The following is a 72,089-nucleotide window of genomic DNA, read 5'->3' on the forward strand; positions in this document are numbered from 1 at the left end:
TCCTCGGAACTTAACATCCCCAACAAACGACTTGGGGCTTCCATAGAGGAGTTCAATCTCTGCTGTTCCTTCGACAATTCTCTGGTCTGTTTCAGAACTTTCCCCAACAAATGCAGCTTTCAAACCAAGTGACCTTATATAGTTCACTTGGTCTTTTATAATAGAATTAAGAGGGCAAACAACAATAACTAAAGGTGACCCCGAACTTCTCTGTAAATACTTGACCACAGAAGGCAAAATTTGAAATGTTACACTTTTTCCAAATCCAGTTGGAAGCGTAGCGAAGACATCTCTTCCACGAACAATGTTTTCGATAATAAGTATTTGCTCGGACTTCAACTCATTTATGCCAGGGAAAAATGCCGGGGAAAACATGAACACTTGAACGAATTGGATCATGAATTTCACTTGATGAAAAACAATTCTCAGCCATGTTGACCGACAAACTCACGCTCACTAGCGTTGTGCTGGAGTTTTGATTTTGGCGCGCAAAGAAAGTCGTGCTGCACGAGGTACGTGAAGCTGCCGGTTGCTCGACATACCTGGCTGGCCTGTGCGACGAAAGATAACTCAGGATTGGCAAAGTTTCAGTCACAGCAAGTGATGCAAGAAACATTTTGTCTAAGAAAGCGAAATTCTGAAACGCCGAACAAACAGATTTATTATCGACATCGGTGAGTGTAATAAAACTCGCAGTATTTTAAATTTGCTAATGTTAGGATACCTGCGAAAGATCCAGCGTATTTCCGGCGAGTTTCTTGCGATATGCCAAACGATTTCTCCTACATTTTGTGCTGTGAATGGAACTTTTCTCCTCGAGTTAAACCTCGCCGAATGACCCAGACAAACATGGCGATTAACTGCCCTTGGTGTATCGTTCGGTGTAAGAACACACAAAACGATTCCTAGTCTTGCCGCTCTGTGATTGGGCAGAAAATAACAAAGGTTTTCTGGCACCAATCAGAAGCCAGAATGACGACGACCATTTGGAACTGGTCCCGTAAGAGGTTGTCCCCAGGGGCTATTTTTTCGTTCTTGACTTTTCTCCACCCCCACTAACTGCCCCTGGGTCTCCGAGGATGGATGTTTCTAAGGTTTGGGTTTGGTTCACAAAATGTTAAAAAAGAATATTATTTGCATTCCCATCAGTTCTTGCATTGACAGGTTTGCTTTGCCACAGGCAGCATTGATAACAGCCATTGAGTCCCTGCTGTTCAGTCATGGCTCTTCCTCTCATTAAGCCACGGCTAGTCTTCAGGCTTCTCATCAGAACTTGTTCAATGACAAGATCTGTTGACAATCCTGCCCACTGGCGATCACTTCTTACAACATGAAAGCCTGCTTTTAAGTCACAATATACATCAGGATGCTCATTCCAAAGGTTAATCATTGACTGGAGATAACACTCCGTGCACTTGACATACAGGCTGTGTCCTGATGTGACAAGGTGTGGCAGCATTTCCAAAACAGTTTGAGTTGTAGCTTCCACCATAAAGAAAGTCTGTGTCAAACCACTAACAAACTAGGTATATGGCACGTTTGTTCAATTGTATGTGGCTTCGGAGCAAATAAAGACTTTGGAAGATTATCGAAGATTGCCAGGGATAATCTACAGATGTTTTGACTTTGGCTTATTCAGCACTGAAACAGGGCAAACTTGTCAGTACCTTTTTTCCCTCTCGTTAATTCTTTTCGTCATCTCCATAATTTCCCCTTCCATGCTTTCAGGATCATCGGTTTCCCCTGAATTCTCTCTGCTGTTAAACTCGGTGTGATGTACAGCCATGTCTTATGTAAGTAAAAACAATAACATAACAATAACATGAAGGAGAATGTTCATGCGGAGAAAACTATGTAGGTGAAAGAATGCGAAATCTTGAAGTGCGGATAACTGAACATTCGAACATCTGCCACACCTCGGTACCAGCACATCACCTTTTGGAAAACCCAAGCCACTCATTCCAGTGGAAAGTCCTTTGTTCGGCAAAGTCGTACTTTAAGAGAAAGATCATCGAGGGACTAATTATCCAACAGAAGAGCCCAACTTTGAACAAACAAGTCAATTGCTATGTTGCGCAGTTGTTCCCTTCGGAAATAACTTGAGTATAAAAACAATGTAAAACATGGTTAGCCTAAATCGCACTTCGGTTAGCCTAAATAGCACTCTGATTAGCCTACAGTTAGTTTGACAACTTGTCAAACACCTTTGCTCTTATTGGCGATCTTTATCAGCTTCTATCTCTTTCAAGTGAGTTGCCTACTGTCCTGTGCAAGATGTTGGATGCGCTCTTGATTTGTTTGACCTCACTGGCTTTCTGATTCAATTTTTTCCAAAATGGAATCTATCGCAGCATTGACCTCGAACTGCTTTTAGTCTCCTTTTTTAACTTAAACTGGACCACCTCCTTGTTGATCTTGCTTTTCCGTTCGGTCTCCAACTTATTTTCAAGATAGTCCTTGAACAGCGAAAAAACCTGGTGCACTACTGCGCCGTCAGGTTGATTGCTAGTCGTTGTTCGCCCTGATGGGAGAACTGGAGCAGAAGATGTGGAAGATTCGAATTCGTCTTCAGCACTGATCGGGAAGATAGATTTTAAAACTAGCAAAGTATTAAACTGCGTGGATCGCAAGCGTGAGTGAATATTCAACGGTCGAAGAAAATATTAATATCAGGAACTAACTAATCACATGTTGTATATCGCACGTACACCAAGTGCAAAAGAATTTAGCATAACTAATTACTCTGAATACCAGCGGAAAATACCTTTTTCTTTTTCTTTGCAATTGTGCAGACAACAGTTCCAGGAACTGGTTTTTATTTATTTCTTTTTTCGACTTTTCCACACTATAACCCACAATATTCTTTATAGGTTGTTAACATGTTATATTGACTTTACTGAAAATGAAGGATGCCAACATGTATATTTTCTGAAATCTTTCTAGGTCGATCTCCAGCCAGGATTACGAGGTAAGGATTTCGAGTGAGGATTTCTGCTCTTACCCCATGCATTGTCTCCCTCAATCGAGCCAATGAATCGTACAAAGCCGAAATCAGTGAATCTGTTAGAAAAAACAGAACGTTATAAAATGGAAAAGATTTTGCCAATACTGCCTTTCACTTTAATTCTCTGTACACTAGCAAATTAAATATCATTTTGGGTGTAAATGATGCGTAATTTCCGAGCAAGCGAGCACCTCCAATGCTTCTGAATGTGCTTCGGTTTTCTCAACATGTGCACCATTCAGACAGAATTCATATATTTGACTTAAATTGCAGTCCATCTCTCCAAAATATTCTTCAGTTGCAATTTTCTCCATTCAGGTTTAATACACAGCTTATTAATTTCATTCAGCTCTGCCAGCTGCAGACATTTATGCTCAGGGAACATAACATTTAAAAGTGTTTTGTTTGATCCTCAAACCTAAAAAACACAAAACACTGAGACAGTTCACCACCTCTGCCTGCATGGCGGAACTCTTGATCACAACATTCAAGTGATTTGGGCATGCCAAAGAGAATAACGAGACAGACATCTAGTTTATCAATGCCCATGCCGAAGGCAACAGTTGCACGCATGACTGTGGCTCTACCTGTTTGCCATGTTTCAATTTTTTTTTGTATGGATCAAGTGCCCCATGGTAGTAGGTGGCATTGATGCCCCTTACTCTGTAACAAGTATGCCATGTCTGCAGACAGCACACAATTAAGAGTAAGAAGAAAACTTTATTTATCCACGGGATCACATTCATCAGTTAATGATCTTCCAGAGATCCGTGCTCTAATATAATTACAAAATGGAATTTAAAATAAATAATGAGTTCAAATATGTGTAGATATATATATTATTTAACAATTCTTTTAAAACTATTTATTTGTGGTCAATTCCACATTAGTTTCTGTATTCCTCAGACTTGTTGCTGGTCTTGATGTTTTTAATAGCTTAGTGCTCTTGTTTCGACTCGTGGATTAAACAACAAGGTATTTTATGTTTTTTCCCCCCAGCCAGCTACATGAAACTTAGTTTTGCACTTAAGCTGTAGATCCACATAAATGATCGATCGATAGAACCTGGAAATGATCATCTTACATGAGGCGAAAACTCTTACTTTAAGCATCTTCTATCTAAAATGTCTAAATGTTTATGCGACATCAAAATAGCTAGAAATCATTCCTTGCCAGGTGAATTTCTTCTGTCTTTCAAGAATTGATCTAGTGAAAAATTCCATTCAAGTTCGTACCAAAACTGTATATTGCCAATGCTTTTCTGAAGTGTCTTATACTGATCAAATCTAATATTTTCAAAACATGCTGTGCAAGCATTCTACTCTTCTATTCTATTCTTCAGGCGACTTAAATGGCCAACTGCAGAAATGAAAATCAACACTTCTTGCTTAATAAAAAATAGTTTTAAAGTGGTCCACCTTAAAACATTTACTGCTAGCAGGAAACAGATGTAAAGCTTTCTTCTCCAAGTAGTTTTGCTGCTTATTGCTTCCTTCAGGCACTAAGATTTTCCAGATCGGAGATGTCTTCCTGACAAAAAGCGTAGTAATCAAAGGCAAAGAAATTTTTGGACAGTTTGAGTTAAAATGACAACTTTTTGGAGAAGTCAGCATGGCACGTCTTACTCCATGCTATTCCCCGTGACCTCCTGAAATTCTCGACCGATATCATATGTATTTTTGGCCACTGGCATCCATTTCGATTGTCAGCAAAAGACCTTGACCTCCATTTCATCTTTGGCATCCAAGTCTTGTCTAAAAACCCGCTCATGGTCAGTAAAGCAAAGAGACCCAGAAATGATTAGGCAGGGAGCATCCATTCAATGTGCATGTTGAAATTCAATATTGCATGCATTCTCCACCTCCAACTCCCTCTCTAAGAATTGATAAATAACTTATTGATTGCTCTCTTACTTAATGGTTGGCTGTAAACATCCTGGTATAGGATGCCGTTCGTTCAGGTATTTAATTTCTATTTTGTTCTTGTTTACTTTGGACTTCAAATTTTCAACCTCAGTATTCATAAACTTTAAGCCATTGTCCATTTCTCCAAGTGACTTCTCAACTGCGTTCTTTCTATTTTCCAGTGTAGCAATTTCACCTTTGATGCTTTTCACGGTTGTCTCTAAAATTGTAAATTTTTGCAGAATGCCTTTTACCATGGTTTCTAGGCTGTTTAGTTTTTGTAGGACTAGTTGTAACTGGGAAGTGAGGTCTCCTTCTGCTCCGTCGCCTGTTAAATGCTGACATACACGAAAGGACAGAAAAAAACCGGGAGCAATTTACGTCATGTCTTCACTCTGCTATGACAGGCCCAGTCAAGGCATTACGATGGCCTTGACACTTGTTGAGTGTTCTCTCTTATGTTCTTGTAAAGTTCTTGCTACCACAGGAACCACAGGAATTTGAAGCCGAGTCATGAATGTAATATGGCGATCAATTGGTTTCAAGATCACTATTTGTGCTTTTGATTTCCTTTTCTTTGAAGATTTTTAGGCCTTTCATTTTGGCATGTTTGTATGCATTTGTTGTCAGCACATCAAATCCACCTGGAGATGGATTTTATTCTGCTGTGAGAAGGTGAAGGTGTTCTTTACTTGGCATTTTTAACGTATCAAGAAATTACCTATTGCTGTGGCTCAACTTAACCGATTAATCTCAAAACAATGGGCCTATTGTTCATAAAGTCACGAAGCCTGATCGGAAATTTTTTGGCACAACAAATAAGTCACACATCATAAGTTTTTCTTTCCTCAAATGAACTGTTACTGGTGTACCCTCAGGAAAAATTGACCTCTGCTGTGCACATCAAGGTGATCACAGCCCATACTAACTGTCCATTTCTTCCTCACTAAATCCAAATCTCTTTATAAAAAACGAAGTACAGCATAACTTTTCCTTTTTTCTAATGCATTATACAAGCTAGGTATACTGCTTAAAACATTTTTTTGAGTTTTGACTTTCTGCTTCTATGAAGTGGATCGTGCGGTAACAAGTTAGGAGGTGTGATTGAAGTTTTGTTCTTGCGCATTTAATCTTCTTCTGAAACCTGGACATTGTCATAGAAGGTATCTTGTCCAAAACCTTTCTTTTCTAGTTTACTCAGAGAGTCCAGAAAATTTTCAGCTGATTTAAGTAAAGTAAAGTAGAGAAAAGTAAAACTTTATTTACACAGGCTGGCCCATCCAGCTTTAAGGCTGGTCTCCATAGGGGCCCTTTATGTTAAAAAACGACCGGTATCTTTTGGGGGTCAACAAAAGCGGCTTACCCAGCACCCAGATTGGTCTCTTTTTGGGGTTCTTTTCAAAATCTCCAATGAGCATCTCCGTCCCTTTGAAATGCAAGTCCCCCCTCCCCCACCAGCTGTACCCAAAATAACCCCTGCTACTATTCAACCTCTTCAGAACACCTTTTTTTACAGACCACCTCTTATAGGTAAATCACTGCTTACAAGAACATTATTTCTGTATTGTGTACATACTCAAACTGTAATCACTGATTTGACATTTGTCATTTCAGCTACAGAAAGCAATCAGATATGAGATAAGACCAGATGAAAAAAATCGAAATAAAAAACCCAAACCCCTTTCTTGGCTTAGATCTTTTTATCTCTCTTGGGGTTTTGCTGCCAATACAACAAATCCAGATGGGTTATTTCTGAAAATCACCCTTTTCTGTTTTGCATACTTTTTAGATTTAAGAATCACTACTAACCCGTCAATGTTACATATGGTTCCTCTTGACATTTCCTCGGCCAGTGTCTTATTAAGATAATATTGAACTCTTCCCACTACTTACCTAATGACATTGCGTACTTTGTAGCTTTTTTCAGCGATCTGCTGTGCATCGTTTGGTCAGGCAGTCTGCACAATAGGGCACACTCATCACGTCCACCGACTTCCCTTTCCACAGCCACACAAGCTCCGACAGGAAGCTTTATCCCAAGCTGAACACACTTTTTCCGGGTGAACATCATTGGAGTCCCACTCAACGTTGATGGCAAAACACTCCAAAAATTTTGTTTCGAACCGCTGTTTTAAAGCAGCTCTAGACAGTTTTCGTCTTTGACAGGGTTTTCCCACACAACCAGCATCTTTTCTTCACGAAAGCGATGTGCTTTTCCATCAGACTGCAAAAGAACATTACACGAACATGACGTAAGCAGTCCAGTCGATGTATCACTTTACAAATAACGTGCATGGCGCAACACATAGTTGCATCGTCAAAACCACAGCACTATGTGAATAACTCTTGCACTACAACGAAAGTAGTACGAAATCGAAGCAAATTTTATGCAGATTTCAAAATAATTTTTCCAAAAGATGGGAAAAATTGCTACGCACCTTTTTTCTTTAGATGTTTACGGTCCGATTTTTTAAAACCAAATTCTAACAATGTTATTTGTAAGTGATCTGCGGCTTTTGAACTTGTGGAACTGTCCTTTTCATCCATTAACTTGGTGCTTGCAATTTCTGGATTGCATAATGAGTAGTTAACACCTCGAATACCATAAGCTGTCGATTGGAGTTAACACAGATGAAATGAAAAAAAAAAAAGCTTGTGCTTTTAAGCTTATTTAGATGGTACCATCGCCACCAATTTCACCTGTGTTGTTAATGTACTTTTTGAAATCCCCTTAAACAAAGTCCTGTTAAGCGACATATTCCCTGTTTAAAGAGGAGTAGACCTTTGAGTATTTAAAAGTTGATCCATATTGTGGAAACCGCCAGCTTTTTTTGTGAAAAGGTTTCAGCTTCCTCATTTCCTTAAAAAAAGGCGAAAGGCTACTTCTTTTTTCACATCTGCTTCAGTCTGACATTTGATTTCAGACCATCATTGTCACGTCTCCTTTTCCTGTTTTCTGGTTTCTCACTTGTACAATCCTCTTTGTCTGAGTCAGTACACTAATGTTGCCCATGTATTGAAGGCTGCATCTCTTAAGGCCTTTTTTCTCTCACTTTTCTCCTGCTCACTTCTTTCGATCAGAATGAAATGCAAGATATTTTTCATGAGTCTCGCGTTAATTGGTCAACTACTGTTCCTTAAAAGATTTCACCTAAATAGTTCTTTTGCGTTTCTTAGGTAAAATGACTAAAGCCCCCTTTCTTCTAATTAACTGCGCTGCGCAGTTCTTGCTCTGCACAGGGTTTATTATTATTTTTCGTTTTGTCGGTGACCTGTACCAAACCTCCACTCGGTAAGGCTCATGTCACGCGATGTTTAGAAGCTACAAATCAGTAACAAATGGAAACATTTTCTTATTTTTTGTCTTTACAAAGAATGTTTAGTGTGAAATATTCGATTTTGAAGCGTTTTATTCAAAGGAAATTCTAAATTTTCATGCGTCGAAAGAAAAATATATTTCAGCGGGCCAGAATCTGTGAATAAATACCATTACGTTGGTGTAAAAGAATGTGCTGACATGACAAGTTTCACTTTCGATCGGCTAGACCTCGAGTCACGTAGTTTTTCAAAGCTATTATCAGCTACCTTTCAAATCTTTGCGAATCCATTAATCTTTACTTACAAAATTCAGTGTGAAGTATTTTGAGGCGTTTGAATCAAAGAAAATACTAAAATTTAACGCTTTAAATAAATACGCTTTAGCGGGCAAGAATTTACATTTATTTACAGTACGTTTGTGTCCTGGAATGTGCTGGCGTTAACAAATTTTTACTTTCACAAGGCACTGATCGGCAAGAATCATGCAATGCTCTGAAATGGTTTAAATCTGCTACAAACGGAAACTACCCAAATCCTCTGGTCTAAACTTAGCATGTTAAGTGTGAATTATTCGACTTTTTAGCGTTATTTATTTTTGGAACTGTGTCATCTATAGGATTTCTGAAATCTGATGGAAAACCACTGAGACAAGCATGCCCTAACTTGCAAGGGTTACGTCATTGGTAAATTAATTCCCCAGGGAATTTCCATTCAGCAAAACACAGGTCTAGTGTTCTTCTCAAATTTGATTTTCTTATTTACTCCAATATATTCCATTTTCGGAGCTGGTTATTCAATCTTTAAACGGTAATTCAAGACAACACTGGATGCTGATTTAAAAAATTTTTTTGTTTCACGGATCAGGATCGTGGGAATTAAATTTGGCCACCATTAGCATATAAGAAAAATGTTTAATTTCGGATGGAACTAGTCAACCATGAAATGTCACGCAAAGTGTTTTCTTACCATCTTGTTTGTCAGTCGCAACAGTGTTCGACGCATGTAAAGGGGATAAGGGGAGGGGGGGTGCATTTTTGTTCCCCCCACATGGCTCCCCTAAAGTGCTCACGAGACCAGCGCAGTTGTAAGCTCTAAGAGCTCTTGTTATCTTTATGCATCAAAGGATGTTGTACAGTATCTATAACATAAAATGTTTGTGGCTTTTCATTTTTTGTGAAGTTTTCTACAGCGCAGAACATATCAGTCTTCCTAAACTAATAAACATTGTGTGTAATGATATAACCCAAACAGTTCTCACAATCAAATCTCGACAAAATTCATCCTGCACATTAAGTTTTTCAAGGATTTTCAGGTGCAACATGGCATACAATAAATAATTTACTTACTGAATTTTCAAATAAAATTACATTTTTCTGTCTCGCTGCCAGGTAACTGCGCCTCATTATTGAAGTATTCTTTGAACTTATCCCTGACTCTTTTAGCATAGTTGGATGGATTGTTACCATGAGTCAGCCTTGCTAAAGGCCATAAGTGGATAGCTGAACAGTGTCAAAACATCAGGTGGGGCATTGATATCTTTTGATTGCCCATTGAGTAGAAGTGGCCAGGGTGACAATTTTGACTTTGCTTGGTTGAAGGGGAATAAGGGCTCGAAAAGAAAAAAAATGCCATCATTGCCAAAAACATTTTTAACAATTCTTCTGTCTTTCAAGATCCAGATCTTCTTGGATATAAGGCTTCATTAAAAATGGCTTGAGGGCAAAAGCGTCATCACTCACATTTAGATACACACCTGTATACAAAACCAGCAGTGTATCTCTATCCCCCAAAACCCGTATACATGTAAAACCATTTCAAAACACGTCTATCATTAGTTTGAAAACCAATATAAACCGTGCTCGAAGTTTTGAAACGTCGGGATGTCTCTCGAAGTTAATATGTTTATTAACAAGAGCTGTATTAAAATGGCTACGGCTGACGCTTATACGGCTACTGGAATTAAACTTCAAAGAAAACGTGACACTGCAGATGTCACTTTTTAGAGTCTATTTAGTGAGGCGAAAATTTCTATGTGAGTCGGAATTTTTTTTGTCGAGTGCAGATACATGACACAGCAGCTGTATTAGCGCCAGCTGTAGTTATTTCATTCCAATCCGTAGCATTGTGTGATGTCAAAGAAAGCTTGTAAAGTCATCCTTAAGCCCTAGCAGCTCTAGGTTTACAGGTCCAGGCGATTCGGTGGAACCACTCTTCTGCCAGATGATGTCTGGACCGGGGTATATTCTTTGTCCGACTCGTCATCGCTGTCGCAACTTTCACATTCAGGCAAAATATCTGCTATATCATGAAGTTCGTTTAACAATTGTTCATATAGCTCCTCGGAGAGCTTTATGAAATCCTCTCCTTTCTGAAAAGCATTCTCGTCAGCAATACTAACTACTGCATCGCGATGAACGTTGCACTTTTTGTGGTGGGTGAAGTGCAAACAATCATCAAAGGTTGGCACGTATATTTGAATATCAAAATACGAGTCTTCGTCGTTATCAGTGACATCCGTTTCGACACATCCTATGAAGAAGGGACCATTGGTTGATACTTCTCTGATGTGATCGTGTTTCACAACTAGCACAGCTCCGGATTGAAACAAAACAGTTCCACGAATCTCAGTAGGCGCAGTGCTATCTTGACTATCTTCAGAACGAGAAATCCTTACTGGCTGGTTGACCAAGGTAGAGAAATTTAAAGGTTGCGGTGGAGGGTCAGGTGTGGTGTAGACAAAGATGGGAAGTGTGCCAACGTTATCTTTGGTGCTTTGGTTTCTCACCGTCAGTTGTCGCACAGGCTTTCCATAGTTGTCCCTCCAATCTCTCATCAGTTGTTGATCTTCCTTTGTCATTTGTACCGATGACTGGCAAGGAACTGATGGAAGAGCTTGAAAGGCGAGTTGCATTGTTTCTGGCGCTTCATAGTAGGATGATGGTGATGTATAATACAAGAAGCCAGTGTCTGTCAACTGCTTTAAGGACTCGCGGATGGTGGGAGCAAACAGGTGCGCAAATTCCAATACAGTTGGCATGTCATTCCTTGATCGCATCTTGCTGAAAAAAATTCTCGACGACAAGGGTCAGGGTCGCTGCCAGTTTCAAGACTTTGTGAAAATCTGGACTTTTTTGATCCAGAAATCCACCAAGAACTGACAATGAATCTGCCAAAATTTCCAAACTTCGCCTGCTCTTTGTGGATATTGTTCCTTGTGGGCCTTGCGTTGCCGTTTTTCTTCCCATTTTGGTTTGAACTTCATCTACCCATTGTTCTAACATTGACCTTATTTTAGTTAGCGAGGAAACAGCTTCTGCGATGGTATGCACCTCTCCTGGTACTCCCCTAAGATGAATTCCAAACATTTGCAAAGAGAGGTTGTAGGAGTGATAAGCTTGACAGCCCCTGCAGCTGTGTCAGTAACAAACACAGTTGTCCCTTCGACACATACGGTCAAAATTAATCAAAATGTTCAAACATCAATTAAAGACTTTAAACCAGGCATGTCGTGAAAGCTGCAACAATGGAGTGTTTTTTTCCATTACATATTCGGCTATCTTAAGTCAACATACCTTCACAACGACTTGAACAGCACTCTCCTGAACCTACAATAACATCCATGTCTGTGGGTGTGCTATGCATCAGACATCGCAAACAGATTTGAAGCTGTGTGACGCGCTTTTGGATACGCTCTGCCGTATCTTCACCGGAAACTTTTTTCCAGTATGCTCTATGCCGACTGGCAGAGATAAATTGTTATCCACCGATGTGATAATTCCACACTTTACTTCGGTAACAAAAGAGGCTTTCAGAGTGGCTGGGTCAGGTGACGGGTTTGTCTTCACATAATCCAAGTTAACTGGAAACAGAAGCCCTACCAAAGTTTTAAGGCGGGTGTCAAACTGCAGCCCAGGTTTGATACTCATTCCGTCGGTAGCCAGACTAACTGGAATGATGCGAAGATGTGGTTGTTCAATCATGCAGCGGATTTACTCCACTTTCTTCCAGCTGCGCAATTAACAGATACGAGACCAGAAGACTTTTTATGATTCCATCTTTGGTTGTGTAGCCAGCCTTCTCTTTGCCTCTCGTTTTCTTCGAGGGAGCGAATGGAAGGTTCCAGTCGCTCCATCGAAAGTCGTATGTTCCCCCTTTCTTCTGGCCCTTGAAGCCGGGGCCACGAAGCAAGTTCATAATTTTGGAAAGTAAGAGTTTCAGTGAACAAAATCACATCTTTGTCATGCGAAAACTGCTGTCTAGCATCTCCCGACTTCTGTGTGAATTCTAACTCATTTTTAATCACTTTGTAAAAAATGTGTTCTTTTGTAAGATTCCCAGTCTGCAGTTCCCTCTGCAAAGCCTCTACCACTGGGTCTAGGTCCTCTAAATTCCTGCAATGTAATCAGAAGATCGAAGAATTGAATCACACGAGGCATGGTTTATTGTGGGTAGGAAAAGGCAAATCTGTTAACGAGATTAATTCATTTGAAAAATTGTGGGATATTCTACATATGTCTGAATTTATCAAAACCAGGTCAAGGAAATTTTCACCGTTTTAAGCGAAATCGCTGTAAACGCGTTTTTATCTCGCCAGAAACTATCTCCAAACTCGATGATATAAAAACTAAAGGGAATGTCAGTCTTGTTTTCTCTTCTCCTCTCTCTTCTTCACCTTTCAGCGCTGTATTTCTTTTTTTTTTTCCCCTTTCTTGTGGCGTTTTGAGCCTATTCTCGCAGTAACGTACTTGTTCAGGAATACTGACGTCACTTTTCTTTGACCCTGTTTTGATAAATTCAGACATACATATATATGCATATACGTCATATACGCCATTGGTAAAAATGCGTGGGATAACTGCTGAAATGAACCGAAGCGAACTTACACAAAGCCGTCACTGTTCGTATCAATACTGTCGTCCAATTCAGACACTTCATCTTCTGAGCTCTTGTATGACTTGTCCTCCCCATCTATATGTATTATTTCAGATTGCTCATCCTCTTCACTTTTATATATATATATAAAAAAAGAAACAAGAGACAGATGCATTTATTAAACAGGATCTTTATTCCATTTTTACAAGACTTTACAAAGTATTATTGTTTAAGAAACAAACTGAAAAAATGCAATTTTCGTCTCAGAAGTCAAATAAGATCGTGAAAATAAACAGCTTCTGTTTGCATGCATTCAAAACATGACATGAAAACGACATCTTACATTGATTGCTGAGATTGCATTTTTGAAAAAATATCTCGCAGATCCCCGCTCTTTACCACTTTACAGCTCTTCCAGTGATCTATTGAAAAAAAACAAACAAAAAAAAGTTTGCAAGTCTAATTAAGAACTTATAAGTCTGTCGCAGTTACTCGTAAACTGAATAAAAACAGCAGGAAAGGTAGGTAAGGTAAATTTTTATTACACGTGATACATTCCCATTCAGGTAAAAAAATGCATAAAAAACAGCTGTACTAAGAATTGCTAACTACATGTAATGGGAGAAAAAAACAAACACCTGTTTTAAAAGGGGGCCGTGTATGTTTAATTTTATTTTGTTTTTTTATTTTTATTATTTTGTTTAATTTTTAATTTCCCGGTTTCCTTTTAAAATCATTTGAAATAGTGCTTGATACTTACTATCATTAAAATGTTGGTGGTATCGCAACCTGTTTACCATTCTTGTACATTTTCCACACTTGATGTGGATTTCGGTTAAGGCTTTTGAACCCGGGTAACGGCTTTCCACATCTGAAAAATGAAAAGAATTTAACAAACAAAAATTGTGATTAGTGTCGACCAGTGTTACATTTCGCCATTCGTCGGTTACATTTCGAAACTCGTCTAGGACGTTTGGGCGTGAACATAAGGCATTATCGATTATCAAGAATGATTAAGGGACAAAGTAGTGAAAGGTATTTAAATAACAAAAGCTAGAGCTAATTTACATACTATTAGGAAATGATTTTTCAACTGAGAGGGCGAAAGATATGGACGTCGACATAGTAATGATAATGATAATGATAACAACATACCCTGCTTAAACTTGGCAAAGAGTTTCTGTTGCTCCTGAAGCCTCTGAAACTCAAAATTCTCTACTCGACCAGTATATTCTCGGAGCGTCTGTAGTAATTGTTCGTCTTTCAGTACACGCTCGTTACGCTTGTAGGGACCGCGGGACATGGGCGCTCCTGGGTGTTTACTGGACTTTGTATTCTTTGACGTGTGGCAAGGCCCTTTGCTCAGTACTGTATTTCCTGTAGCTGAACTGTTGGGTAGAAACAAGCATTAAAACGAACTGCGTCAGGTTTTTTTTATTTCTTAGTTTATAATGAACCATAAAGATATGTGAACAGCATCTTCTAACAAAGAGCTTTTTAACTTTGATAAAAAGATCAAACACAAGTTGTAACGATACTTACCTATTATACTGTACTGTCCGATGCCACTATAGAGTCTGGATATAGGATTCTGCCACTCAGTTTGGCTACTTGTGATGTACGTCTTGTCTTCTCTGGAGTTCCCGATGTCAATATTGAAGTCGCCAATCTGACATCTCCTTGCGTCGCTTGAAAGCCCATACTCTGAGCGGAGATCTTTTTTGAAGGTTTGAAGATCTGAATGTTTCTCACTCAACGAAACAAGGGTGTGCCTGAAGCTCGATCTTTTATTGTGATTATATTTGTAGACCTCAATTGTCGCATCACATTTTAAGTGAGCAGTAGGACCTGTAGGACCTGTAGGACCTGTCGACTGTTGCTCTCCAGGCTCTTTATCGTTTACAGGGGATGTCAGGGATGTCAACGTCTTTTGCACGGAACGTGGATTGCCCGACTTGCCTGACCTCTCAGGTTTCTTGCAACTTTCCTGCTCACTTTCGTCACTCTCAGTTTCATCTCAAAACTCTCGCTTTGATTTCTTTGACATGCCTTCTGACAATTCGTGTTTCCGTTTCTTGCTGTCCTTGCTCGAAGTGGAATCACCTAGAGATTTATGTTATTTGAGTGTTGTTAGCTCACCCGAAAGAAAGTCAAAGCCGCAAAGGAATAGAGTCAAAGCTGTAAAAATAGACTTTTTTTATGACCTTGTATGACCTTGTATGGGAAACCCCCCCTCCCTTGACCTCCCTTCCGCAGATGCCCCTTTCAGGAAAGCATTCGCCAAACTTGACGAATGTTAATTTATTATTTAGGGTACGACCAGCACTGTTTTGCGCTTTTTAAAATTTTCCCATACATTTTCCCATGGATGTTTCGCAGATTTATGTTCCGATTTGGTGAGTTGGCGGTTCTTGCAAAAACCATAAAAAAATTGAATTATTGGCCTTAACCAGGCGCTTTTTGAGTAACAAATTAAGAAATATGTGGCTGTTAGTGGTAGCATGATGAGGTCTCAAGAAAGAAAAGGAAGCCAGGAAAACGCACATGTGATTTTTTTTTATCTCCAGCGAACTTTATATCTGGTACATGACCGTATTTGTCAGCGACGCTGTCCTGCTGCGGTTTTATTCCGTTGTCTATGTGGTTTCTAATTGACCTCATTGAGCTCAAATAATAAATGATTTGAAACTTTCATAATCTTAAAAGTCACAATTACTTCGCTCTGGTACTCAATTTAGTAAAGTTTGCTCCAGTTCTACCGGGATTCTAATAACAGACGAGAACTCGTGGACCATGCACTGATGTCACTTATCACTGCTGATCATGCCGGTTCTGAGTCCTGACCAGTCGTGTCAGTAGTTTTCCAGTACTTTTAATTTACTTTCGCCTACCTGTCTTTTCTCTATGTCTTTTCTTCTTCTTATCTTTCCTGTGCTTGTGATTAGGCATTCTGTCTTAAACCGAAGTCGATCGAAACATTCACAAACACCACAACACAACTGGTCACAATTGACTGCTCCCGCTAAAAGATCGCTAAAAGGTCAAAAGAGTCTCAAAACGGCTGACAGCTGAGCACGTGCGAACCTTACCAGGCGAGATCAAATGTCACACGGCATGTTATATGAGTGACCCATGAGTGACTGTTACTGATCGTTAGTGCGTGACATTCGAAGCGTAACGCGTAACAAGAGAGGGAATCTTTTTAGAGACGCTTTAGACCACATCAGGCGATGTTAACAGTATTTAGTTTTTCAAATACAATACTAAGTGATCCTAAGTCGCTGTCGAATGTCTAAACAGACGAAATTCGCTGTCCATTTTAAACTTTTTCCCATCGCTTTCGCAGATTGCAGCAGTACTCTCGCTTGTGGTCATTTCATTTCCCTGATGTCGCTGTTTCAACGCCACGTCGCTCGTCGGAATTTACCCTATCAGGGCCTCTATACATGGTGAAGTTAACAGTGGGCTGTTGCTCTAAAATGAAACAAACATACCTGAGTTTTGTCAGTAACATACAGTGCAGCCCCAACAAAATGGTGGCACCCAGTTGTTTTGCTACCTGTACTTACCTGAATGTGACTTATTCTGGGGGCCGCAGATGGTTCTACTGCTCCATAATACAGAATACCTCCATCTCTGAAATTCAAAACATTTTTTTAAACTTTACATACCATACTGTACATTACATTTCCCTACCTAAAAAACAAAGAGAAAAGAGAAAAAATAGTAAAATGAAAACAAAATTCCAGCATTATTTTCAAATCAGCAATATTTTGATGTGCGTATAAATACAGTGCAAAAAAAATGCCACATGGTAAAACAGAATTGGAAAATGGGGCAAATTAAAGTATTTCACAACTTTACATTTGCAAGTAAGGTTACAAACTCATATTGTGAAACTCAGTCTACTGTTGTTTACATTTTTACATACTAAAGCCATAAGGTCCACAGAATGGATGTCTGAACTACCAAAACACAGATGTTTTCTTAACATTTATATCCAAATTAACCAGAGAAGTCGACCAATAACAGAAATGCAAACATAGCTCTATGGGAAAGACAAGGACGCATCCGAGTAAATAACAAACTGATGATGTCATTCACTATGCCAATATTAGGCATCATTCAAATAACTGTTCCACACATTCTCTACTAAAATTCAAGTATAGTAAATAGTACCTCTGTTAGACTGGGCAGCAACACTTTGTCTAGCCTCACAAACACAGGCTTGTTTTTGAAAAGGCCATGTAGAATTACCCATATTCCTTCTTGACCTGGTGTCAAATTGACCAAATTGAAGAGCTCTACAAGTTATGATAAGATACTCCCTGTACTAACCTTAAATACACAACAACACAAGTTGTTACAAAATTAAACCGTGAATGATGTTGCATTTTGGCTTACAGGAGTAATGTATGAACTTTTTATAGAAATTCTTTGTGTTTTTACAAGTGGTACTGTTCTTGACAAATGAGAAGAGTTTTAAAGTAAATGGTTTGAACCCAGGAGTATCAGTAGTTCGTATAGTGTGATCGTCCGGGTGAGAGTAGTTCTGAGAAGAACTGTTGTTGGTGACTGACGTTTCGACAACCTGAGTGGAAGTCATCTTCAGAGTCAAGTGAAAAGTTGTTGTCAGTCGATGATGTTATAAGTCTGGTCCGTTGAAGCTGATTGGTCAGTTAAGCCGTGATGTTATTGGCTGTAAGACTCGTGTAAAGTTTGTCATCAGTAATTGGTCAGTTTCGATCCGTCTATTGTTATTGTGAGAAGAGTTTGGTACTTCATTCAGTACTTTGAACTCTTTATAAGTTTCCACTTGTAAAAAATAAGCAGTTTTGTTTTTGTGAAAAGTAGTTATCAAGAAGTGCTGTGTTTATCTGCCGGTGTTGCAATCCGATGAGGTTTACCATCATCTGCAGGTAGAACGGTATGTCTAAAAGGTGTCGTGTGGTCCAGTGTAGGTGATGAAGCCATGTTGTCATTGCTTGTCAATATTTTCATACAAAAAAACATGGAGGTTTCTGATGTTTTTACTGATAATTGGCAATTAAAGGAAAGGCTAAGTTAGATATAAAATAACTATTCAAAGTGGCTAGGAGCCACTAAACTCGGAAAATTTATTATGAAACAAGAATCGAAAACAACAAACTGACAAATAGAGATTTGCTAAAACAAATGATGTTAAACTTTCCACTGTTCAGTTTACTTCACTAGCTTAGTTTCATTGTCATCTAGCTGCTCATCGAGAGCAGACCGAAAGGGCAAGTGATAGAGTTCCCATCAGTTGCAAATTGTTTTCTTTCTTTTATATTTCCTTTTTGTTTTTTGAAGGTTAGGCAAAATAATAATATCATTAGAAAAATTAAGTTTTGGTCTATTTCAAGAAAACTGACATTAGTACAATATTTCGGCTGGTAGTTAAGCATGCATGTACCGTATTTATTTGGCTATATAAAGCCGAGACCCTAGACTTTTAGTTTTTGGAACCAGTTAGACTCTGACAAAAAATAAACCCAAATCACTCGGCTATAAGCCGACCCAATTTTTCCTTCAAACTTTAAAACAATCCACGTGCAGCGAGCCAGTCAACATATTCGTTAAATCACAACTATGTAATTGAAAAACAACAAAACACTGATAAAGAATGAAATTATTAATAGAACCGTACACAAGCGTGACAAAACATTTCACCTGAGTTCAGAATCCTATCTCAAACAATCACGCATTCTTCTGAAGAATTAAGCGGTTATCGATCATCATGCCAAAAGCTACTGGTTTTCAAACAACTAAACCTTCAAATTGAAAGTTGTTGCCGAGGTAGAGACAGTTCAGAACAACTGCAAAATCGCCAGAGAATACGGGATGATTCAGTAAATCTTCAAATCGTCGCAATTCGCCAAGTTGTTAGCGAAAAGATCAAGCAGATCAAGCGGGTGAACTTTAAATGTCATCAAAACGAGACATGTGCTGTTACCAGTATTTGTCTAGTACTCTGAATCCAATCAAACTTTACTGGAGTGGTTTCTTTTAGCAGAGAAGTCGTGGTATTTTAAGTTTTCGGTTTCGAACAAGAATATTACATCACATACAAGCTGATTTCTGTCAGATCGTGTTACAATGTTTACCAAGCGCGTGGGAACAGCAGCTTCTGATTGGTCAGTTTCTGTTGTCGCCACAACAAGCCAAAAAGATCGATTCCTGACCCTTCTTCTCTTGAAAAGTCACGTTAGCAATTTAACTAAACTTTAAGGAAAGGAACAAAAGGAAAGGAACAGTCTCAAGAACAGTCTCAGGCAGAAATAATTATTGTAGAAGAGATTGCAAGGAAATTGTTTAAGACATGCGGGATTTCGAATGCCCTCGTCTGTTCAAAAGACGATCACAGTACGCCGACAAAATAAATAATATTCCAGAGCGAGCCGATGGACGACGAGTTCCAGCCTAAATATCAAAGAAAAGGCGAATAAAAACTTCATTCCTAACGTTGCTTCATTAAACCAAATGGTTTCTAAAGAGCCGCCACTAAAATGAAAGGTAATGACCAAGAATAAATTACAAACGCTTGCTAATAATTTTCGTTTGTTGATGATCGCTCGGCCTCGGCTTATAGATGAATATTTCATTCAAATTTAACTATTTTCTAGTACCATCGAATTTTTTTCGGAAATACTCGGCGATAAATTGAAACCCCAATTTTTTTTAGTTTTAACCAGTTCTCAGTAAGATTTGGTGAAAATATATAGCCTTTGTGTACTTCATATATGCGCATGCGTTCAGCACAAAATTCCGTGTGCTTGAGTCTACGCCTGAAAGAATGCATACCACAAGGAGAACTTTGGGGTTTCAGAAACAAATATATAGCATTTGTGTACTTCATATAAAGTAACACAGATATGGCTCGCATTTTACCCAGCCCCCTACTCGCTTCACAAAGTTAATTGATTAATTCAATTTGATATTAATTAATTAATTGAATTAAATTGTGGACAGGAATTGAGTGAAGGATGGAAGGAGTGAAATCGGCCCCATAACTAAACTCGGAATTTTCCGAGTTAAAAATTCGGAAGATGGAGAAAAGTGTTTCTCATTCAGGTGTTAGGATAATGCAAGGAGCTGGTTGATTGAGCTTTACACCTTTATTTCCATCTAAATTAGGCATTTGATCTGGAATGAATTCAGTAGGTAGCCTTCTTTCCAAACACCATCCTCACTTCAGACGTAAGTTTATCAAAGTGCAAGAGAAAGCGGGAATCGTCTGCCATCAACTGATCACACCAGCAGTCCAATTTGCATCTAGAAACGTACGTGATTGTTTCCTTCATCATCATGCAGCCCTATTTCACGTTTCAGCTGTTCCAAGATCACTTCCTTGTTATAAACCACTCGCTTTCCATTGACAGTAGGAAGTTCTGCTGCAGTTGACATGAGCTGGACAACTTTTGAATAATATTTCAAAACGTCAATTGCATGTTGGCGGCTGCTTTGGTCTCTCTCCTCTCTATCTAATTTAATTGCTTCATCTCCAACATTGTACACAAATTAGTTCTTTGCAAACATTAAAAATGTTGGCTAATCACTGGTAGTTTTTTTGCTGTTGACGGGAACCATTTTGATGATGATCGAACAGATCGAAAACGTTTAGAATCAATTTTAACAGCTTTTACCTTAAGTTTTTATTTTTAACATTTTGTAGTTATTTGAAGATATTGTCCTGATATTCCACACTCTTGATACCTCAAAAACCAGACCACATTCCAATAGAATTAAAATGTATTTACATCGAATTTAAAGATCACAACAACTATAATTAATTTTTTTGTGTGGATTTTACTCCAAACCCTGAAAGCATTAGCATTGAGATGCTATATTCACTGCCTAGCGTGGTGAATATGGCATCATATACCAAGCTACTCGACCAGTCAGAATGTTCCATTCTTGAATTCGCCTCTGAAAATTATACAAAAGGGGAATTATAAAGAAATATAAGGGCAATACGGGGATTTTATAAAAAAAATAGGTATATAATACAAAAAGAAACTTTTACAGTGCTGCGCGTCGAACCGTGAACACCTAACAAAGTTTCGTACAAGTTTTTGACAGGTTTTTGACAAGTTTGATGAGTTGTCCGCTCGCCGAGCCAATCAGAAGGCGGGATACGTGGGAAGGCGAAGTCGCTAACTCATGCGGTTTTGAAAGTGTTTTGCACCTTTCCCGCGAGTTCTATTCCGAGATGGCGACTTATCAGATCAAAGTAGAATACGGAGACGACAAGCGGTTTAGCACTTTTCTCCTGTACGATATCACCTTGGAAAAACTCTTATCTGAAGTCAAGCGGCACTGCTCGCCTTTAGCTCACCTGCCAACCTCAAATATTAGAATACGGTTCCGAGACGAAGATGGAGACTTTATCAATCTTTGCGGCTCCGATGGCTTCGCATTTCAGGAGATGCTGAGAAGCTCAAAAACCGTAAAGGATCAAGACTACAGGAAAATTTATCTCGTAGCAAATGAGGTTGATTCGCCAATGCCTAAAAAGTGTAGACGTACGGAGCGAGCCGAATTGGAACCCGATATGGAGCAAAATAGCGGTGCGTCCTTGGAGCCTAAACAGTTGTTGTTTACCCCAGAGAGTGCGGCATCAAAATCTCTCAAGCAAAGCCCTTTGGACGCCCAACAACAAGAAATCGAGGATAATCTTCAAATGCTTAAAGTGCAAATAACAAGTGCAAAGGATGAACTAGCGAAACTGAATGAGAGACAAAAAGAATTCCGCTCTCTTGGAGAGATAAGAGGTCGAGTTTGCAACAATTGTCACCAAGGCGGGCACACTAAAACAACATGCTCTGGACTTCCATGCAACGATATAAATCGGTGCAAAATAAAGGACAAGCACCCAGAAGAAAAGCAAAAGGTCACCGCTCTTCAACGTGAAATCAAAACTCTTGAAACTAAGTTTATCGAGGAGGAATCCAATTTCAAGAAATTCACAGCCGCGCGTGAAAGACGTAAATTCTCATTCTTCGCGGTAATGAGACCGCGCTTGAAAGCCCAGAACATGTTCAAATACAGCACTGGTAACAGAAATATTGTGGATCGTGATGAAAGTGAGGATTGGCGTTTACTGAAAATAATCGAACAGTATGAGAAATCTAACGTGGACATTTATAAGCCAAACCTAGTGTAAACAAGGCGCGCGGCAATGAACTGAAGTTGAATTGAATGAACTGAAGTTGTGTTTTATTTATTTTCGCACGCCCGAACGCTTTCGAATATAGTTTGAGCTGTTTGAAGTTCCTTTTAGAAAACGTTTATTGACATTATCCTCAGTATGTTGGAAAATATTTGGAAGAATTCAATACTCTGTCTATAAATATGTAAACAAATCGAACAGTAATTTCATTGACTAGATGGAGATAGTATCCGGTTCATATTTATTGAACATGTTCTCTTGTTATTATACAAGTATACTAGTAATGAAAAGGCTAGAAATAGCCGCAGTGTTTGAAGTGAGCGAATGAGTTTGCTGGGGAAATGTTTAGAACCGCATCAGCTATCGCCACTTCAGTCTCGTTCATTGCCAACATCTGGTGCCTTCGCAGAAATGCCTTTATCTGATGAAAGCACAGCTCACACGTATTGAATTGTGGAGAATAGGGAGGTTGGTAAATGAGTCGCACTCCACAATCAGTTAGCATATTTCTCAGGACAGGCTCGATGTGGTGTCCATGGTGGAAACCGCAGTTATCCATAACTACGCAGTCACCGCGCTCCAAAACAGCGCTTCCATCTCCGCGTTCGAGTTGTAGTGCTTCATCAAAAAACTGCAGAAGCTCCATTCCGTTTGAGGGACCATCTACGATGTTGTAATAGTCAACACCAAGGAAAGAATGGAGAAGATTGAGCGTGTAATTGGCATTTGATGCGTAGCGCTGCATCTCGAACGCAGCTTGGCCTAATGTAGCACTTCCATATATCCTGTTCCCAGTCGTTTTGATCACGCTTGATTCATCAAAAAAGTGCAGGTTTGTTGCGTTTATGTTTGATATTTCGGTCAGATATTCATCAATGCGTTGTAAATTATGTGGCGTCGCAGATTCAACAGGAATAACACTGATCTTTTTCCTTGTCATAATCAATTTTTCGCGAACAACTTTGTTTATCTGCGAAACGCTTGGGATGTCCGCGGGATTGACAACGCCATCTAGCAAAAGCCGTTCTTGAAGTTCTCGGCCATAAATGCTTGGCTTCATCAGTTTCTGGACTTCTATATAATCTAAAGCATCTTGATCGATCTTTCAGCTTTCATTGTGACTTTTAACTGGACGAAGGGATGTGTTTGCTTCATTGTAACGGCTCACTACTTTATTGACGTAACTCACACTCTTGCGAAGTTCTCGCGAGATTTGTCGCTGGCCCCATCCTTCGTCATAGAGATCTAATATTCTTTCCCTGTACATATTTGGTAAAACTCTACCATTATCGAATATTCCACCATACGCGTTCACTCGTAGCTGCACATCAGCTGTATAAGAGACGCAAAATTAAAAAGAAGCAATAAACTCGCGCGCTGCAGAACACGATACGAAATACAGGAAAATAAATTCCACGAACTGTGATATACTTACAAACATTGTTTTGATAAGCATTCATATCTTCAAGTTCAATAGAAATGCTCCTTCTTTTTCTGTCCGCGCCTGTGGAAACGTTACACTTCGATAGACTCAATGAAATCCCGCGCTTTTTCAAAACCCGTTCGCTGATTGGTTGACAGAGACGACTCATCAAACTTGTCAAAAACTTGTACGAAACTTTGTTAGGTGTTCACGGTTCGGCGCGCAGCACTGTAATTTACTTATCAGTCAGCATTTTCTAAACTCAAAACAGAGTATTGAACAGCTGATACACCAAAGGACAGTGTTATTCCGAATGTGCTGGCCTCCTCTGTTCCATACACCAGAAAGCACGCTGTTGGAAATAAACTCAAACTCAGCCAGTCGTAAAAAGTAACTCATAACTTGTTGAACAGTTGTCCATGACAGTTAGCCATTCACCCCTTTCCAAAATTTAGTTTACTAGCTTCATCGAGCTGTGAGCGCATTCGTTTTGCAGCTTCCACTGGGGTTACCTTTCTGCTGGTTTCTTCCCCAAGCTAAGCTGCAAAAAATCTCCCTTTTTTATCTCAGAGGGTTGGAATCTCTGTAACAAGCTGCTTAAAACACCAAAAACAAGGTAATTTTATAGGAATTTTAAGGTAAAATGCTTTTCAGGTAAGTGCTCTTAAGAAATGTCCCAGGCAAGGATCATTGCCCTGAGCCGTGGAGTTGCTATCATATCATCTGGTGCTACCAGTTCTTCAGGAACTCTTTCCAGATTGTCCAATTGTACTTCTGTGATGAAGTTGTTCTCCGCCCAGGCAGCTAAACGTCTTTTAATTGCATTTCCACAGGGACTTTCAAGGTCTTTTTCTAACCATGGAGCGATCTGACTTGAACGCGTAGCGATCATAGAACTTAAACTTTGGTCTCATTTGTCTATTTGGTAACCTACAGAGACATTTAATCTGTACATACCTTTCCTCTCTTTTTCTCTTTTTGGTGTTTGCTTCTTTTGCTTTTGGCTTTCCTTCCTTGGTTTGGCATTCTTCGCAGGAGGCAACTCTGTGATCTGAGATTTACAAAAGAAAATTGCATTAACATTTATCAGTTTACCATGGGGAGCGATAATGTCTTAATTCAGGTGTGTCAAACATGTTCGAAGGTGTAAAAATACTTACCAATTTTTTCTTCGTTCTTGCTCTACATGGGGGCAAGTCACTCTGGTCACGAGGGACAGTTTCCTGTACCTCTTCAAGTGGATAACAAGCAACAACTGCTTTGTGTTCTTTCTTAGTTTTACTCCAAATCACTTTCACTTTTTGCCCCTGTTTTAATGGGGACGGATCAATGATAGAACGGTAAACATCTGAATACTGTCCACGAGTCCAATTAAAGTGACACTGTCACCAGTTTTACTTCAAAAACACAAGATACAAAAACATATGCAAACTACCGATAGTGGTCTCATTTTGTTAAAAAATCACCATGCAAGTCTACTAAAGCGATAAACAAGTGATATTATTGTGATGCCATCAGGAACTTTACATCTCAACTTGAAAAAATCAGGCTGATGTTTTCAAGTTTTGTCCTTGTGGGCTGGAAAACACCTAAAATTATTATGGCTCCTTCCTTCAACAACAATTTACCTTATAACTCCATCTTGATGTACTAGGTGCATTTCACGTACAAGAAGACCTATTCGCCATTTTAGTACCTCTTACTGAAAAGCATTAAAATCCCTGTGACGGTGCCCCTTTAACTCTAACGATTTTGTCCATTGTCTGATACGCTATTAGAAGTTCCACGGGAGACAATGCGCCCTACACTTGGCGGCAGGTCCTTCATTTCATCGGCACCCGCTTTATGGAACAGTTTGCCTGCCGACCTGCGTCTTATTGCGACACTTGGTGTTTTTAAAAGTAAACTTAAGACATTTTTATTTAGATCAGCATTTTAATGTATCTTTTTAAATTTTTATCACATTTTATCTTTAGGTTTTAGTTGTTCTATGTATATGTATTCTTTTTATTGTTTTTAATGAAATTACTGTAAAGCGCTTTTGATCAGCACATGTAAAAAGCGCTATATAAATTTTTAAATTATTATTATTATTATTATTATTATTATTATTATTATGATAGTGAAAGTCAACTAGCAAAGATGAAGGCGATTGAAGAGTGACTAAAACACTCACTTTCGATCCTTTTTATACCTTCCTTGCAACTAACTAGGATCCAAATGCCTTTCATTTGATTTGTTTTTCCAATTAACACTGGTATGTAAACTAAATCTATTGTTTGTACTAACTTAACACAGACAATGCATTTGGTGCAATTATAATATCAATAGACCAGCACCCAAAAGGGTTACATGTTGTTATTTTATGTATTTGAACGGCCCAAATATTTTTGGTAGAACTGGAGTTTCTATCAGTTTTAGAACGTCTTGCACGCAAACAATGTTTTTAATAATCAAGTTGCTAAATGATAGGTTCCCGCATTGATGATAAATTTTTGTGTTAATTATAAAGCCTTTTCCTGAAGGCCGTTTAAAAACCTTTTAATTCTATGAAATTTCACACTTCCGTTATTTGAATAGGTCTGAAAAGGATACTAATTGTGAATATACAAAATTGACATTTCAATAGATGCGTGTTGTTGTTCACAAAAATAAAAACATGCTGTAAGATTTTCAATGGATAAAAAATGGGATTTTATAGTTTCCAATTTACTTTGAAAATCTTAAAGATATTAACTTAAAATCAGGCTATATCAGCCTTAAAGATTACCCAGTCAAAAGAATCGATTTCATGTCTTCAAAGTGTAAATGTATAAAATTGAGGTAAGTAGTTCGCCAAAAAAAACTGTAGGCAAAAACATGTAACCTGTTAAAGACCTTCAGACTGGCATTTTTTGGCCTTCAGATCCACGATATGTCAACGACATGAAAACAAACACCTCCTGCCACCCCACCCCTTAGTTGTTATGCACACCATGACAGTTTATGAAAAATTGTTTTTACTCTTTTTAGGCATGCACATTTTCAACAACGGCAAAAGCTTCACCTCGTGTATTCAGCTTCAAAGTCCTCTCTATTCTCTATTTTGTTGAATGGCAATAACTCAGCAACAAGCAACAACTCCAAGCCAACACTTACTTAGTCTCATGGCATCTTTTCATTGGCTAAAAATAATTGGTTGTCAATCATTGTGGATTTATTGTGTGGCATGAGTGGAGGAAAACAAAAACAGCCAGATTCCAAGCTTTTTTTAAAGTGACCACACAGATAGCTACCAAAGAAAATGGCTGCAATTTAGAGAACGAGTTGACAGACAGGGCCTTTATCGAGGGCAGGGAGAAGTAAGTTTTGATTAATAGACATTGGTGGTAACACTAACAATTTAAACCAGTACCAGGGCTTCAAATGGCCTCCTTCAAAAATATAGGGCTATGTAGGGTCTTTTTTTACAAAAATACAGGGATAATATAGGAGAATTTTAAAATATATAGGAGCAATATGGGGATTTTTAAAAAGTACTCGCAACACATATAAAGCAAAAAAGATCCTTTTAATTTCCTTATCTGTCAGCATTTTCTAAACTCAACAAAACAGAATATTAAACAGCTGATACACTAAAGGGCAGTGTTATTCAGAATGTGATGGCCTCCTCTGTTCCATACACCAGAAACCACGCTGTTGGAAATTAACTCAAACTTAACATTCTTAACACATTAGTCTCAAATTCATTCAAGCAAAGGTTCTTGATGACATCAATCATTTCTCATAATGTCAACAATGCTACTGAACTCATGCATAACCACCGGCTCTCAAATGGGTACACATAATACCGGGTACTACCGGTACACTTTAAATGTACACCATACAAATATCCTCCACATTTAGTATTTTTACTCGTGAATGTAATGAAACGAGTATGGTTATGGAAAGTGATATGCAAATTTTCACTCGGTCGATCGGTCGGTCGATGGGCTGTTAACTTTAAGTTATGAATAATAATTTATGCATTAAATTATGGGCTGTTAACTTTAATTTATGAATAATAATTTATGCATTAAATTATAAATTAATTTTCCTTGTTTTTTTTAACTTTTTGTTTCACACTTTTGAGGTTTGAACCGGGACTCCTAACATCAACTATGGTTTTAAAGACCAAACCCCTAACCGCTTGACCACTTCGGCGTACTGATCATTTGGGCTGAAAATTAGCATATAGATTTCTTTGTGTTGTTCTTAGCCCGCTGACCGATACCATAGGTTCAAAGTTTAATGGCTTGTATGTATAAAAGCTTCTTCGAATGGCTCGATTTATAGCTCTTAAGAATTTCACATGACAAATAGAAGAAATAATCTTAGAGAAAATATGAAAATCTTCGAAGCACTGAACTGACATTCCGTGTTTTGATGGAATTTTTAGATTTTCCAGGCACGAACTGTGGACTGCGACTGTGTTGGGTATTAAAAGGTTGATTTCGGACAATTGTATGAATAAAGTCCAATTTTAGCAGTCTCTGAATGTTTTATAGTTCCAAGCGTATTGTATGATAATCGATAGTCATGATACGTAAATGATTTATCGTAAAAAAGCTCGCCAAACTGACGAATTTTGTTGCCTTTTAATAATATACTGTATAGTACTTGATTTGCATCTCTAATAGATTCATAAAAAAAGGACAAAGAAAAAAAAGACGTTCTATAAAATTGTAAAATAGATTGTCGTAAAAAAAAAATTAATCGTCCCCGCTGAGAATCTAACCCGGGCCGCTGGACTGGAGGGCCAACGCATTACCACTACACAACGTGTTAGCAAGCTTGCACTCCATGGTAGAAATTAGTGTTATATAACGAAGGCTTTTGAATGGATTACCCGTGTCCGCTGTAAACACAAGGAACCAACGTGATCATATCTCCCTTCAAACAACTTCTATACTAACATGCCGCTCACAAAAAACAGAATCATTTCATAGCTCTACACCAATACATTTAGTTTTCTCATGGTAAGCAGATGCTTAGAGTAGTCTCAAGGAGTCTCTTTTTGTTTTTGTCAAGTTGCATGCTCTTGTTTGAACACTCTTTGGTTTGCTCCACTGCATGTTCCAACTTCTTGGCAACCTCAAGTAGCCTTTGAGCTATTGCAACCTCTTGAAGTTTTGGGTGGTTAAGAAACCAGCTCTAAACTTGATAAAGTAAGTCTCTTTTCAAGATCCGTGTAGCTGTCCTAAATTATTCAAAAGTGGTGCTGGGTATCATCAACATTTTTGTGTCATGATGTGCTGTTTGCCAGACACCTGGCGCACCTCCACTTTGAAGGCCAAAGGTGCCTTAGGCACACGGTTGTTATGACATGACTTTGTCTCAATTTTTTCGTCTTACTTGAATTCCTAAAGAACAAAGCATATCAGTTGTTGCCAATCTTAACTTATTCTTCATACACTGTCATAGCATGCAAAAGGACAAAAGGGTGGGGTGGGTAGGCGGTGTTTGTTTTCATGTCACTGACATATCTTGGATCTGAAGGCCATAAATGCCATTTGGAAGGTCTTAATAGATTTGTTGCTGTGCCTTCCCAAATTCAACTCTCTATTATTATTTTCTCTCTCTGCCCAACTTAAACCACAGTTTTTTGCTCTTGCACCGCCTTGGGAACTTGGTTGCCTGTGAACTGAGTAAGCCTTGCCCAGTAACCACTGTCTTGAACCTACTGGTGAAGTCTCAATGTTATTTCACGAGCTTCTGATGGCATTTGAAATAGAATTGACAACGTAAGCTGGTTGTAAATTCTCTTTTGAAGGTCGTATCTTTCTGATTGCTGTACTAATGTCTCAATGTCGTCCTCTTCAATGCTTTCTACAGCTGCTGGAAGCTGGCCAAGTTTCTTCATGACAGCCGGTCTTGAGAAGTAACTCATTACTTGTTGGACAGTTAGCCATCCCCCCTTTCCAAAATTTAGTTTACTGGCTTCATCGCGCTGCGAGCACATTTGTTTTGCAGCTTCCACTGGAGTTACCTTTCTGCCAGTTTCTTCCCCAATCATGAACTGCCTCTGGAGAAATATCTTCCATGATCAGAAAACCTGTTGCTCCGTTTTGATTCCAGTAAAGCCCATCCCATGGCAACTTCACTCTCCAACTCTTGAGAAGTTGAGCTTGCTCCTAAAACATTAAAGATAGGCAATGCTGGGCCCATTTGCATCTGATGTGGTCGTACTATGACTCTTCATGAAGTTTGAATTGCTGTTGTCCGAAGTCGAGATGTAGTTGAAGGTTTTGGCTGGTTCTGAAGATCTTGATAAATCCTTCCTTCCAGTCAAACACGTCACAGTCATCCTCGTACACAGATGGAGTAGAAGGCCTAGTATCATCAGACGACTGCTTGGCCATTGTCTTCAGAACAAGGCATTCCAGTATGGAACATATGCAAACCAATCTTGGTTACACTTCTCAAAAATATGAATAATGCACAAAACAAACAAACAAACATAGAACATTGCCATTATTGCATTTATAATTTGTTGACTTAAACCTTGGCAAATAAATATAACTAACTAACTGACAGACAGACAGACAGACAGAAAGACAGACAGGCACGCAGACAATCTAACTAGCTAACTTCTTTAAACCAAATTAGCAACAGAATTAGAGCGGTTATTGTAGTTCCTAAATATCATAAAATAATTTGGGGGAAAGGTGACCTACGGCTCTTTTTTTTTGCCTCCTGACACGCCCTGAATGCTGTACTTGACGGCATATGCTCTTTTGTAGCATTAGCTTAGCATGATGTTGATCTTTATTCATGCAATACAAGGCCATCTTCATGTAGGTGAAACAGCAGCTTTCCACCCCAGACACAGATTGCTCTTATTCTTGCATTGTTGTTATCGAAGCCTATATTTTTAATCAGCCACCTCATAAATCATTTCTGCCCTTTCCTTATTCTCTAGCTCTACCTCCCGTTTTGACTGGAAACCTCTCATTTTTGGTGATCACTTCCGGCTTCCCGTTTTGCTCAATATTCTCCTTTTTTAAACTTTCCTCTAGCAAAGGAAGACTTTTGCTCTGCTACACTAACCCCTGTTTTTTGGACACAGATATGCTGGTGCATGCCCATGGACCCCCTAGAGGCTTGCATCTTTGGCGCTCATTATTGTGGCTAAGCTGCAAAAAACTACCTTTTTTCATCTCAGAGGAAAACTCAACAACTCAATAAAAAAATAAATTTTTTTTTACAGAATGGTAAAAGCTATCCATTCTTTGAACAACTAATCAAAGGTGCTTCCCATCGGGTACAGTACGATATTTAAAACTCAAAAATCCTTATTCTACTACTTATTCTAGCCTCCTCCATTCCTGCTTTTCTTTAGGTTACCCTTGATAATTAGTCTGTTGATGCAGAATTTTTGCTTTCATCCTAAGCTTGATATTTGTCTTGATAATAAGTGTATTACGCACTCATCACATTCGAATTAATGAAATCCGCTTGCACTTTGCTCGATTGCAGTGAATTGCTCCAACATTTTTTAAAAAGAGCCAGTAAAAAACCATTCATGTGAAAGTCTCTTTCTTGCCCAAATTTACTATCACCCCCATGTAATAACTCAATTATGTAGTTTTGAAGTGCTTGCATCGTCTAACATAAATGTAGCCACTATTTTATTGAAGGGGAACATCATGGTAACTTTATTTTTGATATTTTAACTTATTTTTTTCTATGGCTGATGACAGTCAGCTGTCACTGTTCTGCTCTTGGAGCGAGACATTATTTCGTTATCGGATCTGATGACGACTATTTCCTTGTGGGAAATGGTCTTTACTAGAAATGCTGTAAGAGAAAGGAAACAATTTGGTGTGATGGTTTTATTGGTAACATTTCTATAGTGTATCTCTACATTAACCAAACTAACCCTTATCCTAACAAATTAAAAAAAAAACTATATTTACAATTTTAACTGTATAATCATTATATTACTCTATTCTTTACTATATTATATACATTATAAAACCTAGTGAAGATCAGTTTGTGGCTTTAGCTTTTTTCAATAGGAAGCGCTTAACCTCCTTGTAAAAAACATCATGGTCCGCAGTGTTTCTAAGGTCCGTTGGAAGCTTGTTAAATAGTGTAGTGGCATGATCTTGAAAGGTGTTAGATATTAGTGGAATTTCTACTTGAATTCTACTGTTTGATCTTAAGTTTCTGGACGGATTGTGAATGTTCTATCTAAATAAGTATATAGTTTTAATAGATTGTTATTCTTAAGATGTTTGTATTATTATTATTATTATTATTATTATTATTATTATTATTATTATTATTATTATTATTATTTAAGTTCAAACTTTTGGAATTTTTGGCACCACTGCTTGCCTGACCTGATTTGTGAGTATGTGTAGAGAACTCTGTATTTTCAGCCAATCAAAGGATATTTGTTGTGTGTTTTTAGCCAATCAGATTTGTCGGAGTTGACATGAGTCCTTCAATCACGAACTTTTAGTGTTGGAATCGGCCATAGGCATGGACAAGAGCTGACATGTCTTATTTTTGTGAATTTTAATTCTGCAACCATAGCGGCGCTCACCGAACTGATTCCTTAAAGTGCCAATTAAATACCTTACTTATGCTCGTAATATTTACATAATTTTTATATACATGTCATGTCAACCCTCAAACAAGGCGAAAAAGTACAAATAATAATCATTCATAAAATGTGGTGTCCAGAACAGTATTTATACCTAATCGTACCTTTTTGGTACGCTTCGGCGGCATATCAGGCGAGTTTGGTCGAGCCATGGTTCATATTTTTGGTGAGACGCAGTCGAGCCAAAATACCCATGGTGAGACCAAACGAGCCTGATATGCCGCCGAAGCGTACCAAAAAGGTACTATTAGGTATTTACCGTACCCAAATTCAGCCAAAAATCCGGTGATATTTTTCGATCTGTTGAAGCCATGCTTGCCAGACACGTAGTACAAAATGTGTTGACCTGCTTGTATTGATACTTTTTTGGTCTTCAACACGGCTATCAAGTCCTCTTCTTACATTTTTTTACTCGTTTGTTTGGAGTTTCATTCCCTAAATTTTCAAAATCCAAATTTAGCGAAAAATTTGGAAACTCCGACTCCATTGTTTCAGTGTGAATGTTTCAGTACTCGTCGGCAAACATCGCGCAATTGGCGAGCGCGCTCAAGTTTAGTTTTGATGGGAAAGTTTTCTCATTTTACGACCGGTAAACACCAGCTAATTAAAAATACTCGTTTCTGTTTTATTGGTAAAACCTCTTTTCAATTCATCATACGGAAACACTACTTTAATTCAAAGTGACCGTGATATGGTGGCATATCAGGTCAGTGACTTGATATCGTATGATATCAGGACAGTAGATCGCGCTTCTGATTGGCAACTTGCGAATTTGGGTACGGTAATGCCTGGAAAGCAAACCACGGTCAGAAGATCACTAAAGCTTTCGAATAAATTAGTGATAAAGGAAATTTCAAATTAGTAAGTCCCATTGGACCATCTCAAATCTCTTCATTAAACTGGATTGATTAGATTGGCATGATTCTATATATTCTTGAATGCCTTTTATTAAGCCAACCAAGTATGTTTCACAGGTACCACTTTTTCCTCATGTCCATCATCTGCCTGCTGATAGAGGGTCATTGGCTCTTAGAGAAAAGATTGTCACTTTATAACAAATCTTAATTAAGGAATATTAAGCGAAATACCATCTGTTTCTCTGTTCTTGGAATGCCTTCAGTGCTTCCTCCAGAGCTCTTTTTAATTCATTGACACTTGGAGGTCCTTAAATAATAATCATGTCAGGTACCGTAATCAGAATATGATTCGTCAATATTAGTCAACTGAATTGTGAATCATGTCAAGTTTTCATCAGTACTAATTATTCCTGAGATAAACTTACCCAAATGTTATGTTTCGGCAGGCTATGGGTATTGTTATTGTTTAAACTTCTCATATAATGTTGGTAATAAGAAATAATTATTACTATACCTGCAATTTTGAACAACACTTTCATGTTGTTGCCAACACTGTACATTACTGCAATCACACCTGCACTGTTATCATCCTTTAAAGCTGTTATGGCTGCAATCAAAATTCCAATGGATTCAACAATATGTATACTTTCTTTAAGAATTTATTGATTGAAAAATTCCTTTTAATGTCCATTCCATAACAATATAAAGCTCTTAAAAAAATTTTGTTGATTAAATTATCATCTTCAGATTCTTTTCAAGGTATTCATTGACAATAAATTTATGACAGAATGTAATAATTGTCTAATGATTGCTTGCATTCGACTACAATACACGAGATGGTTTGCAAGTACCTTCCTTTCCAGCACTTCCTTCGGATAGTTGTACACAAAACAGGAAATTCTCATTCACCAATGTTACAATTTCTCTGTTCTCCAAAATTGCCCTTGAAAAAAAACCCATTTCTGTTAATATACAAAAACAGTAGAAAGAATTTTTGCAAACACAAATTAGTGCTGGTCTGCATTGTTCTTCCATTTGAGCCATTTCCATCAACTGAACTGGTAATATCGTCAAGTAAAAGCCAGTGCTACGAGAATTGACAAAATTTCAAATGAGTATCGATCTGTTCTGAGAGACAAAAACAAATAAAACATGCAATGTTCCACTTACCACAGGAAAGTTGTATGGATGACTAAATGGCAAATTTACTGACTTTTTATCTGAATGGATGATTCCAATGCACTTGCTGAATGGCCTGGAAAAGGATTGGTTTTAAACTGACGTTAATGATCATGAACTCGATGGAACTTTCAGTTTAAAATAAAATTGCATAAGAAAAATGCGCTCAAGTTTGGCCCATTTGATCAAAGGAAAAGTCTTCTAACGATGATGTCTACCGTGATTTTGGGGCAACAAATCAAGCAAAGCAGTTGCATCTAGTAATCCCATAGTCCCTAAAAAGAAGTTTGCAAATAGTTATCATTAGGACATGTTTACATTTATTTAATATACGCATAACCAAATCATCTTTTTTGCTGGCATACTTAGCAGTCTGGAAATTTATTGACGACCATAGACAAGAACGTCAAAATTTAAAGCTGAATATGTGGCTAGTCACCTGTAACAGGTACACTTGGAGGTGGAGCCGATGGACAAGGTGCTCCTGGTGTAATTACATGTACAGTTAACAATTATTCCATGAGCCCGCGTTGGATACGAGGTGGTAAATAGCCAACGAGGCGCGAAGCGCTGAGTTGGCTATAATGACTCGTATCCAACAAGGGCGAATGGAATAAAAGTTTTATTAAATTCTTCTCAAGTTTAAATCGACTGGACATTTCATTTTGATGTAAACGAAGTGATAGTATGAGGAGGCGCGAAAATTTCTGGCACGGTGTTCACTTCTTGAGTTGAATGAAACATACGAGGAAAGCGAGCCAGAGAGTTTTCTTTCCAAGATTTTCCTCGAACAATCCCCTCTAAAGTCGTCTAAATATCCTGGAAATTGTGACAACAGTTAAGATTTACGAGAAGATCCGAAGCAAAAGCTTTTCTGGAAACTACAAGTCTTGTGCAAGTCGAACGAAGCAAGTGTTTACATTGTACTTCTTTATGGCTCCACGGCTGTCATCAAGACTGCTATATTATTTGAAGCGAAATTCAGCTTAAAGTGGAACAGGTTTGTTGAAGTATAAAAGGACAAAACCAAGATTGAAAGGTAACAAACTTTACGGAAGTGCTGAGCCTAGTTTTATGACGTACACTGAATGAAACTGTGTCAGTTTGCCGTTCTTTCGTAAATTATTTGCTACTTTTCTACTTTATTGACTCGCTCTTGTTGTTTGTTTACAAGTGTTATTAATTAAACTTTTCGCATCAATCCTTTTGTTTTGCGTAGTTAATTTTACTATGGCATTTCTGTGGTTGTGGTAGGCACCGCTGATTATTTCTTGTTCATAAAGTTCGCCAAATTTGCTGTTTTTCAACCATTTTTCCGATGGAACTGTCGCTTCCCGTAGAAAAATTTTATCTTGGCAAAAGTAACGCAATCATTTTCCAAATAAGGTCAAACTAAGGTATACGAGCTGACAACCGGGATTGAGTGAACCAATCAGAATGCTAGAAATGCAATATCCGTGGCTGAAAATTTAATAATGGCAGATATTCTTGAACCTTTGATAAAGAAACAAGTTGTGACATTTCAAAGTATTAGCAAATGAAACCAATTAAGTTCCATTAAGTAAAATTTGTATCCTTTTAGCAGGCATTCCATCTGATTGAGCAAGTCAACTCATTATAATTACTTTGATTTATTGTTTGAGATTTAAAGGCAAGAGGAAATGTGCATGTGTGCATGTAATTGAGGAGAATAAAATTATATCCATCCAGTAACAATATTCAAACAGATAAAACCCTGGTGTCAAATGGCATTTTATTATTCATTTAATAACAATGGTTTCAACTGAATTCATCAACTTCATTGATTTCATTCATACCTGGTCCACTTGTCACAACATTCCTGGTAATAACAAAAATTAAAAAAAATTACTGAACTTAACAACTTGAATGCTTCGTTGTGGTCCAAAACTTTGAAATAAAATTCTTTTCAAATGTCCCTAGGACTTATTGACGACTACAATAAGTTTTAATATTGAATAAATTTGTAACAGTTTAGTAGCAAAGCATTACTTCTTTTGAGTTATCTACTGGTGTTTTCCTCGTAAATCACTTCAAGGTTGAGAAATATTACTAAAACTTGATCTGCATTTTTTGTCAGAATGATCAATTTGTCATTTCAAAGTTTCTACATATTGAAATGACTGTAATATTAACCATAACGAAAAAATAATAAACCATGCACCACCTGAGCCTTCTATTACGGGTATCTCCTGCGGTGTCTGGAGCACTGCTCCTTACAGTTTCTTCAGTCACATCCTCATTATTAGAGTCCAGTGAAAGTGTTGCACACCATCTGCGTCCACAGTCCTCATCGACTATTGGTGGATCTTCCTCATCACTAGAGGAATCAATCTCCATTGGACGTGCAGCTGCCACCTCATTGGTGGATTGCTAGTGCCGATTGGGGTTGTTAGGGTAGGTCCCCTAACAACATCATCTGTTCTCCCGCCTCTGGGAGATGATAGAGTTCCACTAGCACCAGCATCGAGTTGGCCCCTATTTGACCCTCCACCAGATCCAGTAGCACTGCTGCCACCTGAATTAGGTTGAGGCGGTACAATAGGGTTGGTGGTCACGAGATTCTGCTGAGCTGATACAATAGGGCCGGGGTTGGTTGTCACGGTGTGTGTCACCAGTAGACTACCTGGAGCCCTTCCCCTCTAGGTCCTATTTGGTCCACTTCCAGAACCAGTGGCACCCCTGCCAACTAGATTCTGCTGAGCCCAGACGATAGGGCTGGGGTTGGTGGTCAGAGCCCTTGCCCCTGAGTGCCTATGTTGCCCACTGCCAGAAGTAATAGCACCCCTGCCAACTAGATTCTGCTGAGCCGATACAATAGGGCTGGGGCTGGTGGTCACAGTGTGTGTCACTGGAAGACCACAAAGGGCCCTTGCTCTCGAGTGCCTATTAGGCCCACTGCCAGAACCAACAGCACCCCTATCAATTGGATTATGCTGAGCCAATACGATAAGGCCAGGTTTGGTGGTCATGGTGTGAGTCACCGGGACCCTACAGGGACACTCCTCTCGAGTTCCTATTTGGCCCACTGCCAGAACCGTTAACACCCCTGCCAACTAGATCCTGCTAAGCCAATACAATAGGGCCATACTGTCAAATGTGCGACAAGCCCTGTTGCAACACAGGAAGGTGCTGTTGCCTAAACAAATGTCCTCGGCTGGAACTCCCACTTAAAATTTAAAAGCAAAATAATAATTACAATTTAAAATAATAGTGGACATCTCTTTAACATTAAAAACAATTTAAGCAGAACTGACAATTCGACAACTGAAGCAGAAAAATTATAACAACCAAATTGATTAAAGTAGATGACAGGTTATCATTTGTGACTCATTCGTCTGGGCAGCTAGATCTGAAATTAAAAAGTGAGTTTTATAAAAATGTAGGGTAGAAAAATAAAATGCATGGCTCAAGATTATTCTAGCTAACCTAATACCTCGTGGCACCATTTTTTTTCACAAGCCAAAAACAGTTTTCTTCTAACTGAACATTTTTCATACCTTTCTTTCTTGTTTTCCGAGTTATCTAAGACAAATTAAAGCCAATGATAAATCACATATATCTTGAAAGTGTTGTTTCATGAACTCAAGGCAAAAACGTGTCATATGATGGAGGCATTCTTCACTGGTTCTCGTCTTGGCTTTTATTTTGAGAAAGAGGGACTTAACAGTCATATGAAAGATAGTAAATAAGAGGAAATAAGAGTATGACTACCTTACTGGTGGATGGTTCTAACAATCGCAGATACAGTGAGCCCTGACCAGATACTTTTTTGAGCTCCCTTGCTGAAAATCCTGGGTTAGGACGAGTGGCCGGGATCGGGAGATTTCTTGCACTCCTATCCGTCATGAGGACTTCAAAATTGTAGTCACCATAAAAAAAACCAAAGTGATTCCAAGGCAATGTACTATTTGAATGGCTTTCAGTATTTATGACTACAATAGGCTGCTCGCATTTTGGTCAAAAGAAAAAATTACATACTTAAAACCTTCACAAGGAAAAAATTCTGTAGTTTTTTTATTTTCAGTTTAATTTGTAACAAGGAATTCACAAGCAAAGGTTTTTAGATCCTGTCATCCAAGCTAAAATTAAATTTCCATTGACCAAAAAGTTTGAATTTTCCTTTCCAAAGAATATTTTGTAACGCATTTGGTTAGTTAATTTCAATGTCTTTTCACATGGCCAGAGTTAGCTGTTGACAGTTTCAATACACCAGGTGGAAATCTATTACAACCCTAGACCACTTGTTGCCTGCACTGAAATGTTTTTTCATATTTGAAGTTGCAAATGAAATCTCCATGATACAGCTCCCCTTTAAGTAACAATTTATATTGAATTTATGACTTACTTGGTGGTGTCTCATCTGAGGACAGGGAAGGCATCATTGAGGGCTCTCAGAGCTCCTGTCTCCTGAGTCCCCCTACTCATCAGCAAGTTCACTATACGGCTAGAGTCACGAAGCTGTTGCCTTAAATTTCCTCTGGGGATGGAATCGTTACTGGGATCCAACAACACCACGGTGAAGTTGTAAACCTGCCCACTTGTCTGGTTTCCAGTTCTAACCCGTGGACTGACAGGTTCATCAGATTCATCCTGTGGTATTACTTTTTTTCATTTTTTTTTTATCCTGTGGTATTACTGGTAAGCCCTGGAAGTTGCCCTTACCTGAGTGGCCAAGTTTCCGATAGATATTGAATAATGTTGATGTTTTTTGTTGTTTATTTACTCTTTAACAAGGAGAAAGACCTTAATGTCCTACAGAATGAGAAAACTAAAGCTCATTCTTATCCTGAAATTTCGATTAAATCATAGGAAAAGAATTAATTTTGTTTTTTAACATGCATATGCAAACGTTAAGTTTAATATGATGGCTAAAAAGTTAAATGTTATAAATGTTTTGATTTATGCATTCTTAAGAACATACCAGGTTTCCTGGGCTGATTGGATAATCCAGGTAACCCTGTAGAGTCACAAATAATTCATCACTAGAACTGATCTGAACTCCAGGCTGTAAAGCAGGACAAATAATGGTTTATAGTCTTTTTATATAGCCTTCAACATAGAGACTTCGGAAGATTATAATCAAAAATCTTCCAGGTCATAACCGAACCGCTGACCAGAAAGACTAACATGTTCTAGCGGACAGCAGTTGACACAGCGGTTAAGGTAGCTATGTTATGTATGGGGACATATAATGTACCGACCACAAACACTATATATATATAATGTACTGAGGAGGGTTTTATAGGTGTAGTGTAGTTAGAGGTTTTGTGGTTTCTTTGGTTTCATGGTTTCAAAGGTTTCTTGGTTTCCTTGGATTTGCGGTTCTGTTGGCTTCGAGGTTTCATAGGTTTTGTGGTTTCATATGTTTCGTGGTTTCATATGTTTCTTGGTTTCATAGGTCTCATAATGTCATTGGTTTCGTGGTTTCATAGGTTTCGTGGTTTCATAGGTTTCGTAGTTTTATTGGTTTTGTGGTTTCATAGGTTTCGTGGTTTCATGGTTTCATAGGTTTCGTGGTTTCATAGGTTTCATGATTTCGTAGGTTTCATGATTTCGTAGGTTTCGTGGTTTCGCAGGTTTCATGATTTCATAGGTTTCATGATTTTACAGGTTTCATGGTTTCATAGGTTTCGTGGTTTCATTGGCTTTGTGGCTTCATGGTTTTGTGGTTTCATTGGTTTCATCGATTTCGTGGTTTCATTGGTTTTGTGTTTTCATTGGTTTCGTGGTTTCACAGAGCAGGGTCGACTGAACAACTCCCTACCGATGGATTGTCATGCATTGATTACAGACATACTGGATACTGTTAAGATCACAAAGAGGCTTGCTTGTGCAAAAAATAGAGAACTTCGCAAAGGACATTTTAAAAAATTTAACTAGGGGTATGCGCTTGACTTAGTGTATGTGATAATGTAGTGCAATGTTAATGGAAGCACTCAATCTAAGTTCTTGTGGGATCGAGGTCCACAATCTCGGGGGCGCCACAGCAAACGTTCTTTCTCTGTATGTGTTTAAGGTGTTGAGAGCTTGATCTTAAAATTTGCCGAGGGGTGTGACAGGAAATTACAGTAGAACCCCTTGCAGCCACCCTCAGGGAATTGGCAACTGGCCGCTTAATAGGGGTTGGTCGGGAATTAAGTTTTGGCTTCGTGAAAACGTTAATTTAATCAAATACAAGCATGCTTTAAGCCTTTTGACTATTGTTACATGTAATACAGCTATCTTGCTGTCCTCTAAAAATCACACAAATCCAGTCAAGAATATCCTTGACAAGGTCTCAACAAGAACGATATAAAAAGTGTTTTTGACTATTGTTACATGTAAGGTCATGTAATACAGCTATCTCACTGTCCTCTTAAAATCACACAAATCCAGTCAAGAATATCCTCGACAAGGTCTCAACAAGAACGATATAAAACGTTTTTTTGACTATTGTTACATGTAATACAGCTATCTCGCTGTCCTCTAAAAATCACACAAATCCAGTCAAGAATATCCTTGACAAGGTCTCAACAAGAACAATATAAAAAGTCAATATGGACATTAAAAGCACAAAAACCAATCGCACAAATCTAAGTCAAGACTGATACAGTACTTACCCGCTTATAAGAACCTGCAATTTAAGAACCTGTTAGCCTAAAAATATCAATTTAGACCCCATTTACATAAGAACCTATTTAGCCTAAAATTTGAAACAGGTTCTTATAGAAAGGTTCTTATAGAAATTTACCTAAAAAAACTTCATGCAAAAAGACATAACTCGAAAGCAGTGAACTTGAACAAGTATACACTTCTAAATTTGGTATAAATAATGTTTGAAAACCTTGAAAATTTTCATTACATAAGGGATAAGCCCTGTCTTCAGTAATTATTAAACAAGTAAGGCGTCTTTTTGGCTTAATAAACAAGTTTGACTAGTGAAAGTTGCTTATTAAACAAAAAAGACCCTGTTTTGGCATTAAATTAATATAAATGCCACCTTTCTACCATTCACAGGTGTATAATATATTTCTCATTAAATAAGAACCTATTTAAGAACCTGCGTAGCCTAAAATTAATTAATTAATTAATGAACTTATATTGCACAAGTATCAATCAAGGATTTTCACTTGCGCATTACAATATTTATAAAAATATAAATTACTAACTGGCCCTAAAATTAATAAAAATACTAAAATACATGATACGTGTAAAATTACAATCAATAAAAAATAAAAATTAGCTTAAAAACGCCTTCTGAAACAAATGAGTCTTAAGATATTTTTTAAAACTATTTACAGATAAAATATTTCTAATAAAAATGGGAAGATCATTCCATAATTTTGGAGCAGCCATATAAAAAGATCTGTCACCCAGGGTAATAAAAGACTTGATGGTAGGAAAGTTTAAAAGTATTCCATCATTTGACCTTAAGTTGTATCTACCACCAGTATCCCTAACAGATATAAGTTCGGTAATGTAAGGCGGAGCGAGACCATGGATAGCCTTAAACGTTAACAATAAAATCTTAAAGTCAATACAAAACTTGACAGGCAACCAATGGAGTGATCTAAGCAGAGGAGTAATTTGACAATATTTGCTTTGTTCTAAAACAAGGCGAGCGGCTGAGTTCTGAACTCTTGGCAATTTCTGTAGCTGACATGTCGGTAGTCCATATAATAAGCTGTTACAATAGTCAAGTCCACTAAGCACCATTTACATAAGAACCCGTTTAGGCTAAATTTGAAAAAATGGGTTCTTAAGCGGGTAAGTACTGTATCCTGTGGTACAAGGTCTCAACCAAAACCATGTCAAGTTAATCGATATCAATATAAAAAGTCATGGATATCATGAAAACGACAATCCCTGTAACTGTAGCAGAGTGTTACTTAAAAACTCTTTTAATAAGTAAACACTTCTTCCCGCTGACACTTTATCTGTAACATTATCAAAAGAACTTTTGTATCATCCGTAATTGAAGTTAAGATGTCTGACGGGGCTATGCTACGAGTGAAATCATTTATAAGAGGTTACCACGAATATATGGATATGTGGGTGCCGAATGTGGAAGATAAATATCAACTCAAACGGGAACCAGAAAACAAGAAAGACCCTAACGCTGTGGAGATTGTGCATCCAGGTCCACGTGAGGAAAATCATCTGGGGAATGACCATGAAGTTCTTGGACATGTCCCGAAACCTATGGCGATATGGCTCACTAAATTTCTAAAGAGGGGAACAAATAATGGCAAAGCAGTTGTGAAGGCGGATATGGCTTGGAAGTTCCATGTGAATATCACTTCACAGGAGACAAATTTTCCATTGCATGGTTGGAATCAAAGCTTCAAAAGGAAGGATTTGAATGTAATTGACATGAATGACTCAAACTGATGAACAATGCCACAGTACTGTCTATAGAGAAAACAATTTGACACGTTCTACTCTGCAGTTACCGTTCGGTTGATGTCGTTAATAGCCTAAGTGAACATGGAATGAATTATCATTAAATAATAAAAGCGTGTGTTTTGAGTGTACTGTATTTATCAGTCGTAACTTCATATATTTTGGACTAATATCTGTCATCGCCTTTTCTGAATAAATTTTGGGTTGCCTCTTAATAGGGGTAAAGACAATAGAAAACCTTCATCGGGACGGCAAAAAGGTGGCCGCTTAATAGAGGTTTTATATATAGTATTTCACCGACGATAATTTCGGGACTGATAACTGGTAATAGGGGTTCTACTGTAAGTCTCTAATGTATAAAGGCGCTGCTCCATGGAGAGCTTTGTATACCAGTAAAAGAATTTTTCTCCATTTCCATTTTACAAGTAAGATAGAAACTAAGGTATCGTTCCTTCAGTTGCGCCGGCCACTTTTGAATCTGCTTTTGCAATTTGCAAAATGTTGCAAGCTTTCTACAAATGTGCAACTTTAGCCTCAGACAGTACAACAACAAAGAATCAAGGAGCGTATAAAACTCTTATTCTGTTGAGAAACGATTATTCATGAAAGAGGTATAACTCTCAGAAAATCAAGCTGTGCACAACTTGTTCTTGTAAACTGGTATGCAAGCTGATACACAATCATACACGAAGAACCAAAACATGTCTTTAGCCACAAAAATGGACAGTTCTAGAGTTTCCTCTTGACCACTGACCATTGAAAGGTTGACAAAGGGATAAATTCACTTTTTCCCAACATTAAAAACTACAATAATTATAATGTATGATGCTCTTTTAAATGTTTCATCTTTGCTGCTACTTGCGCCGTCGACTTTGTCGCCATTGCCAATGACGCAGTCTTAACACTTTCAGATTCTGCAACATAATTGTACAACACTTTCAGATTGGTTGAATTTGTGTGAATGGTTTTACTCACAAGCACATCTTGGCAAACTTTCAAACAAAGTGTTTCTAAAACTCTCCAAGGCCCCAAATCAACTGACGCATTTTCCAATTCCATGAAGTCTTGCCCTCCTTTTCTTTTATATGGAGAAACGAGTTCTCGCTTATGCTTTCTTTGTGGGTTGGGTGTTCCTGAGCTAACACGTTCGCGAACAATGTTTCCACAGTTGAAACACAAACACAACTCTGTGAAACCAATACCTTCTGCAATGCATGCACACTTTGATGTTCATTTTCTGTCTCTGCACGACCTCTCACTAGGTCTGACCGTTTTGGATTGGCGTCTGCATCCACATCTACACCCTCTACAAATGATTGTTTCTTTGCCTCTATTTTGTTGGCCACCGTTGATGTTATAATCATTTTTTACAGTTATGGCGTTGACATCTGCGAGCACAGGGTCGTTTGTATTCGTAGCAAGGACACCTGGAGGCCACGAATTAAACTTTGTTGACGTCTTTATCGTTCGTACCGCATGTACATGTCCCGCCACAAATGATACCTTGGCTGATTTCATCAGTGCTCGATATTTCTAGAAAGGAAAAAACCCTGTTATTTCAGACACGAAAAGTATGTGCGTGAAGTAGACAGTAGTTCGTTTCATTTAGTGACGAGTAAAACTTTTTTCCCAGAACCAGTAGCACCCCTACCAACTGGATTCTGCTGAGCTGACACGATAGGGCTAGGGATGGTGCTCACAGTGTGTCACCATGACACTACCAGGAGCCCCTGCCCTCGAGTGCCTATTTGGCCCACTGCCAGAACCATTAGCACCCCTGCCAACTAGATTCTGCTGAGCCGATACAGTAGGGCTGGGGTTGGTGGTCATGGTGTGTGTCACTGGGACACTACCTGGAGCCCTTGCCCTCGAGTGCCTATTTGGCCCACTGCCAGAACCATTCGCACCCCTGACAATTAGATTCTGCTGAGCCGATACATTAGGGCTGGGGTTGGTGGTCATGGTGTGTGTCACTGGGACACTACCTGGAGCCCTTGCCCTCGAGTGCCTATTTGGCCCACTGCCAGAACCATTCGCACCCCTGCCAACTAGATTCTGCTGAGCCGATACAATAGGGCCGTACTGTCCAGTGTGGGACAGGCCCTGTTGCAGCACAGGAAGATGCTGTTGTCTAAACAAAGGTCATCGGCTGGAACTCCCACCTAAAATTTAAAAGCAAAATAATAATTAAAATTGAAAATAATAGTGGACATCTCTTTAACATTAAAAACAATTTAAGCATTACTGACAATTCAACAACTGAGGCAGCCAAATTATTACGCCCAAATTGATTTAGATAGATGATAGATTATCATTTTTGGCTAATAAGTGTTCAATAAGTGTTCTTGGAGTGCAAAATAGTTTTTTTTAAAAACAGACGTTTCGGGGAAACCCCTTCATCAGTGTAAATGTGATGTCTTAAAAGGAACGCTTGATCGTACGTGCGCGTCGTTTAAAAATAAACAGAGCGCGAGATTGCGCGCGCGCTCAGCGCACATGACAAAAATTTAAATGAACATCAGAATATTAGTCTGAGAATACAAATGTGAATTTAAAATTTTAAGTCAATGTTCATGCCACTAGGGGCCAGTGTCTTGTAAGTAAAGATCATCCTCATCTCCTCCCTTCGTCTTTGGGCCGCCGGTCCAGCAACTTGCTTAATAACAGATACTGACATGTCGTGGATGGAATTGTGTCCCCCTTGGTTAAAATGTTCGGCCACGGGGAAACCACCGTTCTGGTACCATTGGTTGTTGTGGTAACCTTCAACTGAGCGGAGGTGCTCGCCAAACCTGTCTGCAAGCCTACGACCAGTCTCTCCGATGTACATTGATTGACAACGGAAGCATGTGATGGCGTAAATGACTCCGGTCGTAGTGCAGGTGTGGTGTCCTTTCGGGTGCACAACTCCGTTCGGGTGGTTGATGTTTTGAGTTTTTCCGGTGAATGCACATGTCCGGCACCTAGGTCGCTGACAGGGAAAGGTCCCGGGCTTGTTCCTGTTGAGGGTTTGAGGAGAAGGTGATATGAACTAGGATGTCTTGAAGGTTAGTATCCCGCCGGTAAACGCACATTTTTGGCTTATCGCGTACCTTGGGATGTTGTTCATCAGGGCAGCTGGATCTGAAATTAAAAAGGAGGTTTATTAAAATGTAGGGCAGAAAAATAAAATGCATGGCTTAAGATTATTCTAGCTTACCTAATACCTAGTGGCACCATTAATTTCACAAGCCAAAAAACAGTTTCTTCTAACTGAACATTTTTCATTCCTTTCTTTCTTTCCGAGTTATCCAAGAGAATAAATCACATATATCTTGAAAGCGTTGTTCCTTAAACTCAAGGCAAAAACTTGCCATGTGATGGAGGCATTCTTCACTGGCTCTTGTCTTGGCTTTTATTTTGAAAAAAGAGGGACTAAACAGTTATATGAAAGAAAGTTAATGAGAGAAAATAAGAGTATTACTACCTCACTGGTGGATGGTTCTAACAATCGCAGATACAGTGAGCCCTGACCAGATTCTTTTTTTGACCTCCATTGCTGAAAATCCTAGGTTAGGACGAGGGGCAGGGACGAGGAGATTTTTGCACTCCTATCCGTCACAAGGACTTTAAAAATGTAGTCACCATCGCTTATTAAAAAAACCCCAGTGATTCCAAGGCAATGTACTACTTGATTGGCTTAAAGTATTTATGACTACAATAAGGCAGTATAAAGCTGCTTGCATTTTGGTCAAAAGAAAAATATTACATACCTAAAACCTTCACAACGAAAAATTTCTGTAGTTATTTATTTTCAGTTTAATTTGTAACAAAGGGATCTTGGCCTATGGCTTATCAATATTTGACCGTGGACATGGTTAGAGCAGCTAAGGAGAACGGGGGATTCATTCACCAGAAAAAGTTCAAAACGGCCAACAAGTATGGATTCGACTCATTGATTCTAACCAACGCAAGCATGCAGGTGCTCGAAAGCTACATAAATTTCGTAAGGCCATTGTTGAAACCCCAGTGCGGCTTCGTACTTGTCACTAGAAATGGGGGATAGCACAGCAAATTGGGTGACGTCATGAGTAAATTTGTCTTTGATGCAATTGGAAAGTACATTCATCCGACGCACTATCATCAAATTGTCGAAACACAATGCCTCAATCTGCTTACAAGCAAGGAGCAACGCATTTTGTCAGAAGACCAAAAACACAGTTGTGCTGTTGCAAAAGTTCACTATCAAAAGCAAAGATTGCACGAAGTTGCCGTCAAACTCACGAGTGTCAACAAAAACTTCAAGGCACGAAAGAGGTGGATAGGGAAGTGCAATCAAGGTTTATCTGTTCAACCTCCAGTCTTTTAGCACCAGTCGAAATAACAGAATCAAAAACACCTCTTCTGAAAAAGATTCCCCTCCCACAAAGCTATTTCAAAGAACTTATCGTTTGGTGTTGAAATTCACGGCAGACGAGGATAATTTTCTGAAGGGCATTGATAGGCATGGGTTTGGGCAGTGGATGACAATTTTGACAATATTCCTCTGTGATGTCTTCTAGGTTTATTTCTTCGAGTACTTCCCCACCATTGTCATGGTCCCTCACAACTTGTTCCAAGGTCACATAATGTTCTCCTTGATTTTTGGCAAAATGTCCAAGGTACACAGTAGCCGTTGCAATACTTGCTGACTGGCTGAACACATGTCGCCCACCAGCTCCCAGGGAAGATACTATTTGAACGTCAATGTTATATACATTTGCGGCCGCATACAGTGTTAACTGATCCCCATAGGCCCCATCTTGTGACATATCATTTGTATAGTTGCTCCATGTAGCAAACTCATTATCTGCCAAATGCTCCAAAAGAGGAAAACCTTCATTACTAGGGTTGCTTTCTTAGTAATCAACTATTTCTTCCCTCATTGTTTCGGCAGATCTGAAAATTCCTAGCTTCTTTAGCTGGTGTGAAAGTGCACTGAATTGGCAGTTACCATCTCCTGGTGGGTTATATACTATTTTATAGCCTTGATCTTCAATAGCCTCGATGTAGTCATCTTTTTCATAGCTATGTGATACTTTTAAACTGTTTCTCCAACGCTGTAAACAGAGGGCAGATTCAGGCGAAGCTGTGTTCGCTGCGCACGCTTATCACACCTCTTGGTCGCTTTTTGTGCCTGCTTTTGCACTTTAGAGGCTTGCCGGGAACGTAGTTTCTGGTCATTTTCTGTTGGGCGAATTTTCCCAGGGCCATGAAGACGTTCCTCTTTTAAAACGCTTTCTCAGAGTTATTACATTTCCGTGCAAAATAAATTTCAAATGGTGTTTTGTAGGCAATTACTTCTTTGGGGTTGTTATTTAGAATCCTTTGGTAAAGAGGAATTTGTTTTGCCCAGTTGACACTGTCCTGACCCATTTTACTAAGGTCGTACTCTATCCTAGTTCTCAGTGACCTGTGACAACGTTCAACCTTGCCTTGCGACTGGGGGTGCCGAGGGCGACTGTAAATCAATTTAATATCCATGTGCTCACAAAGTTTTTTCACGGCTTTTTTTGAACTCTCCTACTTGATCGCTTTGAACTATGCGTGGTGCTCCATGCTCCATATAGATACTTTCCAGTTCTTTTGCAACGTCCCTGCTAGATTTGTTTGTTAGAGGGCGAAGCCAAACAAAACGGCTTAAAACGTCAATCACTATGAGCACGTATCTATACAACTTCCCATTCATCTTGACAGATCCTTTGCTTCCCATAATAATTTCTGCAGAACTCTCTTGGTTTACAAGTAGATTTAGAAACAAAAATTCACGCTATTACCAACCTATTAAAACTCGCTTCTTAGAGAAGGAATTTAAAGACTGAAATAAGAATTCACGCTTACAGGGATTATGTGTAGCTCACGTGATTATTAAACTAAAAAACGAGTTGGTTATCAATAATGACGCCGTGTTAGTTTTCGTTCTTGCCCTTGGAGCATGTGGTCCACCTGCCTGTATCGTATCACATAGAAATAATCACATCAAAAGCTGCCAAGCATCTGTACTTATTACGACAGTTAAAACGTGCCGCAATCAGCTCTAATGATCTAGTTCTATTTTACTGTAATGTAATAAGATCAGTCCTTGAATATCCATGCCAGATCAGTCCTTGAATATCCATGCCAGTTGTTATCCAGAGGCGTGCAATGCGTATAATTTCCCCAAATTCAGGATACAGAAAGGCATTAGAAGAGGCCGGTATCCCTACCCTAGCTGGCAGGCGTGATTTGCTTTCTAAGAGCCTATTTAATGACATTGTAACTACAAAAAAACACAAACTAGTCAATCTGCTGCCTGTAAGGCCAACCACACGCCACCAACTTCAAAACAGGAGAGTGTTTGACACGCCTGTTTGTAAGACAGAGCGTTTTAAAAATTCTTTTATTATAGGCAATAGCTTAAATTACATTGCATAGATCACTTTTAATAGTTTTTTTATATATTTTAATGTAAAAAGCTTTTAATATTTCTAAAATTCTGTAATATATATAGTTTTTATACATTTTTATAAAATTGTAATAATACACGTAATTAAGTCCAAGGACTGCTAAGTGTAATAGTTTTTTAATAAACGATACTTCTTCTTCGACCGGTGGATCAGTGAGTGACAGCGTTCTGAGATCTTCCTTTTCTTTCTGTTGCAGACTTCCTTCTTCATCTTGTGCGTTCTCGTCATCAATGTCGGTGTCAGTTGCACAGCATTTGGCTTGTTCTGTGGCCCAAACAACGCACTCCATGGGGTGCTTTCTTAACCGCGCCATCACTTTCTTCTTTGGATTTTCAAGCTTCCTAAAATGATAGGTGTGCAGACGTTTGTCTATGGTGGGTTGGTGAACTGTGCCAAAGTGCCACTTGTGTCATGCTGTGATCAGCGTTGGACATTTATTGATAAGCGCCCTTGCAGTCTGATATTTAACATCATAAGCCGCGAATCCCCCCTGGGTGAGAAGCTTCCGGTCAGAAATGTCCAAGGTGTTCTCGTCCGCTTCGTTGATGAAGATAATTTTAGTAAATGGGTTGGTCATAGCTTTGTTGAAGGCTTGTTGCTTCGTCGCTATAGCAATATTTCCATGATGCACCAGTCCCTAAATGGGGAAGAAAAGACTCGTCTTGCTGCTGTTGGCCTCTCTAACAAGGCAAGGTACCATATCTTTCTGTTTCTTCTGACTGTAATTCAACAGTTCGAGAAAATCTTCACAAAAGGTTGACACCTCACTTTGGGACAAGCTGTTCTCTAGTATTTCACGAAAATACTTTGGGTCAGGTTCGTTGGTAGAGTCATACTCAGATAATGCCCTGGGCGATATCTTGCCTATTTGATTCTCCTGGATGGGGCATTCCACAAAGCCACGTTTCGTCAGGGACCAACAGACACCATCACTGACTTATGACTTCTATGACCAGTGGCTCGAACAATTCACAGAGTCGATCTGATAACAGCTCAGTTATTTTTTTCATTTCTCTTACCAGTCTTGAATTGAACTGTTCATTTGTTGCCAGACTGTTAATAAAAGTTTTATATGAATAAGTGAACTTGGCTCTAGGGTCTCTCTTGTAAAATTTCCCCTGTAACTTGCATAGCTAAGCTTCTTCATGGCAATGGCGATGTCGTTTATTAGGATTGTTAACTTGGCCGAGAGGCATTTTTCTCCAATGCCAGATGTTATAAGTGTTTCAGGTGTGTTAAAACCGAACCTGTCTAGATGTAGATTTGCCTCCATCATCTTTTCCACTGCACTCATCAGTGATGACTGAAAGCTTGGGTTTGCCAGGGTGACTCGCACAACATTTTCAGTCCCACAATCGTCCAGTTGCTGTGACGAGAGCGGTGACATACCAGCCAGATGATTAAATTCTTCCACATTATTTCGCTGGTATAAAGCTAAGACCAGTTCTTGCATAAACAAGTTTCTATGGTCCTTAAATACTTTGTATTGTTCCTTGTTTGCGAGGCATTCTTTTCCATCTTAAAACTGAACCTTAAACAGGAAAAGAAAACTTATTTTTTCAGTTTATGCAATAAAACTCTAGCTAAATGCACCAGTTAATTGCTTTAAACAGTCACTGAACAACGTGAAAGCTGTCAAATCTCTATGCTTGTATTAAACCATCATCTAGGACACTTAACTTAAGGCATATCATTTCATCGGATAGCTAGCAAAAACCATCGAATATCAGATAAATTAAGTTAGGGCATTGTGACATTGATCCCCATACGTTTTTTGTCTTTGATGGGTCAATAGATTGAATCGGCACAATTCATCAGAACATAATTGTCTTGGGCCTCTTTTTATGTTCCTTTATCTCTGAAGAAATTTTAAAGTTGAAGTGTATTTGAGATGATACCTACATATGAGCTAAACTAAATGCAGTCCAAAATACATGCCTACCAACTGCTTACCAATTTCTATGGCTAAAAGCAGAATAGAATGGCTAGTAAGAGGGGTTAAGATCAAAACGACAAAGGGAATAAAAATTTTGGGAAACGGTCTACCTAATGTCTTCACTTTTATTGCCTTGTTTTGTAACAAACTGTCTTCAAAACGCACGAAATGTGGCCTAAAATAACCTATTTTTAAAATTTTCTTGTGGGAGAATACCCCCACAACCCCCTACGTTTGCATGCCTGCGCCGCTCAGGATTAAGTGCCAGAAGTCTCGTCCCGTGCAAAATCCTGGCTACAGACAGGCATTGGCATATGGCATAGACTGGGAAGGCCCTTTCCAGAAGTAGAAAGAAGTCTTTGTACCAGATACCATTTGCCCACTGCAATCACCAGCTGACCTGGCAAAACTGTTTGCTTTTGACCTTCTGAGAGACAGTGACAATTATGGTATTGGCATTTCATAGAAACAAAACATTTTGTTTACCGTAAAGTTCCGTGTATAAGCCACACCCATAGATAAGTTGGTAAACAAACAAGGGCAAACAAGCACGGTTTCAAAACACTGAAACAGCAGTTGTTGCAATGTTTACTATGAATTAAGTCTTGGAAAGCAAAATTGCTGGAAAGAATACGTGAACCTGTCAAAACACGGGTATATCCATCAGACAGTTAACCATCATGATTCCATCGAGTTCATAAACAATGAGGGTTTCCATACGAACAAGATTGAAGGACATTGGCGACAAATGACAGCAAGGCTTCCGACACACGGTAGGAAAAAGGAACACTATTCATCATACTTAGCCGAGATAATATATCCACAGTGGAGAAGATTTGTGGGAAGCGTTTTTAAAAGACATTTTGAAAATTTACAAATTTGAATAATTTGAATAACGAGTGTTGTGAACATTTGACAAACTAAAGAACTTTCCACTTACGGATGCTATCGAAGGCTTTTTCAAAGTCTATGAAATTCGCATTGACTGTGCTGTTCCATTCCTTCGCCTGCTCAAAGAGCAGCTATGTAAAATGTTCCAGGTGCAGAGATTCTAAAAGAATAGTCTACATCATTATAATAAATTAATAGCGAAGGAAACAACAGGCAGTTAAAAGAAATTCCTTGTCCATCAAAGGGGTTCACAGTGCAGTACCACAAGAGTGCCTTAGGACAAGCATTTAGAACAAATTAATAGAGGCCCGAAGGGCTGGAAAAGCCCCCCCTCCCCCCTTATCTGAAGGTCTGGACCTGCCACTGAGCATACACGTGGATAGATATAATTTAAAACAATAATTTTCAAAGCTAAAAGCTTGGGGGGTCGTTGCTATCTACGAATAGTTCTGTACTATCTGACCCTACCTTTATCTACAAGTACACCCAGGAACTTATGAAAATGCTCGCCTCACCTCCATCAGGAGAAAGATAAATTAAATAAAAATATTTCAACAAGTAATAATGTTATATTTAAAAAAAAATACCTACTAATTGAAGCTGAAAGAAGATTGTGAGGATTCCTTGTGAATAGTTTTTAGATTTAATAGTTTTAGTCTTAGTCCTTCCTTTGCTCAACAGAGAGCTTGTGAGAACATAGTCGTACTCCAATCTAATAATTCTGTTTATTAGGATGTGAGTGCTAATGATGCTCCTCAGGTGATCTGTATAAAGTGTGGTGAACAAGTCATTATTACACAAGTGAGAATCCATCAGAGGAATTGCACCATTGCCCAAGAAAGCCAGATGTTATAGTGATATAATTTTTGTGATACCAATTTCCAGTAGGTATGATGGCAGTATTCATTCACTCCAGCTACCTTCCATCATTGCAGTCCGGTCATTAAGATTTTTTTGTAATCACTGACAATAAATAAGTCATGTGCCTGCACAGTCATATTGAAACTATGATTTATTATTGCAACATTGCTCACTCAGGCTTTGAAATCTTTATATTTTAAGCCAGCGAGACATTGACTGAGTTGAACGCACTTTTCCCACAACAAAATGAAGAGTCAATTAGGGCAGTGTTGATGGAAAGTGGGGGAGATGCAGGCCTTGCTGCCTCACGACTCATCCAATGTGATAGTGAGTAGTACATACAATGTATATTATGAATTGTTATAATTACCATTATCTTTGTAATGTAAAAAATTGAAAAATGTTGTTTATAGTGGTCATGACTTACTAGTTTACAGGCATGCCACTAAAACAGAAGAAACAAACATTTTAAATGAACATAACACGGTTAAAAATCCCAACTGGCAGGAGGCAAACCAGTTGGCTATATACAAAGCGTGACAAAGGATTTGAACTCGGTACTAACGAGAAACAAATCCAGCTAGTGGCAGGGGCCGGTTTTGAACCAGGGACCTCTGGATTACAACACCATTGCCCTAAACCACTCGGCCATGCTTGCCTCCTTTGTGGTTATCATTGTTACTATTTTTCACGAGTTCAGAAGGGAGGGTTCATATATTAACTGGTCTTATATTTATTGCAATGTTCAACTGTATTGTGTACATTTGAGGTACTTCAAGCACAAGCAGTGGTGCAAGCAACACAAAAGATGACTTGGGTGAGGATGACATGGATCTTCTACATTCTCCCTTCAGTGTAGACACCAATGGTGTTGATTCTGCAGTGAGGTACTGGACTACAATCAACCAACGACAAAGGTCATTGGACTTTGCGACACTCCGGGCCATGCAAAAGAAACACAAAACCACAGGAAAGTTTGCTACAGCCTTGGTAAAGAAGCTGTTTCGAGCGGATGAGCTAATAGACAAGCACGTGTATGGGGGAAAGGGCAAGGCACCTCTCGACAGACCAAGGGTGGACATCATAAGAGAATACCTTGGATACTTTTATTCTCCTGAAGATGTTCAAAAAGGCATTGACGACATAAACTCGCATCTGCGAAAGTATGTAAATAATGAGAAAAGCAATTCTGATATTTAAATTTTAGTTCTGGTATATTTTTGCTACTTTATCAGCTTTTTAAGACCTCATGGACCTTAAATGTATTTTAAAGTACAAGTTGTTATTGTCAAACATTATATTGCCGCAGGAAAGGGTGTTGCTAGGATTGAATTTTTATTAGGAGCCCTGTTTGTTGATGATATCCAGGCACGTTCAACATCCACCTTTTAAAATGTAAAATATATTCACGTCTTGCTTACCGCATGGTTTCAAAAAACAAGAATTTTGTTTTGTATCAGCTTGGTAATTTTAATAAAAAGTACAGTGTATTGCTCGTTCTTGTTTATTGACTTAAGCAAGTATAAAAAGTATAAAACCAATTTATTCTTATACATATCTTTATCTTTATGATAGAACTCTCAACTCTGATGCAAAAAGTCCCCTTTGTTACATAATGTACAACAGTGCCATGTGCTTGGCAAGTTTTTTGATGCCATTTATGCGGACGACTCATGATTTTCAAAACGTACACCATGTCTGGATCCACAAAAGAGTAGAAGGTACTGTGTCCGTTTATGATAACTTTTCATGTACACGACATTAGAATCGACCTTAAGACTATAGAAAATCTTGATCCAAGTTTCAACACTGAACTGGTTACTCAGTTCGTAATTAAAAAATTGAAGAAAAAAATTACGTGAACGAAATTTGCAAACACTTTGTGAGATCTTATCATCCAAGATTATGAATTATTAATGAACTATACTTTTTAACGCAGGCAAGTGGGAAATCGCCTTGGGCAAGCAAGTTTTGAGATATGCTTGCCCGAAGGGCAAGTTGGAATTCATTTTTTTGTCACACTTAATGGTACAAGCAAGAAGCGTGCCACAAAAGCACAACATTTAAAACATCAACATTTATTCTTTTCTTTTGTAAAATGCAACAAATTTCTTTTCAACATACATTCTTTCCTTTTGTAAAACGCAATATGTTTTTTCAAGAACTTTAAATTGATATTTGTTCACAGTAAACAATCACGCATGTTTTCCATGCCCTTTAAGCTTGGAAAGCCTCTCCTTTAATGCTCAATGAAGAACAGCATTTCCCAATCCCGCGAGGTATCAACTGGAACCTTATGATTGACTATTTTCTTTAAGAGTATTAAATCTTTATCTAATGCAAGTCTGCCTGCATAAAGGCCTTCGTTTTGCCTTCTCAGTCGCAGCCACATAACCGCCAAAAACTATTGACTGAACGCTCATTGCTTGCCCAATGTCACCAAGAGAACATGAGAACTACCACAAAAAGGAGGCATTGGAGCTGGATAGGCCATGTGCTTGGAATGGAAGGTAAGGCTATTCCAAAAAACAGCCGTCCATTGAAGGAAAAAGACAGCGCAGATGACCAAATACAACTTGGAGACGGATGGTAGAAACTGAACTGAAAACCCTACATCTCCCCTTGACAACAACAACAAAAAGAAATAAATAAGAGGAAAATAATACTGACAAAAAAAGAATGAAGATAACGGAAACAGAACAAACTGCGGTAACATAACATGAAATGAAATGACAGAGTTCATAAAGTATGAATCAAGCAGAGTTATAATGTCAACTGGCATAGTCACTGAGATACGCTGGTCTGCAAAGGACTCTCCCACTGGAACTGCATTTCACGTGGGGGTGGGAAATTGGTGCTGGCGGTGGCTCGATGAAGTCCTCCTTTACTGACGTTGACAGCGATGTATAACCCTGAAAAAGGCAGTTACGAGTTCTGCATGTACGGAAAGAACCGAAGAAAACACAAACTTAAGATCTCGGATTTCTGCTTCCAAAAGAAACCAAATCACCACAGCATCGTTTCTTCAGAACGTTTAGTTTAATGCTGATCTCAACTAATTACAGTTCTCCAAACTTCGTAAAAATCCACACACAACTACATCGACAACGCAAATGGCGGTCGATTAAAAGTTCTAACTCATCTCAAAGTGTGATAGATCGCGCCTTCTGATTGGTTAATTGTCTCAAACGCCATAGCGCGAAAGAAAGCTTAATTTCATTGGCCAGTCATGAAGGGGGTTTTGGTTTTGGTTTTACTACGGCCTGTGATTGGCTAGTGTATTTACTTTGGTTTTGGTTTTACAACAGTCAAGTGAAAACCGCTCTATTATACAGGTACATTTTGTTTGATTGTAGATTTCCCTTTAAAGTGCCTGAGAAGTAACAATTAATTAACACTTATTTGAAAGGCTTTTACAAATAAAGAAGAATTGGGTTTAACGTTTTGACAAATCTTCTTTCGTTTAGGAGATATTCAAGTTTTTGTGTTATGCAAATGAGGAAAGTGATGCATCATAAATTGTTCCACTAAAAGATAGATCACAAAATCAAAGATATCTCTCAAAATATAAGAGTGATATTTTCTCTTTCTGACATAAACCAAATATCTCCATTTGCAACCCTTTAAATTGGGACAGAGGGTTCGGCTTGGAACACACAAGATGCCCATATTACCCTTACTCTCCTCATTAGCTTGTTGGGAGTGGATCATATTTGGTTAAGCAAAAACTGGAGATGTCAGTATTAATTAAAATAGGTATTTGCAGCAAAACTGTTGCCATGGCAACGGCACGACGGGTGTCATTATGTGTCTTTTGTGGTGTACATTAATGGTGCAAAGTTTGAAGAACAGCACATGTGTTTCAAGAGATATTCTTGATTTAGTGTTTCATCTTTTTGTGGAACAATTAATGACGTCATTACTTTCCTAATTTGCATAATACAAAAACGTAAATATCTCTCAAACGAAAATAGATATTGCAAAAAGGAAAACGCCATTCTTCTTTATTTTTAAAAGCTTTGAAAACCGCATTTATTTTTTACTTCATAGGCACTTTAATTTGTCTTTCTTCTCCTTCTCTCTTTCTGTGTGTGAATTTGCCTCTTGCCTACTTCAGTAATTTATTTTTAGTGAATGATATGGCTGTATGTGTGGCTCCACTAGCCCCTATGGTTATTTCAGGCAGCCAGTACTTTTACATTATTTACCGGTAATTACTATTTATATATTTTTTCCTTGGTAAGCAAGTGTATTTTGAAGATTGTTGTTGTTGTTGTGAGTATGGTAGTTTGGGTAAACCGTGTGGTCAAGAAATAAATTTAGAGGGGTTAAAAATTAATATCATTTCTCATATATGCATGGATGTGCAAACCAGAACCTCTTTAAGTTATTTCTCTTTATACTATGGACAGTCACCTTTGTCATGTACAAACCATGTATTCCTGTGTGCTCGTTTTGACAAAGTGCTTCATTTTACATTTCAACAAGAGTGTACAGAGCTTAATTAATATTATTCATCCCAAGAAACCAGGTTGTTTGTTTACATAGTAATCACTTTTGTCTTTGATGTGTGTTTTCTTCGAAAAAATTCAGCAATAATTGCAGAAAACAGGGAGTTGGAATGCTTAACATTGGCTACCAAGACAATGCAAATTTCATATTGAGCTCCTTGCTGCATGTGTTCAGAAGTACCGCGCAAGAAGTACCGTTGATATCAAACACTGTCGAAGACCAAGTAGCATCAAGCTTTAATAACTTGCCTATCACTTTACGAAATTGCAAAGAACACAAACAATTTTCAAAGGACACATTTAAATATTTATTAAGTCAAGCTAAAAGAGAAATAATGTAGATTCATTTTTATTGTTTAATATTTAACGTTTTAATTTATTTACTGTTATTTTTTTAGTTAGCATATTACAGATGAAGAGCCCTGTCACATGGATATAAATTATTATTATATTATTATTATTATTATTTTTTATTATTATTATTATTAAAACCTTTCTCGAGATACCGAAGCTGCCAGTTTGACAATGCTTCCAACAAGTGCAATGTGGCCTTTGGGTTGTTGGCTACCGCATCTCAGAGGAGATATTTTACAATGTACTGATAATTTACTGAATGTTTTAACGCTTGGCTTAGAAATGTCATAAAGAAATTCAAATAATTTTGTGATGAGTTCATCTTCAGAAGCCCAATCATTGTCACTGTAGAGGTTTTACATCAACATTTTTATTGGTGTCTGGCATTGGCTAACTTTCAAGTCAATTACTGATATGTCAAATATTTATATTAAATTTATCAATTGTTTTCATTAATGGTTGGTGATGGGATGTATAGTGGCCTAATGTTTAATTAAAAATTAAATGTACTGGACTCAAGATAGTGAATGCATGTCAATTTATGGTCAATGTATGTCAGCATCATTTGTACAACTATTCCCCCTTGACCAGCCTTGTTGACCCTTGTCCCAATTTTTTTTTTTGGCAGGTGTATGGTAACACCCTTTTGGTGAACCATACACATAAATATGTGGACAGAATGTTTGAAAATTTAAGCAAGCATCTGAGGAGAGCAGACATGGTCACACCAGCTTGTCATTTAAGGCTAAGTGTTATGTTTCTTATTGCATGTCCATACCTGTTTCCATTATATGTCATTAAAGGCTGGCTGTTCAACAGCTTCAACATTTTACCTTGGTTGTAGTACGAGCCTTTGTCGCTTTGCGCCAATTGTTCAGCCTAGTCTGCGCTGATGGTATTTTTGTTCGCTTTTTTACGCCCTGACATGGTATCAGAGAAAGGACAGGACCTTTTCTTCTTCTTTGGAGGCATTTCACATTTCTAAACAAAACTTTTCTAATTTCTCTTTTACTGAAACCATACTACTAACTATGCTGAACAGACGCTGCGAACTGGCACATTTCTTGCGTGATGCAATGGAGTTCAGAGCTCATGATACTTGTTTCGTGACGCGTTGACAAACAAGTACATCCAGTATGACAAAACTTGTCATCGGCCAACTAGCATAATAAGCCAAGTTAAAAATTTTATGCTCAATAACTCCGCGAAGAATAAATATTTTTTTGTGGAATTTTTTTAAAAGAAAGCTCTTGAAGAGCTTCGAAAGATATAACTTTTTAACCCTGGCTGATACCTTAAGTACACAGTAATTTGAAGAAGTTTGTGTAATACCCAGAATGCTTTATAAATTGCACATCAGGTCGGCCATCTTTGTTGAGATCGCCATGTGTTCGACTGCTGATGTTAACTGTAAGTATCCAAACGTTCTTTTACTGGTTTAAGAAGACAAACATGATAGAATAGACTAATTTAAGGAATTTATATAACATACAGATATATCAGTTAAACTTTCAAGAAATTATCATTATAACTGCTTAAAATAGCTGTAAGTATCCACTCGATCAATGTATTGTTTTTAGAAAACAAAGGCTGTATATGGACATTTCAGAGCAAATTGAATACTCAACTGTCATCAAATACGACTAAAATGCACAGTTAAGGTAAATTGGCCAACGCAATGGCTATATAAAAGACTAAAATGCATAGGAACTCTCATGACTTTTATGAAAAACATTTGCAAACAGTCAAAATAAAAGCAAACTGACCACAAATGATCCCGGGAAATAATATTTTATACAAGGAACATTTTTAACTTGTCAAACATGTCAAGTTGAAGTCATTATCCTTTATAGGGTAAGGAGGCTCGATGTATTTTTTTAGCCGAAGGGTGGTTGTTTTAAAACTTAAAATTATCTAGGAAGCCAATGTTCGATTTTTGCCAAAATACACCATAATGATCAAATATGACCAAATGTTAATTTTTTACCCGTCACTTTGTCACAAAGGTTGCCATAGCAACCATTGACGTTTTGTTTTGTTCTCAAACAAGCTTGATTTTCTCGAAATTTAGATTGACTCTTGGTATTCATTTTTTTTATATGTTCAAGTATAGTAGAATGACTACCTGTACACAAAATTTTAGGAAAATCTGTAAGAGCGCTTTAGAGTGTTTAGAGTGTGACGGCCGAGCTCTTCACAGTGCGTCCACCTACGGGTTAGATGATCGAGTTTGGGAATATGCTACTCTGCTAAACGACGAAAGGCTAGTAGCAAAGCTGAGTGAAGGAGATCTCATCGCTCTTGATGCAAAGTACCATCTTCAGTGCTTATCTAAGTTGTACAGAAAGACACAGTATGCAAAAGAAGGGGGAGAAGAGAGTGAACAGCCTCGCCATCGTCTTGATGGTATCGCACTAGCAGAGCTGGTGTCCTATTTTGAAGAGCTTCGAACAAGTGGTGCCAAGTTACCAACATTTAAACTTGTAGATCTCGCAAGGATGTACAAATCCTGTTTGCAGTGACTTGGTTGTGACACAACAGCATGTGTTTACACTTCGCGGCCCAAAGAGCGCCTTATTTTCCCAAATTCCTGGGCTTCAGTGTTACAATAAAGGGCGTGATGTGTACTTGGCCTTCCAAGAGGATGTCGGATTTGCACTGCATAAAGCACGCGAAGAAGATTGCGACCAAGAAGCGATACACCTCGCAAAGACTGCAGCCATTGTTCGCAAGGATATGTTTGCAAACAAATATTCGTTTTCAGGATCCTTTGAGCCTGACTGTCAAGCCATCACTGCTATCACTCATTAAGATGATCCTATATGGGCCAAATATTGAGGAACAGGCATGTAGTTCAGGAAAAGTATAGGCAGCACTAACCATCTCACAACTCCTGCAGTACAACACCCGTGTCTGTTGCCGTGATAAGGAAGTGAAGAGGGAGCGAAGAAAAAAATGTTGTGAGACGTCCCTCCCTATATACGTGGGAATAACTGTCCATGCTAAGACTCGCAGTGGTGATCTTGTTGAGGCCTTACACGACCTAGGAATGAGTGTTTCATATGACAGAGTATTGGCCATTTCCACAGATCTTGGGAATGAAGTTTGCCGCCGGTACATAGATGAGGGTGCAGTATGTCCTTCAAACCTTTGCCTGCATTTATTTACAACGTCAGCCGTTGATAACATAGATCATAACCCCACTTCGACGACTGCTCAAGATTCATTCCATGGGACCGGAATATCTTTATTTCAGCAACCTACTACAGAAAACCCTGGAACAACAAGAGCGCGTATTGATATCTCACAGGCAGTGGCCAACACGAAGTCAGTGCGTCAGTTAACAGAAGCTTATACTAAAGTTGCACCAGTTATTCCTCCAACCAAGCATCCTCAAGTTTCAGCCACCAACATCAATATGCAACCTGATGGAAGTGTCTTTGATCGTGGTTTCAAGATGAGGTTAAGTGGCTTGAAAATTCCAGCAACGTGATATGCAGTCAGGAGAGCTTAAAGGAAAAGGAAATAGTTTTGTGAGGGGCATTCCATTCTTGTGACCCACAACACAGTTCGTTGTCCGCCACATCTGCTTTATCAGCCTTGTTACCGCTGTTCCCAGATCAAGCTAAGTCCATTGCCATGATCAGGCATGCTATGAATATGATCAAGCTCTCTGTAAACCACCTAAATCCCGGCCAAGTTCCTTTTTCTCAAGTTGGTGCACTCAGAGTGTGCAACAGCAATTGACTTCGACAAGCAAGTCATCTCAACTTATGGCAGACAGGTCTTGAGTACCAGGCCCATTCCCAGTAATGTCATCAGACGACTTGCCCCTTGCAATCACGAAGAAGCTGATACAAGGATGATTCTCCATGCGGCAGACGCAGTGCAGTGTGGATACAGCAAGATCCTTTTGCGTACTATTGATACGATATTGTTGTCTTAGCCGTTGCCTTTGTAGAGCAGTTGCAAGAGCTTCAAGATGATTGAAATTTGGGTTGGGTTTGGCACTGGCACACATTTTCGCTATATTGCAGCCCATGAAATCTCCAAGATGCTCCAACCTCAAGTCTCAAGAGCACTTCCTTTCTTCCATGCCTTTACAGGCAGTGACAGCCTGTCCTGTTTTTATGGGAAAGAAAAATAGACGGCGATGAACACATGGAACTGTTTTTCAGAGGCAACCACTGCCTTTCTTTCATTAGCAAGTACACCTTCTGAGGTCAGTGACACGCACATGGCAACATTCCAAACGTGCTGTCTTGCAAGCTGGATACATCTGGGGACAAGCTCTGATTCCAAATCCTACATTGCCAAGTCCACAAGACTGGGGCTGGACCTTAGATGGCGGTTTGTAGAGGCTTTTCTGGACCACACTACCAGATGTGATGGGCTCATGCCAGGAATTTATTCGATGCGGCTGCAAGAAGGGCTGCTGTGGGCAGTGTTCTTGTGTTAAGGCCTCTTTATGATGCACTGCCCTCTGCAAGTGTCCAGATGAGTGTGTCAACAGATGAAGAGACTATCTGACTTTGAACATGACCTTTTGAAAAAGTTTGGTTTAGACAAGCAGTCTATTGTACCTAAATGTATATAAAGATGTATCTGTAACTCAAACATATTATAAAAGTCATTTTGAGAAGCAGGATAGCCAATCAGCATGTAGTTATGACGGACGAGACAATTTAATTAGTACAAAGTGGAAAATAAAGAGGTTTTCAAGACAGATAAAAGTAATTTTGAATAATTTATACGCATTTCTACCAGCCTTGTGTTTTGTGCCTCAAACGTACAGTAATATTGTTTATATACTAAAACGAGATTCATCTGGCGGCTACTTCAGGACGACTTTTACAGTGCGACGCGCCTTACCGTGGCCACCCAACAAACTTTTTCACAAGTTAGCCAATCAGGTTGCACGATTATGATTGATGGCCACGCCTCCTTGCAAAGTTTTTAAAATATAATTTACAAAAGCAGGAAACGTTTTACGGAAGAGACGAAGATTTCAACTTCAATCTACTGATATAGTACATAATTTATTTTTTAAACATATCCGCAGTTGCGGAAATAGTTGTAAGAGTTAGCTGCTGAAATTGACAAAACACCCTCAGCTATAGCAATTTTGGTCTCTTCCATCGCTAACAGTTGACATCTCCGAAGGAATTCCTTTATTTGATGGAAACAATATTCGCATGTATTGAGATGTGGCGAGTACGGTGGCTGGTAAATAAGCTGAACACCATAGTCATTCAAAAGGTCTCTGAGAACTGGCTCAACAAAAAGGCCATGATGAAAGCCACAATTGTCTATAACAACGCAATCCCCGCATTCAAGAACAACACTTCTGTCTGGTCGTTGTATTTCGACAGCGTCTTCAAAAAAGTTCAGCAATTTAAATCCATTCGACGGGCCGTCAATTATATTAAAATAGTCTACTCCAAGGGCAGAGTGGAGCAAGTTGATGGTGAAATTGGCGTTTGAAGCGTATCGTTGAAACTCGATTGCTTTCTCACCAACTGTGGCGTTTCCGTAGCTACGATTTCCAGTAGTTTTTATCACACTTGCCTCATCAAAAAAATGAATTTGGTTCGGTTGAAAAGTAGAAATGGCATTGAGATACTCATTTTGGCGGACGATGTTTTCAGGAGTATTGCTTTCTAACTGTGCAACCGAGAGCTTCTTCTTGCTCATGATCAAGTCACGTCTTAATCTTTTATTTATTTGAGAGGCGCTCGGCAAGTCGTCCGCGTCTACAACTCCATCTAACAAGAGTCTTTCCTGGATTTTGGAAGCATGAATACTTGGTTTCATAACTTTCTCGACAGACACAAATTCTAGGACTTCAGTGGTAACTTTTGGCACCAAAAAACTAGTACGAGGAATTCGCGTTGAAATATTTTTATCATCGTACTGTTCAAGGACGTTTTGGACGTAGCCCCGGCTTATTCGAAGCTCTGTTGCTATCTGCCGTTGGCTAAGTCAACTAAGTCTAATACTCTTTCTCTTATGACATCAGGGTACGCTCGTCCACAGTCGTAACAACCGCCTTGTCGGTTTATGCGAAGTTGAACGTTCGCTGGAGAAAAAAAAAATGACAAGTCAAGTTATTTACTTTCGCTTTTCGATAAAAATGAGACTACTCTCAGACCATACGGCTGCGTATCAAAAGTCAATGTAATTATGATTAAACTCGGTGTTAGCTTGTAATGGAACCCAGCGCTGGGAACTTAACTTACGAAGGTTATAATTTCTATCCATCCTAGGGCTTGTTTACATCTTGTGTAGAATGGTGGAAATGCGACTTCAAACTTAAACTGACTGCACGAAATCAAAGTCACGTCAGTAGTGGACGGGAAGAACATTTCGCGCCACTTTTCCTAGTACAAAATTGAACGGCGTATTATTTTTCTTGTAGTTTCACTAAGGAGTTTGTATGTTTTCCCTCAGGCCGAGAACCTGATTAAGCGATGTATAAAAAGATTAATTGAACCGCAACCCAGACTATACTAAAATAAACAGTGCAAAAACAGAAGCAATTCAAAATACAAGAAAGTTGAGAAAAACGAAAACGATGGAAATGAGTTTGATTTTCGATAAAACGTGTATAGAATTTTACATGTACTTTGTTTACAACAGCAGACCTGTGTAAATAAATGATGGAATTGCAAACACGGAGACTAAAATGAACAAAACAAGACTATCGTGTTCTTGAAATAATAACTTTACTTTTACTGCGAAGCGTAAATATCTACTAACCACAACTATTACATGTAAAATTGTAATCCTACACTAACTGTGCAAACGATAACAAGAAGCAAATTACATCTTGTTGATATTAAAACCATGACAAACGGTCGCAATCCTCATTCCATGTTCAATTCAGTATTTCTAAATTCAACCGAAAAAACAATTTTGTTCATAAACTGTACTGATGTGAGTCGTAAACTCGAAGTTCCTTCACTTCACAAGAATGTAGAAAACGTAACATGTACTAGGAATTTGCATATAAACATAACAACTCGAGTCAGAATTACAAAACATAATTCACGGGAAAAAGGAACCTCCTGTGGAATTCTGAACGGAAGGTACACCAACAAAGTACCTTTGAGTGGGCAAATAAGAGGAAACTTTGGCGTGATAATATTGCTCTATTATCAACGGTAGTTGCCAATCACCTTCTTCGGGTTTCCATTTTGGGACTTCATTTCGCAGCGCTCGTTGCAACACCAGTAAATCCTTGTCTAGTTTCAAACGATCTGTGTATTTAGGCAAATTCTGCAAGCGCAGACGATTACGCATAACTGAGAAAAAACTCGACTTGGAATTTTTCTCTCGCTGCCGTAAAGTTCTCTAATTCACCCTTGTGCTTTTCATGTTGCTTCTGAAGATCTTTGAGTTCTGCCTGCAATGCTGATATTTTGTTTTTTATCTCCGGATGTTTTTCTCGGATTTTGCAGTTGCTACTGCTCTCACAAGGCGCTGCTTTACAAGTTGTTTTGGTATGGCCAGATTGATGGCATCTGTTGCAAATCCGTCCATCTGTTACAAAAACGTATGGCTGCTAAAGGAGTAAGTTTTTCTTGCTCACTCTTCAGTTTTTGTAACTCATCCACGGCGCTGCTGATTTGCACTTCAAGAACGAGTAAATTTTCTTTCATTTCATTTGCTTTCTTATCTAGCGGCTTATTCTCCTGACCGTTAGTGCTCGTTAATGGCCCCGCGGTGCCTTCAGCACATGGCGTCGTTGACAACATATTCGAGTTTAAACCAGCAGCGCTGTTGAACCGCGTACAAAGTTCCACAGGTCTCAACGGCGTTCTTCTATTTTCCGGGTCGACGAGCGCCTTTATTTCGCTTTCTAAGATCCGTTTTTCTGCCAGCAAAAGTTTCTCGGGCGATGGGAAAAACGCATCTAAGTCCCCAGGATGAAGGTATCGAAGCGACTCCAAAGTGCTAAATCCACGACTTTCAAACTGCTCGCTACATTTCTCCAATTTTAATCCTCCCGGAAGGTTCTGTAGCCATTTAAATACTTCGCTCATCTTAAATCGCTTGCAGGTTTACGCGAGCAGAAAACTTCGCTAAGATTCGATAACTCAAACAGTGTCAACTTTAGTTGTTTTTACTGAAGATTGTACATGTTTTCGTAAACACGAACTTTGCAAGGAGGCATGGCCATCAATCATAATCGTGCAACCTGATTGGCTAACTTGTGAAAAAGTTTGTTGGGTGGCCACGGTAAGGCGCGTCGCACTGTAAGCCAAACACCTTAATTTTTAGGACTTTTCTATTAAGTTACAATTCCACTTCCGGTTCAAGATGGCGGCCATCTTGAAACACCCTCTTAACTTAAATTTTCGCAATGGCACTATATCAGATATCGATCAACATGTTAAAAACTACATTTCCACCAAGCTTCGTGCTTTTAACAGAAAGTGAACAATTCTGGCACATATCCGGCCCCACTATTGTTAACAAGTTGCTGTTTGCCTAGGATATTTTTAATCAAAAAGGGGGCCATTACTTTTTAGCATTGAAAGAAAACGATTTGTTTGTCTCACGTCAGGAGGAGCATGACAGAAGGATTGGCCTGAACAGTTCTTCCTTTTCCATGTAATATCTAAACATTTTCGAATTGGACTGTCCATGTCCTTATCCTTTAACATGGAAGAAGTTAGAACTTCATTTTCTGTTTTGCAGCCGTGGAACGAAGACTTCAAAAAGGTGAGACAGCGGCATTTTAATACATGTCGCCGCCTCACATGCTTAAGTGAAATTTATCATTTTTGTTCGCATATAAACGGAGACTTTGCTTAACTCACTTTAGCCTGAGAACAACTGCAAATTATTCTTACTTCTTGAATAGTACTACTTATTTCATGCCCCTTATTATTTGCCTTCTCAGTCGCGGCCACATAACTGCGAAAAAACTATTGACTGAACGCTCATTGCTTGCCCAATGTTACTAAGAGAACATGAGAACTATCATAAAAAGGAGGCCTTGGAGCTGGATAGATTATGTGCTTGGAATGGAAGGGAAGGCTATTCCAAAAACAGCCGTCCATTGGACACCTGAAGGAAAAAGACAACGCAGATGACCAAATACAACTTGGAGATGGATGGTAGAAACTGAACTGACAACCCTAAACCACACCTGTAGTGACATCGAGAAGTGTCCCGCACTTCTCTTTGAAGCATAGAAACTAACAAAATGGCGCAAGGCCATGCTGGGAGAACAAAATGGCAGAAAACAGTGTTCCCATTATCGATATGTTAACCCTTTTACGAGAATTACAATATATGTGCCTCGTTTGCTCAACACTTTTGAGGTAGTAAGGAACGCTTCTATTCCTTTTATACTGCCATCAGCCCTTTTACCAAAGGAGACTATCAAGATCACGCGTGTGGGAGGACGCCCAAATAAGCTATGTGCACGAGATGAAAGAAAGCTTATGCACTGTTTTCATGCGTTGCGAAAGGAGAAAGGCCAGTTCTTTTCAAATTGACTTATGCAACAAGCTGATTTTGGAGGTTGTTGGAAAGGCATGTAAATCCATGCCAAAATTTACAACACAATTGCCAAAAATATGACAGACAACAACACCAAAATAACAATTTCCATTATTTGTGAGGCTTTGTAATATGCATGTTAATAATTTTTTTAATTCTATTGAGCTTAGTTATTGTTACCTTTTTATATTAAATTTTCTATCCTCTGGGGAGGTCACTGCAGAGGCCACCACAAAGGAAGCAGTGGTCACAATAAAAAAAAGAAGAACGTATGAATTGTTCCTTGGTAAAGTATTTATTTTCTGCACAAAAACCACTTGTCTAGTGCCTCATGGTTTATTTCAGTTTTGAACGGGGTAGTACATTCCACGCCAATAATAAAAATGCACTTAATGCCTCCACTGGTAACGCCAGGGAAGAACAATAAATATTTAGCAACTGCTGCGAAATTTGTCTAGGACTACTGGCGCTAAACGTCAGCTACTAATACTAATACGAACAATACCTCTGTGTTCAACCATTTTCTATGGCACTGAAAGTTTATTTTAAAATGTCCCTTATTTTCAGAAAAGGGATCACTCCTCAAAAGAAGGGTGAATGTTGAAACTGCTGACGCTGAAGGAACTTGGGAGGGGTGGTTCGTGGGATCCATAATCGCGTACAGTGACAAGTGCTACGCCATAGCCTTTGATGGTTTTGATGCAACCCACAACATCACCGTGCCCGAGGACGAGATTCCCTCCCGAGGACATAGAACTTTTATAGTTTCGTTAACGACTAAAGATGTTATTAATAAACAGATAATATCGATGGTATTCGATTACTTCATTACTGTTGGTACCTGGGTTCACTGCGGGCGATCATGGACACTATAAATCACAATATGATAGTTTTATTAGCATGGTTTATGTTTGCTCAAAAACAAATCATATAAAAAACACACCGAATGATGGCACTCAAAAAATATCCCGATTAAGCGATCGTTGACATAAGAAGAATTGTTGTTCAAACATATCATGGAAGAATTCAAACGTCTTTCAGTTCAAGCATTTTTTTATTTTCGCTGAGGAAATGCTGTATTTGTCAGTCACGACGGCTGGGTGCTTTGCGACTCATATACTTTGGCTTGGTTAAAAATGGTAAACTTTGACGTTTGCCTTTTAATAATCGAAATAGTTGTTTCCTTTCGAGTTAGAACGATTTCTACTCGGCTTAATGCAGGGTTCCCGATAAAGGTTACGCACGACAGAGTTACCTTTTGTCTCGTCACGCAATTTTAACCCCACATTGAGAAGTAAATTTTCGTTTGGATATTGCCAAAAGCCGCTTCTCCTCGCGTTATTCTTTACCTTACGGCTACACATGCCATTTCTAATGACTACATTTCCAGTAAAACAGTTGCTGTTTTTTTTCTAATGGCAATGCATTAACTTCTGAACAGAAGCAAATTTTTTTAGCGTTTACTGCTTCCACCGGAAGTAATTTCACAACAGGCTACAAAAACACTTGTAAATATCACTTCACACCTGCATTGAATGATGTTGCAATTCTTAATTGTGCAACTCAGCAGAAATAATCAATTGCCACGAAATTAGTTCACTTTGGTTAACTATTAGCAACGTTTTAGTGTGTGAAAGACTTGTACCAGTACAAATTTGCGTTGTTAATTGTTTTAGGTTTAAATAATATTAGCGCCTAAAGACTTGCACCAGTACAAATTGCATTCTTAATCGTTTTAAACTTCGTTGCCTTAGAGCGCTGAACCCATCACATTCTTAATTGGTTATGTCACGTAATGTACTTGTAATCATATAGTACTTACTAGTAAATGGGAAATCTTGCAAAATAGCCATTTTCTTTTTTGCAAGATAGTGCGTTCACTAGTAATTATATAATACTTACTAGTAAATGCGAATTCTTGCAAATTAGCCGTTTTCTTTTTTGCAAGATAGTGCGTTTACTAGTAATTATATAATACTTACTAGTAAATGCGAAATCTTGCAAATTAGCCGTTTTCTTTTTTGCAAGATAGTGCGTTTACTAGTAATTATATAGTACTTACTAGTAAATGCGAAATCTTGCAAATTAGCCGTTTTCTTTTTTGCAAGATAGTGCGTTTACTAGTAATTATATAGTACTTACTAGTAAATGCAAAATCTAGCAAATTAGCCGTTTTCTTTTTTGCAAGATAGTGCGTTTACTAGTAATTATATAATACTTACTAGTAAATGCGAAATCTTGCAAATTAGCCGTTTTCTTTTTTGCAAGATAGTGCGTTTACTAGTAATTATATAGTACTTACTAGTAAATGCAAAATCTAGCAAATTAGCCGTTTTCTTTTTTGCAAGATAGTGCGTTTACTAGTAATTATATAATACTTACTAGTAAATGCGAAATCTTGCAAATTAGCCGTTTTCTTTTTTGCAAGATAGTGCGTTTACTAGTAATGATATAATACTTACTAGTAAATGCGAAATCTTGCAAAATAGCCGTTTTCTTTTTTTGCAAGATAGAGAGTTTACTAGTGATTATATAATACTTACTAGTAAATGCAAAATCTTGCAAAATAGCCGTTTTCTTTTTTGTAAGATAGTGCGTTTACTAGTGACGATATAATACTTACTAGTAAATGCGAAATCTTGCAAAAAAGCCGTTCTCCTTTTTTGCAAGATAGTGCGTTTACTAGTAATTATATAATACTAACTAGTTAATGCGAAATCTTGCAAATTAGCTGTTTTGCTTTTTGCAAGATTGCGTTTATTAGTAAATATAAATTATTTACTAGTAGGTGCGAAACTTGCAAAAAGTAGATTTCTTTTTTGCAACAAAATCCATTTATTAGTAAACAAATATCTTTAAGTTTTATTTGATTTTATATAATTCTCACTGCATGGTAAGTTTTTTTGTAAAATAATTCGTTTATTAGTTCTAGTAAAAATTTTTACAAACTTTGTAAATATATGAATTCCCAAAAAGAAACCTTTAAGTTGTAGGGAAGAAAAAGCAGGCAAGCTTAAAGTAGTTTTTTTCCACATTCTGTAGTTCTTACGTCTATGGAGACGTGATTTTGAATGAGTGATCAACAATAGATGGAAAAAAGTGAAAATACTCTATGAACATTAACATGTAATAACTAGAAAATCTATAAGGTAAAAATTGTTAGTACACCATCATCATCGATGATGATGAAGATAAGAATTTTGTATGTGAATGAAGCAAATCCATCTCGATAATAGAAATCTGATAACTATCTGATACCTGATACCCCTATGATATTGCGCCTTTATGGAAGGATATAGACAAGATAAGAGATTTAAGCTCTTACTGCTCCGTAGATAAAGCTGTAGACATCCTAAGAACTCCCAAGGGAAGCATTGATCTGCATTTCAACCATAAAGTAGTGATTTTCGGACTGCAATAATCTAAAGTTTCTACTGAAACATGCAACTTGTTGTCCACTGGCTCGTAAAAAACTTGGGCTGCAGTCTAATTGTTTATAAGGAAAAGGCGATACCTTCAGTTAAGGATCTCATTATATCCATACAACAGGAAACAGATGAAGAATTTCTTATTGAAAGTGACAAAATCATACATGAAAAAGTGCAAGAAAACAATTTTTTATCAGTGAACGCTGGTGAGGGTGCCAACGAAAGCGGTTCGCATGAGGAGCAATCAAACCAGAGAATTAAGAATAAAACTGATGTACAGATGTAAGGAGAAAATCAAGACAACCAAACTGACTGGACTACTACCAGAACAATTGGAGAAACCACGCGAAGCCAGGGAAATACTTTAGAGAGGACACCTGACTCAGTTTGGGCTTTCTAACCTGAAAGAGTTTCAAAAGGATGCAATCCAAGCTGTCGAGCTCTGAAGGGATTCAGTCATCATTCAGCTGACAGCATAAGGGAAGCACCTCTGTTACCAGCTGCCTGCCCTGTTTAAGAAAGGATCCGTTACAGTGGTAGTGCGTCCCACAATATCTCTGATAAATTTACAGATCGAAAATCTGAAGAGCAATGACATTAATGCTGTGTCTGTTGCTCCAGCCTCCATGGGATCCCCCTTTCAAAGCGTGGCTGCAGCAGAAAAGAGATCCTTTTTACTACCTGGAGTATTGCGATAAGAAGCTGAAAGACGAACTTATCACTATGAAAGAAAACCTTAAGTTGCTTGCACTGGATGAGGTCCACAAAATGGTTGGTAGGAGCTCCAATTTCCGTGCGAGTTACGACACTTTTAAATCAGTTAAGGATGAGTTCCAAAACACTCCAATGATGGGCTCTAACAGTGATGCTAAATGATTCATAACTCAGTGATTTATGTAAAAACTACTTAAGCCGACCTGTCCTAGTCAGAAGTAGTGTAAACAAAAGGAATGTTAAGATAAACATAGAATATTATGAAACCTTCAGCAAAAGCTCTGAAAAAGATAAGTGGGAAAAAGTCGCCCAGTATATCGCTAAAACGGTCCAGTCTGATTACGCAATAGATGATGTATAACTGCTAGTGGATAGCATCAAAGAAGCAGGTATCCAAGTTATAAAAGGATATCATGGCAGTCTCAGAAGCGAAGTAAAAAAGAAATCAACACTGCTTTTGTGTCCAAAAGCTTCAAAGTTCTTGTGGCTACAGAGTCTTATGAGGTTGGGACTCACAGTCCACACGTTTGTATGAGGAACAGGCCTGTAATTCTTTGGAAGAGCTGGCAGGAACAATGATGCTTCCAATGGACTTCTTCTTTCTTGTTAATGAACATGTACTCTTGTTAATGAAC

The 72,089-nt window shown here is 38.5% G+C and overlaps 1 protein-coding gene, 2 long non-coding RNA genes and 2 pseudogenes across 3 annotated transcripts; 1 reads left to right on the plus strand and 4 right to left on the minus strand.

Annotated features, from left to right (window-relative positions):
• The first annotated feature begins 21,287 nt into the window (after nt 1-21,287).
• Nucleotides 21,288-22,485, plus strand: LOC144647845 (uncharacterized). Its single transcript, XM_078507548.1, has one exon. The coding sequence runs from the start codon at nt 21,329-21,331 to the stop codon at nt 22,280-22,282; it is 954 nt and encodes a 317-aa protein (XP_078363674.1). The 5' UTR covers nt 21,288-21,328; the 3' UTR covers nt 22,283-22,485.
• Nucleotides 22,486-33,124: 10,639 nt separating this feature from the next.
• LOC144652137 (uncharacterized) lies at nt 33,125-34,160 on the minus strand. Its single transcript, XR_013570455.1, has 3 exons — nt 34,052-34,160; nt 33,715-33,807; nt 33,125-33,507 (listed from the first exon to the last, which is right to left on the minus strand). It is a non-coding gene; the product is annotated as an uncharacterized LOC144652137 (long non-coding RNA).
• Nucleotides 34,161-34,307: 147 nt separating this feature from the next.
• LOC144650196 (uncharacterized) lies at nt 34,308-34,877 on the minus strand. Its single transcript, XR_013570042.1, has 3 exons — nt 34,819-34,877; nt 34,598-34,654; nt 34,308-34,455 (listed from the first exon to the last, which is right to left on the minus strand). It is a non-coding gene; the product is annotated as an uncharacterized LOC144650196 (long non-coding RNA).
• Nucleotides 34,878-38,060: 3,183 nt separating this feature from the next.
• Nucleotides 38,061-42,095, minus strand: LOC144652139 (uncharacterized; annotated as a pseudogene).
• Nucleotides 42,096-49,296: 7,201 nt separating this feature from the next.
• Nucleotides 49,297-51,557, minus strand: LOC144652141 (uncharacterized; annotated as a pseudogene).
• Between the last annotated feature and the right edge of the window lie 20,532 nt (nt 51,558-72,089).

The sequence above is a fragment of the Oculina patagonica genome, chromosome 4 (genome assembly GCF_052425735.1).
Source record: "Oculina patagonica isolate OP01 chromosome 4, crgOcupat, whole genome shotgun sequence".
Lineage (NCBI taxonomy): Eukaryota > Metazoa > Cnidaria > Anthozoa > Scleractinia > Oculinidae > Oculina > Oculina patagonica.

What these genes read in the sequence shown, in the direction of transcription:
- LOC144647845 (XM_078507548.1), top strand. Translation starts at nt 21,329, where the DNA reads ATGGCGACTTATCAGATCAAAGTAGAATACGGAGACGACAAGCGGTTT.